General features: G+C 44.4%; 3 protein-coding genes and 1 long non-coding RNA gene across 4 annotated transcripts; 2 read left to right on the forward strand and 2 right to left on the reverse strand.

The window, feature by feature from the left end:
• The first annotated feature begins 11,662 nt into the window (after positions 1-11,662).
• On the forward strand, positions 11,663-16,611 carry LOC127341897 (uncharacterized). The gene is made up of 2 exons (XM_051367836.2): positions 11,663-11,970; positions 16,136-16,611. The coding sequence occupies exons 1-2, from the start codon at positions 11,788-11,790 to the stop codon at positions 16,397-16,399; spliced, it is 447 nt and encodes a 148-aa protein (XP_051223796.1). The 5' UTR covers positions 11,663-11,787; the 3' UTR covers positions 16,400-16,611.
• An 88-nt stretch (positions 16,612-16,699) lies between these two features.
• Positions 16,700-18,476, reverse strand: LOC127341896 (uncharacterized). The gene is made up of 2 exons (XM_051367835.2): positions 17,829-18,476; positions 16,700-16,852 (listed from the first exon to the last, which is right to left on the reverse strand). The coding sequence occupies exon 1, from the start codon at positions 18,329-18,331 to the stop codon at positions 17,882-17,884; it is 450 nt and encodes a 149-aa protein (XP_051223795.1). The 5' UTR covers positions 18,332-18,476; the 3' UTR covers positions 16,700-16,852; positions 17,829-17,881.
• A 13,454-nt stretch (positions 18,477-31,930) lies between these two features.
• Positions 31,931-32,939, reverse strand: LOC127338286 (uncharacterized). Its single transcript, XM_051364468.2, has 3 exons — positions 32,791-32,939; positions 32,523-32,670; positions 31,931-32,375 (listed from the first exon to the last, which is right to left on the reverse strand). The coding sequence occupies exons 1-3, from the start codon at positions 32,865-32,867 to the stop codon at positions 32,313-32,315; spliced, it is 288 nt and encodes a 95-aa protein (XP_051220428.1). The 5' UTR covers positions 32,868-32,939; the 3' UTR covers positions 31,931-32,312.
• A 24,685-nt stretch (positions 32,940-57,624) lies between these two features.
• LOC127338285 (uncharacterized) lies at positions 57,625-58,489 on the forward strand. Its single transcript, XR_007874268.2, has 2 exons — positions 57,625-58,010; positions 58,127-58,489. It is a non-coding gene; the product is annotated as an uncharacterized lncRNA (long non-coding RNA).
• The last annotated feature ends 4,649 nt before the right edge of the window (positions 58,490-63,138 follow it).

A 63,138-nucleotide genomic window follows, 5' to 3' on the forward strand; every position in this document is an offset into this window, starting at 1 on the left:
ATATGCAGGGATGAACCACCGGGGCATCCCCAAGCTTAGACTTTTCACTCTTCTTGATCATAGTATATCATCCTCCTCTCTTGACCCTTGAAAACTTCCTCCACACCAAACTTAGAACAACTCATTAGAGGGTTAGTGCATAATCAAAAACTCACATGTTCAGAGGTGACACAATCATTCTTAACACTTCTGGACATTGCTCAAAGCTACTGGACATTAATGGATCAAAGAAATTCATCCAACATAGCAAAAGAGGCAATGCGAAATAAAAGGCAGAATCTGTCAAAACAGAACAGTCCGTAAAGACGAATTTTAAAAGGGCACCAGACTTGCTCAAATGAAAATTCTCAAATTGAATGAAAGTTGCGTACATATCTGAGGATCACTCACGTAAATTAGCATAATTTTCTGAGTTACCTACAGAGAATTTTGCCCAGATTCGTGACAGCAAAGAAATCTGTTTCTGCGCAGTAATCCAAATCTAGTATGAACCTTACTATCAACGACTTTACTTGGCACAACAAAACACTAAACTAAGATAAGGAGAGGTTGCTACAGTAGTAAAAAACTTCCAAGACACAAATATAAAACAAAGTACTGTAGCAAAATAACACATGGGTTATCTCCCAAGAAGTTCTTTCTTTATGGCCATCAAGATGGCTCAGCAGTTTTAATGATGCACTCGCAAGAAATAGTATTTGAAGCAAAAGAGAGCATCAAGAGGCAAATTCAAAACACATTTAAGTCTAACATGCTTCCTATGCATAGGAATCTTGTAAATAAACAAGTTCATGAAGAGCAAAGTAACAAGCATAGGAAAACTAGACAAGCTCAACTTCAAAATTTTAAGCATATAGAGAGGTGTTTTAGTAACATGAAAATTTCTACAACCATATTTTCCTCTCTCATAATAACTTTCAGTAGCATCATGAGCAAACTCAACAATATAACTATCACATAAAGCATTCTTATCATGAGTCTCGTGCATAAAATTATTACTCTCCACATAAGCATAATCAATTTTATTAGATGTAGTGGGAGCAAATTCAACAAAGTAGCTATCATTATTATTCTCATCAAGTGTTGGAGGCATAGTATAATCACAACAAAATTTACTCTCCATAGTAGGTGGCACCAAAAGACCACTATCATTATAATCATCATATATGGGAGGCAAAGTATCATCAAAGAAAATTTTCTCCTCAATGCTTGGGGGACTAAAAAGATCATGAAAACCAGCTTCCCCAAGCTTAGAACTTTCTATATCATTATCAACAATGGTGTTCAAAGCGTTCATACTAATATTACTACCAGCATGCAAATAAGATTCCATAGGTTTTTTAATTTTCGCATCAAAAAATCCATGTTTTAAATCAGGAAATAGAATAAGAAGCTCATTCTTGTCCATTATGCCAAACTAGTGTAAACAAGAAACAAAAAGATGCAATTGCAGGATCTAAAGGAAATAGATTCGAGTACTTACAACGGCGAAAATAGCTTAGTAGCCGAGATCCGGAGTGTGAGTACCTTTTACCTTTCCTCCCCGGCAACGGCGCCAGAAAATAGCTTGATGTCTACGCCCCCTCCTTTTCCTGTAGACAGTGTTGGGCCTCCAAGAGCAGAGGTTTGTAGAACAGCAGCAAGTTTTCCCTTAAGTGGATCACCCAAGGTTTATCGAACTCAGGGAGGAAGAGGTCAAAGATATCCCTCTCATGCAACCCTGCAACCACAAAGCAAGAAGTCTCTTGTGTCCCCAACACACCTAATAGGTGCACTAGTTCGGCGAAGAGATAGTGAAATACGGGTGGTATAAATAAGCAGTAGCAACGGCACCAGAAAAGTGCTTTGCCCAGGACAGTAAACAAGCAGTAGTAACGCAACAGTAGTAACGCAGTAAAACAGTAATCAAGCAGCGATAGCAGTATTTAGGAACAAGGCCTAGGGATTAGACTTTCACTAGTGGACACTCTCAACATTGATCACATAACAGAATAGATAAATGCATACTCTACACTCTTGTTGGATGATGAACACATTGCGTAGGATTACACGAACCCTCAATGCCGGAGTTAACAAGCTCCACAATTCAATGTTCATATTTAAATAACCTTAGAGTGCATGAAAGATCAATACGACTAAACCAAGTACTAACATAGCATGCACACTGTCACCTTCATGCTAAGAAAGGAGGCATAGATCATATCAATACTATCATAGCAATAGTTAACTTCATAATCTACAAGAGATCATAATCATAGCCTACGCCAAGTACTAACACGGATGCACACACTGTCACCATTACACCGTGCAGGAGGAATAAAACTACTTTAATAACATCACTAGAGTAGCACATAGATAAATTGTGATACAAACACATTGCAATCATAAAGAGATATAAATAAGCACTTCACTATGCCATTCATAACAGTGAATAAGTGATACGTGAAATATAGCCTAAGAGACCCACACGGTGCACACACTGTCACCTTTACACACGTGGGACAAGGAGTCTCCGGAGATCACATAAGTAAAATTCACTTGACTAGCATAACGACATCTAGATTACAAGCATCATCATATGAATCTCAATCATGTAAGGCAGCTCATGAGATTATTGTATTGAAGTACATAGGAGAGAGATGAACCACATAGCTACCGGTACAGCCCCGAGCCTCGATGGAGAACTACTCCCTCCTCATGGGAGACAGCAGCGTTGATGGAGATGGCGGTGGTGTTGATGGAGAAGCCTTCCGGGGGCACCTCCCCGTCCCGGCGGCGTGCCGGAACAGAGACTCCTGTCCCCCAGATCTTGGCTTCGCGATGGCGGCGGCTCTGGAAGGTTTTCTCTGGTTTCGTCGAATGTATCAGGGTTTTCGCGACGGAGGCTTTAAATAGGCGAAGAGGCGGCGTCAGAAGGTCGAAGGGGCGACGACACTATAGGGTGGCGCGGCCAGGGCCTGGGCCGCGCCGGCCTATGGTCTGGGGGCCCAGTGCCCCCTCTCTGGTGGTTCTCGTGTGTTCTGGATGCTTCCGGGCAAAATAGGAACCTGGGCGTTGATTTCGTCCAATTCCGAGAATATTTCTTTACTAGGATTTCTGAAACCAAAAACAGCAGAAAACAGCAACTGGCACTTCGACATCTTGTTAATAGGTTAGTTCCAGAAAATGCACGAATATGACATAAAGTGTGCATAAAACATGTAGATATCATCAATAATGTGGCATGGAACATAAGAAATTATCGATACGTCGGAGACGTATCAATGATGGAGATCATGTCCGTGCTTTGGAGATGAAGATCGAAGGCACAAAGACTAAAGGGCCATATCATATCACATATGAATTGCATGTGATGTTAATCCTTTATGCATCTTATTTTCCTTAGAACGCGACGGTAGCATTATAAGATGATCCCTCACATTAATATCAAGATAATAAAGTGTTCTCCCCTCGTATGCACCGTTGATATAGTTCGCCGTTTCGAAGCATCTCGTGATGATCGGATGTGGTAGACTCAACGTTCACATACAACGGGTGTAAGCCATGTTGCACACGCGGAATACTTGGGTTTGCTTGACGAGCCTAGCATGTACAGACATGGCCTCGGGACAACGGTAACCGAAAGGTTGAACACGAGTCATATGGATGATATGATCAACATGTTGATGTTCACCATTGAAGCTACATCATCTCACGTGATGATCGGTTTTGGTGTAGTGGATCTGGATCGTGTACCACTTAACAACTATGAGGGATGTTGTATTAAGTGGGAGTTCATTAGTAATTAGATTAAAACATGAACTAATTATCATAAACATAGTCTGAGTAGTATTTTGAATTAATTTTGTAGTATTGGCATCCATTTTTTCTATCATGCGCTAGTCTTGTAATTGAGATAGAAATACTGTTAAGTCTGACAAGAAACTTTACGGACTGGTACTGTATTGTTAAAGAATCAAGAAATGATTAAGTCCTATTGCAAACTTTTAGTAAACCTCACATTGTTGATTCAAAGAGCTATGGTTTCAATTAGTACCTAAAGTTATCTTGTCTCCGTGAAACTTGAAGTTCAAATCTGTTTGAAAAGTAAGGAGCTGAAAATTTTGTTTTCAGAAATAATCAAGGTATGAGATATATGTGATATCTAAGACCTTATTGCAAGATGATAGAATATAATTTGGTGAGACTACATAAACTCATAAGTTTTATGGGAATGTAGGAAGGTTGAAGACGCAAGACGTCCCAATACTCCAACTATTGGGGCACTAACGATATTCGCATATCCATGAAGTGATCGTCCTTAGTATGCACCGTTGCTAAGACTCGTCGTTTCGTAGCATCACGTGATGATCGGGTGTTATAGATTCTACGTGTGCATACAACGGGTGCAAGCCAGTTTTGCACATGCGAATACTGAGGTTAAACTTTACGAGCCTAGCATGTACAGACATGGTCTCGGAAAGTCGTCATGATATGATGGATAAAATTATGAGTGAAATTGTTCATCATATTAAAAGGTTACTAATAGTAAAATCTGAAACACTTGTCATATGATGATCAACTTCAAAATAAGAACCTCAAGGTTATTGGTATTTTGACCAACAAACCTAGAAGTTATTGAAGGTGAAGTGTTTTCTGAGAATGAGGAAAGCTAAAAGAGAAACTACAAAAGATATTTTGGCAGAAAGAAAGAAAAGACTAGAAAGTCTAGCTCAGGTGTATATAAATGATATACATGTTATGGATGTATTCCTCGTTTGGTCACACAATGAAATTCTTGGGTATTTGTACCATATTGGTTGGTATGAAGTGTCATACAAAACAACACAATACAAGAATACAATGGCCTAAGTGACTGACAAGGAATATGATAGGAATGCACGTCTGGAACAAAAATGAAGTGTTATTATGTTCGTCGTTGGTATTCTATCTAGCCCTTAGAATTTATAATAAAGAACTTAATAATTGTTATTTTGCTCTGGTCAAATGAAAACAATGAGTTGTTCAAATTATGACATTACTCCATGTATGATGGATAAGTTATTATAAATCTTAATGGTGAAACACACATACATAATACTGACGCTAAAATGCCATAAGGCAAATGATTTGAATTCCACTTATTTGTGGAACCGCCATTTAGGTCATATTAGAGAGGAACGCATGAAAGAACTCCATGCAAATGGATTTTTGGAGTCATTCGATTTTTGAATCGTTTGGCGCTTGCAAATCTTTTCTAAAGAGAATGACTGAAATACCGTTCATAGGCCAAGAGTTGAACGGGCAACTAACTTAGTGAAAAAATACATGATGATGTATGTGGTTCACTGGGCATAGGTGTGTGCGGGAGATTCTTCTACTTCATGAAAACTTCCAACAATGAATTGAGTATATATATGTGGATATATTCGATAAGGAAGAAGTTTGACACATTTGAATGGATTCAAATAAATTTCAGCATGAGGTGGAAATCATCGTAATAGAAAAGTCAAATATCTATGATTGGATCATAGTGGAAATATTTGAATTACGAGTTTTAGCGAACATCTAAGAGAGTTATGAAATTGTTCTACAACTCACGTTTCTTGGAGTATCATAGTGATGATGGAGTATCCGAGAGATGTATCCAAACCTTGTTGGGTCGATGATGAGATAAAATATTGATGCTATTATATTTTTGTGGATTATGCTTTAGTGACTACCGCTTTTACACTAAATAGAGCATCATCATGATCCGTTGAAATGACACCATACGAGTTATGGCATGGGTATGAACCCTAATAGTCCTTTCTTAAATTTTGTAATGCATAGCATAAAGTAAATAAGTTTACAACCAAAATCGGATGAATGTCTTTGTTGGTTATCCCACAGAATTGATTGGGAATTCTTTCCACTATGGAGACAAAGACAAAAGTGTTTGTCGATGTTTCTTACTTATTTCCAAGAAATTGTTTTTAGCAAAGTATTTGAGTGGGAGGACAATAAAACTTGATAAGGTTTATGAACCTGAGCATAATGATCAGAGTAGCGCAGCATCGGAATTGGTTCCGGAAGCGGCCATGACGATCATGGCTCCCATGTCTACAAAATGTTATAGTCATGGAGATCGAAGTACTTATTGAACCTTATAGATATGGTTTACTTTGTGATCAAATAAATGATTTGTGAACAAAGGATTGTTTTTGAACAATGGTAAACCAACTACATACAAAGAAGTTACGATGGGCCCTGACTCCGTTAAAATGGGTATACGCCATGAAATCCAAGATAGATGAATACTTTTTGAAAGTAAACGGATCTATTAAATTGATGGACTTGGATGAAATATCCTTGAATAAGCTCGACTTGTCAAAAAGTTGTTTACAACAAAGTTCAAAGAGTTGACTACGATAAGATTAGATCTTCCGTAGCAATGCTTATAGTCTATGTGGATTATTCTAGTAATCACTACATATTTCTTTCATGAGATATGATAGTAGGATGGCAAAATACATTACTTAACAGAAGTGTGTATTAAAGGTGTATACAAGATACAACCAATTGTTTTGCTAGTCCGTGGAATACTAGATAGATAAACGAACTTCAATTGGATGAAGTGAGTATCGCGGAGTTGGAATCTTCACCGGATGAAATAGTCAAAGAGTTTTTGATTTCATCAGAACGATGAAGAGGCTTGCATTTGCAAGAAATTAAGTGGGAGCGCTGAGACATATTTATAATACTTTATGTAGATACATATAGTTGGTTATAAATGATGTAATTATATACTTGATTATAAAAGGTTTCATTGAGAATTAACTTCAATGAAAGGATATGGACTGAAACATATTTAGTGTCAAGATCTATGAAGATAGATTAAGACACATAATAAGTTTAAGTCAAAGTACATAAAATGGATATTGAAGTAGTTCAATATAGAAATATTAAGAAAATGTTCTTGTCATGTGAAGGTTTAACAAGCCTTGAGTGTATCTGACACTCAATAAGTAAAAACACATGAGTGATTATAGATCACGAATAATATGTACACAATCAGATGTCCTGTGTTCTAAAAGGTTAGGAGCATATACCAGAATGATACATGTGATGATCAATGGACAAACAGTAAGAATATCCCTGTGTGCTTTAGAAGAACCAAGGATATATATATATATATAGTTTTGTATGGGGTAATGATAAACAAATCACTGTAAGGTGTTGCACCGATATTTGTTTGGTCACATATAAAATTAATTTCAAATCTCAATTAGGCTAAGTGTTGATTAAAAGGTAGCACAATGCTAGATTTAGAAGAGTTCTAGAATATTGTGACGGATTCTACAAAAGAAGGCAGAGTATGTCATTGTTTTGACAATGACAGAGGATGATAAGTCAAGAGGTTCTTTGAGAACTTGGTGTAGTTCCGATAGTGTCAGAACTTTGAAGCTATATTGTGTATGACAATATTAGTGACATATTTCAGACCGCGGAATTAAGGTTCCACCAGAAGACCAAACATATTTAATGCCGACTCATTTGGAAAATGAGTGATGCGTGAAGACGCTAATGAATTGCAAAATACATACGTTTCTGAGTGTGTCAGAATCGTTGACTAAAACCTCTCCCGTGAGCAAAACATGATAAAGCACCAGAAGGCCAAGGTGTTATATCTTTACAAATGAAAACTAGATTATTGACTCTAGTGCAAGTGGGAGACTGTTGGAGATATGCCCAAGAGGCAATAATAAAATGGTTATTATAATATATCTTTGTGTTTATGATAATGTTTACATACCATGCTATAATTGTATTAACCGAAACATTGATACATGTGTGTTATGTGAACAACAAAGAGTCCCTAGTAAGCCTCTTGTATAACTAGCTTGTTGATTAATAGATGATCATGGTTTCGTGATCATGAACATTGGATGTTATTAATAACAAGATTATGTCATTATATGAATGATGTAATGGACACACCCAATTAAGCGTAGCATAAGATCACGTCATTAAGTTATTTGCTATAAGCTTTCGATACATAGTTACCTAGTCCTTTCGACCATGAGATCATGTAAATCACTTATACCGGAAAGGTACTTTGATTACATCAAACGCCACTGCGTAAATGGGTGGTTATAAAGGTGGGATTAAGTATCCGGAAAGTATGAGTTGAGGCATATGGATCAACAGTGGGATTTGTCCATCCCGATGACGGATAGATATACTCTGGGCCCTCTCGGTGGAATATCGTCCAAATAGCTTGCAAGCATATGAATGGTTCATAAGAGACCACATACCACAGTACGAGTAAAGAGTACTTGTTAGGAGACGAGGTTGAACAAGGTATAGAGATACCGATGATCAAACCTCGGACAAGTAAAATATCGCGTGACAAAGGGAATTGGTATCGTATGTGAATGGTTCATTCGATCACTAAGTCATCGTTGAATATGTGGGAGCCATTATGGATCTCCAGATCCCGCTATTGGTTATTGGCCGGAGAGAAGTCTCAACCATGTCTACATAGTTCGCGAGCCGTAGGGTGACACACTTAAGGTTTGATGTCGTTTAAGTAGAAATGGAAATATGGAATGGAGTTCGAAGTTTTGTTCGGAGTCTCGGATGGGATCCAGGACATCACGAGGAGGTCCGGAATGGTCCGGAGAATAAGATTCATATATAGGAAGTCATTTTCTAGGTTTGAAAATGATCCGGTATTTTCTCTGGAAGGTTCTAGAAGGTTCTAGAAGAGTCCAGAAGAAATCAGCATGGAAGGTGGAGTCCCAGAGGGACTCCACCCACCTTGACCGGCCAGCCTAAGGGAGGAGGAGTCCCAAGTGGACTCCTCCCCATGGTGGCCGGCCACCCCACCAAGGAAAGGGGGGAGTCCCACTCCCCCTAGGTTTGGTCACATGGAAGGTTTATGTTGGGGTCTTATTCGGAGACTTTGACCTAAACCTTGGAGCTTCCACCTATATATAGAGGAGAGGAGAAGGGCTGGCCGGCCACATCAATACTCAAGGCTGCCCTAGCCGGCGCCCCCTCTCCCAAACCCTAGCGGTTCCCTCCTACCTCTCTCTCCCACATAGCTTAGGCGAAGCTCTGTCGGAGATCTCCACCACCACCGCTACCACGCCGTCGTGCTGCCGGGATTCGAAGGAGGATCTACTACTTCCGCTGCCCGCTGGAACGGGGAGAAGGACGTCGTCTTCATCAACACCGAACGTGTGACCGAGTACGGAGGTGCTGCCCGATTGTGGCACCGTGATCAAGATCTTCTACGCGCTTTTGCAAGCGGCAAGTGATCGTCTACCGCAACAACAAGAGCCTACTCTTGTAGGCTTTGGAAATCTTCAAGGGTGAGTCTTGATCATCCCCTCGTTGCTCCCGTCTTCTAGATTGCATCTTGGCTTGGATTGCGTTCTCGCGGTAGGAATTTTTTTTGTTTTCTCTGCAACGAATCCCTACACTTTTGCCCCTTGGCATGCGTCAGGAAATCCGAGACACAACGATTCATCACCAACTTGAAGACGATCTGGTAGATTATTTGGGGATGCTCAAAGGAGAAGACTAGTTTATGTGTTTCGAAACTTCTTAAACTATTATGCTTTGGTTTTGCCTGTTAAACTATGATTTTTTATGTTATATATGTGAGTCCGTTTGTGTGGGTGGGAACCTATTTATTCTAATGGTGGGATGAACAGACGTTTTGGGACGCCGTTCGGGGCCGCCGCTAGAAAAACGCCCCCTGATACAAAATTCCCCAATGCCCCCCATTCGACCGGCAAAACGGCTTTGTCGGATGCCGATATATGGGGACGGCTGGAGATGCACTAATCGTTATTTAGGCCAAGGTGCTTGGCTTCCGAGCTCCAAGGTACTCACTTCTTGAAGAATTCGAATATGGCATTTATTGGTCTCACAAAATTCAGGAAAAATAATAATTCTAGTGTGCAAAAATCTAGTCTAGGCTGAGGAAAAAGGGAAAATACAAATGTGTGGATCTCGATGCGGCTGAAGAGTGCACATTTTGAAAACTTGTTAGTTTTTATTATTTTGTGTAACCTAGAATACAAAGAATCTTTACTTGAGATTTTGCAACATTATCTGCACCTAGAATTTTTCTTCTGCTTTTTTTAAAAAACTTATACAAATGCCCATTTATTGATGCCACCATGGAAATTGGGCTCCATTTGCTGTTTCCGCAAGCGAGCATGTATTCTTTTTCGCCAACGAGCATATGCCTTTTATTTGCAAATGAGCATGTGACTTTTCTGGATTGCAAAAGAAAACAAAGAGATACGAAACCAGAACGTTCCCAAGGCGAGAAGAGAGAGGAGACTATCCAAAAACCAATCTAGGGTTTTGTCCCTCTCACCAATAACACCACATGTTCGTCTCGCCTCAGATGGCCTTCAGGCCTTGGAGGTATGACATACTATGACCTCTCACCGTCAGGAGGGTTCCCATTTGAAAGGACTCGATGTAGTCTAAGAGGAAGGGGTGAATAAGCGATTTAAAATAATTAAAGTACATACTTGAACAAACGAGAAATAAACTAGCGTTTATAACCTATGAAGCACAAAACTTAAATATAATACGCTCAACTATGTACATTAACAACTTATGCTATGCAAGATAAGTAACTATGTATGCTGTATGGTGTAAAATTGGATTACCCCAAACAGGCGCCCTATAAAAACGCCATAATTCACCGGACACCAGAAATACAAAGTCATATCCGGATAAATTGCGAGCATAAAATAAAAGGAAAAACATTAATTAAAAAGTGAAGGAGAAGAAGTCCACAAAAAGAAAGAGAAGCCCATCTAGTCCATTAGTGTTTCTCTACATGGGCCTAGTGCATGCGATGTAGAAGAACAAAGTACCCTTGCTCGAGGGTTGTCTATTTTATTGTTCCAACTGATATTACTAAAATATTTTCCATTTATTACATTTTCTTTCCAAAACGATAGAATACAACGTTGAGGCATTTGAATTCAACTTAGGGGCCGTCTATTTTATTTAATTTTTTTTTACTAAAGTGTTTTGCCCTCATCATGGAAAACGTTTGAATATACAAATAATTTTCTTATCTCCAATAAAATGTTCACCACAAAAAATTAAATTGATCACACTTTTCTGTTCAACCTCGGTTGTCTATTTTTGTTCAATGTATGCAAATAAAATGTTTTTCCACTTATCATCTATTTTTTCAAATAACATAAATAAACTGTTATCATCCTCATAAAAATCATTCATCAACATAAAATAGAATTTTCACGTTCATCTAGGGGCCGACTATCTTCTTTTTGTTGGTTCAACTAATAATACTGAAGAAATCCTCTCATAATGAAATACCCTTCACATAACATATAATGATACCACGGCAGAATGAATTATACTATTTTTTAGCTGATTCAACTTCAATGGAAAAAACAAGTTGCAGATGGATAAATGAAGACAAAATTGCAGAGTCCATGTTGCACAACAAGCGCTTAAATTCAGAAAGGAAACCAAAACAAAGCCGAAAAAAGGAAAAAAAACAAAACAAAATAAAAAGAAGCCGAAAACCAGTGCAGCTACTACCGCTCGATCCGAAATCCAAAAATGGGCCAAGCCCATCGTCCACGACCTGACTTGCCAGCGGACGTAGTCTAGCCCAAATAACCGCCTGCCCTCCCAAAGTCCGGGTCTCCGAGATCGTGCAACAAACACAGCGGCGGCGGCGCGGCGGCGGCGGCGGTGGTGGTGGGAGAAGAGAGCCAAAGCCAGCGAGCGCTAGGAAAGGGAGGAGTACCCGCGAAGATGCCGCTGTACGACATCATGCTGATGCTGAAGCCGATGGTGACGCGGGAGTCCGCGGCGGAGCTCGTGGCGCGGGTGGCCAGGCGCGCCTACCAGCGCAACGGCGTCGTCACCGACCTCAAGTCCTTCGGCAAGGTGCACCTCGGCTACGGCATCAGGAAGCTCGACGGCCGCCACTTCCAGGTCCGCCCGGTTCGCCGTTTGTTGTTTATACTACTTTTCTAGTGAACCCCCGTATCCCCCCCCCCCCCCCCCCCCTGTGCTGCGTGATTCGTGCCCGCGCGGAATGGTGTCGATCTGATTCGCTTCCCTTGATTGGTGCCTAATGGTTACGTGTGCCCTAGCGTATGGGGCTTTGGCACTCGGCGGTGGGTGGTGCCTTACTGCCTTTCACATGCTCGATGAAATGCCCAAATAGGTTTGGCCCTTCGCTGTTAGAATGTTCGTGGACATTGACCTTGGCCTGCTCGATGGAATGCTCTGCCAGGTATTTTTGGTGGGTTGTGGTCATTCTTTTAGTTGCGGGTAGTGTCGGCATGACACGATCTGTTTGCATTGCGTATTGAGTAGATGGATATAGCGCTTGGGATCTTTGACGTTGCTGGGGGATTACAAGTACTGTAGGCGATACCCCGCGGGTTGCTGCGGGAAAGGTTAGATTATAACATCATGCAAGGTATAACATCATGCAAGGTATGATTGTAGTATTTCCATTAAAGCCAAAAGGGCCCAAATAGCTTGGATTCAGTCAATGCAGGATTAGCTGTACAGCCTCCTATAACTTTCGTAGCCAGATAAACATTGATAGAGGCATGCAACTTGGTAGCCTCAGTAAGATGGGGCAGCCACTGGAACAGCTGGATTTGACTGGCGGTATGGCACTGAAATTGGGCTAGAGAGGATGCAGTCATACGCTCCTGATGAAGATGTCAACTGTACCACTCTATTCGAGAATACTGCACCAGAAAGATTGAATATGCTTCCAATACGAGCTTTGTTGCTGATAGGAGAGGATTCTGTCTTTTGATTTCTATTTGGAGCATTGAAAGATTGACTGTAAGTTTGAAACTTTGGTACACAATTAGATAGATACCAGTGCTATAGAAACATTGCTCAGCCTGGTTCTTTGTTTTCAGTCCAGATTCAATTGGCATGGTAGTCCGGTATGTGGTATCGCCAAATCATGTCGTATAGGACTCAGTGTAGTATAAATCTCTGAATAGAAAGGTACAATACTTTCACAGTCTCATCTAGCAAATCCGGTGGTAAATCTTTTAGCAATTTGTCTGTCTTGAGCAGCTCAAAAGCCCTAAAGGTATCACTATGATTTCAAATTATTCTATTGGAAGCTAATATTAGTTGGCTATCTTAATTTTTGATAAAAAGAAATATTTCATTGACATAATTACTTGAACCGTCATATATGGCCCCAATAACATAAGATTAATTAATTTGTAAGATGACTAAGTGTATATGATAGCAACATAGACTTGATAGAAGCAGCATTGATTGTTATTTCACAATAAAGAAAGGGAGGTAAATCATGCTTGTTTATTAGCATGTCTCCTCGTCCTGGAAAAAAACTGAACAGAGAACAAACTGAAAAGAAACAGGAAGCAAATCAATTATATAGATCTATAGTCATAGCAAGATGAGCTCTCAATATTTGCAATCGACCGAGAAACAAACTCTTATTACAAAGCTTGTGAAAGAATCACCTGTAATAGTAGATCTGGGTGAGGGCACACTAATAGAAACATGGGCATGTAGTGAGATGCTCACTTGTCTATCAAAAGCAATAACATCTTGTGTGGCCGCAATGATTAGGATTTTGCAGAGCAGATACAGCCGAACAAACAGCTTTAACGCATGAAAGAACATCGGCATCTCACTTCTGACTTTGATCCACCGGAGGGCACCACAAACGGAGGATACACACAGCTGATGAAGACCGCCACGCTAAGATAAAGCCCAAATAGGGGCTCAAGCAGCATCAAAGAAATGGATTGACGGAGTAGAGTGTTGCTGGCGCCACTGAGGTTAGGAGATGGAATGGAACTTGGAAGAGGAAGGGGAAGGGGGATTGGAATGGAATTGGAAGAGGACCGGATCAGTAAACCACCATAATAAAGAAAAAGAGAGGTCCTGAAAACATGCAAACTTCAGTTACGAAATTATGAAGATAGCATGAACTGGGACGGAAATTCAATTCGGCTCCTGGGTGCATATGCTCTCTCCACCCAAAAAATCCACCAAACTGGGAGGGATATAATGGCGAGGAAAGATAGAGCGTCAGGGAGAGAAGGGGAGAGGGGGAGACCTACATCACTTCTCACCTCATCATGAACTGATTGCTTGATGTTCTTCGAAGTTCAGGGTGGCAAGCAGCCGGCTGTTGGAGTAGCACTTGAGGAACTTTCTGTTTGAACTGAACGGAACTGATTCGGACCAACTGGTGATGTGGCTTAAAAAGATGACATGGAAAGAGGTGGCATAACTGCATGTTGAGAGAAATATCCTTAGCGGGTTGCTCCTATTTAGTTATCATAGATTCTTGGGTAGCCAGTAGGCAGTATGCAAGTGATTCATGTGGTCATTTGAGTCACGAAATGGTAGCATTACCCTTTTGCCACCTTTATATTTGATCTCTCTGGCTGCCACAGCACAACTCTGGTTAGCTCACTAATCGTACTTGCTTGACCTTCCACTGCCACCATGAGCCCCAGCTAAGCTTACGCCTCTGCTTCTTCCACCTGAATCAACTTCTCCTCCACCGCCGCACTTGGTTCTTTGTCCGAAGCAGCGTTGTTCATTTGCTAGAGTGATTCAAGTCGCCTATGTTGGCACTAGGCAGTCATGTGTCTGTTGTCCTGGACCTCAAGAATTCTGACCACTAGAAGTCGCATGGCTTCTTTTGATGCTTCCGAACCTGACCACGACAAAACCCTCTGTACTCAAGACTATTTCAGCATCCTTTTTGTTTGGTTCTGCTCCATCTACTTGGAGATCCTTGATTCCGTTGCGGAGCTGCATGGCACTGCCTGCTTTGTGTGGAAGTAGCTTTATTTTGGGACAATGACTTTTGCTATCAACATTGAGAGCAAGTTTCAGTCTTCCCATTGGTCAAGTGTATCTTTTAAGTTTTGATGCAATCCCTCTTTAAAAATTGAAGCTTGCATTCAGTCATTGCTTCTAACGATTTTGTTGCAGTTCCTTTTGAGAGATTAGGCACTGGTTGGTTGACTGCTTAGTAAAGTAAACATTACTTTGACCAACTCCGAATAGATACCTGCAGCATACCCATACTATGGCTGTCAAGCTTCATGCTACGTAACCGAAGATCCGAACTGATGGAAAGGGCTAGACAATCCACTTAAGACACGCACCAACAACAGCATCGTATATTAAAGTTTGTAGTTCAGGCTTTGTGGTGAAATAACTTGTGAAGTCTGACTAATACAGTATATCCAAGTTTTGCTGAGGAGTGAAGATTGGAGTGCTGCGTCATTTATCTGGTTGTAAATTTCCACCATTACCAAATTTTCTGTGTATGATTTCATTCTCTTGCTAACCCTGGCACTTGAGCCATTTTCTGTTAAACACATACATGGTAATTAATGAAGTTACATGCTAGTGTGATTTTGGCTTGATTTTTCTTATAGCGCAGTACCGTCAACTGGTCCTAATTAATTAATTCTCACTGACTTACTAATTGATTGGCTACAAAAATAATAACTATTGCAAAGTTTGATGCTGAACCAAAAGAACCATATATAAGTAAGAATAAACTTTAGTGATGCATGGAAACTATTACTTAGAAAGAGTTGCAGTATAGCTGCATTGTCTCATTTTTTTTTGTTAGGATTTGCTGAAACATTAGCTGAATGATTGATCTTCCACTTTGCTCTAAATGGATAACTATTCTGTTTGTTACTGGAAAGAATTTCGGTGCAGCTGTACTGTCTCATTAGTTTTTGTTAGGACTTGCTGAAACATTACGTGAAGGCTTAATCATCCACATTACTCTAAAGGGATATATATTCTGTTCTTTTTTTATAACAATGCCTTTTCCTCCCACCGACTCTACGATAAAACCTTTAATCAAACAGTGCGAGAAGTATACCACAGCACCTTTGGAAAACAGCGAAAGCAGCTGAAAGGCACATGGAATGTATTTCACTGCATTTGAGAATTGTTCTTATGCACACCTAAGTAACTAACAAGTAGAATTATGTCCCCATTGTCGTTCAATGCCAGCTTTCTTTGCCAATAGCATTGCAGCTTAAAGTCTAAACAAATACTGTTACTGTCAGCTGTCTCCATGCTAAAGTTTCTTTTGCGTTTTCAGGGCCAACTTATGCAAATGACCATGATGGTTCCACCTTCCTTTACGAAAGAACTCCACTATCTGAACAAGGAGGACCGGCTGCTTCGCTGGCTGGTGGTGAAGCATAGAGAGGCAGTGTACGGTCTGGAGTTCATCAATGAGGATGACGGGAAGTACGAGTTCAACAGTTTCCGCCGTCACAGTATTAGTAGTATTAAAGATGAGGATGTTGATGAGTATGATGACGACGACGATGATGACGAGTACGAGGTAGATCAAGAGTAGATTTGTGTGCCAAGATCTCTGCACTTTCAGTATTGGAAGATTTGTTCTCTTTGCAAACTGTATCTGTTGTCTTCCCAATGTTCAATGACTATGAAGTAGGGCAAGAATTAGAACCACTGAACTTAGAACACCTGATTTCTGATGGTGCGTGTTATTTTGACATATAAGCTGCCTGCCAGTAAGGAATAGGTCTTCTGGTTGATTCATGGTCACTTGGTTTGTCATTTGGCTCTGGTAGTTGATTTCCTTGTCAATATCGAAAGTGAAAGAGTTCTACAAAAAAAAAAAAAAAACAGAGGAAACACAGAACAACGCACTGTATTTCCATTTGTTCATCAACATAACATGTACAGACTGATTCACACACAAAAAAATGTACAGACTAATAAATTCCCAAACGCATACACACCCGCAGAACTACATATATAGACAGTTCAAAGAGAAACTAAGGGTGTGTTCGGTTCACGTCATGAAGTAGAATGTAACGTAACGGTTCTGAACCTGGCACCAATCCTCGTGTTCGGTTTGAAATTACAATGGAATGGGTTGGTTCCTGGAAACCGAATATTCGCTCAAGATGCGGAATTAGGCCGTTCCACCGATTCGGTGGAATCTGCTCGTTCCCTCTCGCTAACCCTCGAAACAAAGAAAAAAAATGGCACAGCTCACCAGACCGGCCCGAGCCCTATGCCCTCCCGTGCCTGTCTTTCCTCTCCCTGATTCCTCTCGTTCTTGGCGGCTTGAACAAATCGCGTGGCGCCGGTCGAGCTTGCAGGTGGCGGCGGCGTGGAGCAAGCAGGAGGGGGCGGCGGCAGACCAAGCAGGCGGGGGCGGAGGAACAAGCAGTCGGGAGCAGCGGCGGAGCAAGCAGGTGGCGGCGGCGGCGAGCGGGCAAGCAGCGGCGGCAGGCAAGCGGTGGCAAGGCGCGGGCGGGTAAGCGACGGCGGCGGGCGGGCAAGCGGCAGCGGCAGCGACGGCGGCGGGAGGCGCAGCGGCGATGGCGGCGGGCAGGTATGCAGCAGCGGCTGTTGGCGACAGGGAACCACGTTTCTCTGCCATGGAGACCCCAAAAAAATTGCAGGAAATCATGGAGACCCCAACTGTAACGAAATGCTGCCAGATGATTATATATTTGCACTGCTAATTGTTGGAAATACAAACGAATTGGTACCAAAATTTTGATTATGTTATTGCAAATAAGAACAACTCACAAACGAGGTAATCTCACCTAGCATAGCAAAGAGGTGAGCTGAACCAATTTCTAGCCATTCCATTCCAGTATTTTGGCCTCAACCGAACACAAAACAGCACCGTTCTATTACACATTTTCGTCCCAACCGAACACAAGAATGGAACCAACCCATTCTAGTGGAATAGAACCATGACATTCCGTTCCACTTCGTTCCCGAACCGAACACACCCTAAGGAGACAATACACAACGATATATCACATGAAAATCGACGGCCACGATCGATCAGAATTCAGAAGCGACGCGCCAGCCTCCAGAACCACGCAACGATCCCATGCTCGTTGTCCTCGTCGTCTGAATCCGAGTCGCTGTCCGAGTCAGAGTCGTCGTCACGCCGCTCCTGCTCCCGCACCTCGCCCTTGCCCGCCGGTTGAGCCATGGTACCCAGGGACAGTGGCTCCTCGGAGACCGCCGCATCTTCGCCGCCGCAACTGATGACCTGGGGGGCCTGGCCAGCCAGGTTCACCTCCAGCCCCTGCACGGAGGAGAGGACGGTGCTGGGGTCGGCCGCCTCGACGATCGCCAACGGCTTGGGCAGAAGCGACTCGGCGGCGGCCTCACGGTCATCGGCTTCGAGAACCACCTGCGCCGGAAGCTCTGCGGGGCGGCGCGCCGGGGCAGAGCCCACGAGGAGGCAGCAGACCAGCGCGAAGAGGACAGCGGCGGCGCCGGCACCGGCCATGTGTGCTTCTTGGAGCAGTGTTCGTTGTGGTGGTGGAAGGGATCAGCTGGTTTAGGAGCTAGTGAAATATTGAAGGTAGATTTAGACAGGAATTACGTGCCATTCCAGTGCTTAAAAGGTCGTTTTGATTAGTCGCTAAGGAAGCGTCCGTTGTCGCCTTCGTGTGACGAGAGGGAGAGAGACGACTTAATTGAGCGAAAGCGACCGAGCAGGATAGAGGAGATAACTAAGAGCAATCTCTGTGTGCAACCAAACCAGCGGCCAAGCTTGGAATTTTGAAGAGGCGCACACGGCATATTTTTTCCAACGTCACACCTGTTATTAATTAATACATAAATACATAATATTATCAGAAGAGCAATGCAATATGTTCAAATTACTCTCTCTAGTTCTTTTTAATTGACCAAATTTAGTACTGCACAAAGTTATACTACCTCTGTCCATTTTTAGATGTCAAAAGCTTGTCTAAATTTAAATGTATCTAGACATTTTTTAAACATAGGTACATCCAAATTTATATGAACCACTGGACATCTATTAATGAACGGAGGGAGTACTAAATCTGAATCAATTAAAAGAGACCAGAGAGTAATAAAATTCACAATACAAATAGTTGGCAAAGATGAATTAGTCTTACGGAGTAAACCTGGACATTCTCGTACTGGGCCTGGGCTTCAGGCCAGGACGGAAGAAGCCTGAAGCTGAATACACAGGCCTGAGCCTGGCGTAACCGTCAGGCCTAAATCTGTATCTCAAGTGGTCAAGCCCAGCATTACCGTCTGGCCAAAATCTACAGGCCAATCTTGGCCTGAGTATACAAAAGCCCATAAGTCATCAGGCCTGGTCTCCTCGTTAAATCACCAATATGTGAAGCCAATGCCTAGCCCAGTCACCAGGCCTAAATCTGAGGATCAAGCATGACCCGCATACATAATTAGGATCGGAACTAGCAAAATATGCCCGTGCGTTGCTACAGGTTGATCGTAATTTTTCTCTTAAAAAATTCTCGTGACACCACCCTTCCATTTACATTGGCATTCTCTTAGTGCTTACCGTTCTGCTTGATGTGCAAATGTTTAGACTAAAAACATCGGCACACCTCAAATATCAACCAAGCGTTAAGTTTGACACTTTATGTAACTACTTAGGACGCTTTTTTATTAGTTTCGTGTAACTATTAAGTAATGATTCACACATACAACATAATGATAATTCACCAAATAGAAAGTGCACAAAATATAATCATTAATGTTTTTTAAAAATTGGTATACTATATATTTGTCGCAATCTTTAGTTTTTATTATCATTTTATATAATTTTCTATGCATAATTTCAATTTCATATTTATTAAATTTGCTATTATAGAATATGTTAAAAATAATTTATTTTCTATCGAATATATAATCTACCCATATATTATTTTTATGCGAATATCTACCCATATATCTCCATCTCCTAGGCGTATCCTAGGCCAGGCAGGCCGCAGACTGAACAAAAAATAATCTATCTGCTACTTTCCGTCCTAGTTTACCGAGTGCATTCGTAAGTCTTAACCGAACCAGCAGGGAAGAGAGGTGTTGACCGATTGCACCTGCAGGATTTCTTCTGTCCATCCTCTTCCCACGAACTCCCCCTTTCCTCAGGTCGCAGTAGATCCTGAGATCTGCCCCGCTCGCTCCTCCCCCAACCGCGCATCTTCAGAGTGCCCCATCATTCAACCACCGCGCCAGCTTAATTTCCCTTCTATCTGAGAGTGCTCTCCTTCCTTTCTCGCCTTTCCCTTCCGTTTGAGACATCCCGACTCTTCGAGCGCAGCTCGCCATGGCCAACTGATCATAGTTCAGTTTAATTCTTGCCCATCAGCAGAGCACACTTGTGCAATTTTATCCCCTCCTTGAGGATTAGAATTTTTTCCCACTAATCAACGCTGATGTTGCTTGATTTCTGAGGCAGCTTGCTGATAACCCAAAATTATGAACGTATATAAATTGGTGAGACTCGGTGTAAGGTAACGAGGTGGGACTATTCAACAGAAAATACGGTGCGCTTATTAGTTGGTTTAGGTGAGGCCGCTGTTTGAAGTCGAGCACCTTGACGCCACGAGCCCACGATGAAAAAGGCCGGAACATCTCTTCAGTTATTCAGCAGCACACGCACATCAGTTCATCCGGTTACCTTCTCTGTCTCTCTCCGCCTGGTGTAGCTGCTCCTCGCTCTCCAACTGCTGGTCGACACCGGGTGGCCTACAGCTCGACGGCGCGGTCCATGGCTGGACCTCGACGATACGGAAGCCGAATAAAGGTTAAAATCAGCCAACTGTCTCGCCCGCCACTCGACGTGGAGGGGAGGAGGGGCCTCGACCCTGTGGCCGGCCGGCGCGGAGCTGCAGGAGGCACCAGGGCCTCACCCCTTTGACCGGCTGGCGGAGAACTGCAGCCGCGCATGCGGCACCAGCCACCGGGGCCTTCGATTCTGTACTGGATCGAGAAAAGCGGCTACGGCTGGGTTAAATCGGCAGCGGGAGCACAAGGTTGAGGTGCAAGGAAGACCTTGACGACGACGGTCGGCCTCAGGCGTCGACGATGAACTGGCTTCTGGTTGGAGGACTCACGCAGCTATGCGCTCTGGCCTTGTTTTGGAATTTCAGCAGCGGCGGGGACGAGGATTCCGGAAGTGGTGGGGATGTGGGTAGCAAGCGGATGTTGGCGAGGCGCGCCCCTCGGCGGCACAAGATAGGATCGATGGGGAAAAGCCAGGTGCAGCACGGCTCCAACAGTCTGCTTGCCGCCGGCGGTCAGGAAGACCGGCCAGGAAGGCCCCTGCGCTTCAGTCCTTGCGGTTGCTCGAGGCCCTCGGGTGACCAAAGCGGGGCACAAAAGCGGTTCAGGGAATAAGACTGGAACGAACAGTACAATGGCAATCTGCAGTATTATGTGATATGGTGGGAGGGCAAAACCGTCCAAATAAAAGTTGGACGAAAATTTTGGCAGAAACCTTAGCTCCTTTATTATTAGGTATAGATGGGACGGGCCAGGCCAGGCTGCCCATACCAAGGTACATTACAAAGGAAAAAATAACATGAGTAGAATATTACAACACTTGCAGAGGCAGGACTTTCCCATTTCGAAAGAAATATTACAACACTAGACTTCGACTTCACGCTCTTGCATTGCCTTGAAAGCATCGACAACAATATTATATTAAGTGAGTTATAAGAATAGAGCTCGCGAAATAAATATCACTAAAAAGTATTTCAAGGGGCCACCATCCATATTTGTGAGCTTACTCTGTACAAGGATCATTGCATAAAGAATTCTTTCATCACTCATCATAGCGACCATAAAAGGACATCGATACTAATTTTAGAGGTAAGTACACAAAATCATAAAGCACATTTAGAGAGCTCACCAAGATTATTTAGGCGTTTATACCTATCACTATTTCTCATATCATTAACTAACAGAATTGGCAAGTTGGAATTTAAGTCTCACAAATATGTGCTTAATTAATATGACCTTTGGATAGATTTGGCAAGTCTTTTACCCTATGTGCATCATAGGGACCAAATGATGAATTGAAGGGATCAAAGCCGACATGGGGCCTAGGAGGTGCCGGAGAGGTGGGACATGGTGGCAACATGGGGTACTGCAACAGAGAGAGAGGGAGGGGAGAGAAAACACATAAATACATATTGAAAATGATTGAATAGTCATTAATTTTTGTCTTGTTTTATTTTGTGTATGCGGATTGTTGTATTGTGTAACTTTGGCAATTACATGGTAGAAATAAAATTTTGGTTGATGTAATTATGAAATCGGTATTTTAGGAGTCCATTGGAACTAGCACGCGTAGAGGAATCTTTTTGTGAGGCTCTACAAATGGCGATACAAAGATTCAAATATTGAGAAGTTGCTGAAAATATGGGCTGATGGATTTATGGGAGTGGGATATTAGGATTCCGTTGGAGCTAGAACGTAGAGAAATAGATATGAAACTTTTAGTGAGGCTCTACAAATAGGGATACAAAGATTCAAATACAGGGAGACTGATGGGCTAGACTTTGGTGGACTTCATTTGCGAGTTCCTTCCTTTTTTGATGGAGATTATAATGTGATGTAGTCTGATGGGAGATGAGAGAGTTGGTACTATTTTTTTTTTTCAAAATACTAGGTGAGCTAGGGCCTGCCCGGCCCACTCGTAGGCCCTGCACATGATTTTCTCGAGGTCTTATGGTGTTGTTTATTACGTTTTAAGCATATAGTGCATTGCATGTATATATTTTATTCACGCAAGTGTACTCAAAATATGAATTGCTGGCTTGAAATTTGTAGCAAAAGTAATTACATATTTTTCTGTTTAAAATCATCTTACAGCTATCCGTAAATTATTATTCCCAAACAGATTGTAATAATGCAGCTGGAATAGTTGATAACTATACTGATCAAATGGGGTTCGTAGAACCAACGGATATGGAGTAGTTGCATAAGTATAAAGTCTGAATTCCTCGAAATAGGCTTTTGCCCCGCTATATTAATATAGCAACCAAGATACAACAAGCTTGCTGGGGCCGCAACACAACCAAGCCCAAACAAAAAACACAAAGAAAGATAAGAGAAACAAATGTCGACTACGGCTGAGCGACGAACACAAAAACAACTCGCAACCGCTGCGCCCTCCGAAAAAGTACCACCACGCTCCTCGTAATCCGAACTCGCAACACCTTCAACAAGGAAAACGACGACGACGCCGCTGCTGCCCGGACAAGTCCTAGGGTTTCCCCCGGTACGCGGAGGTGATGGGGCAGAGGTACACGCAACACCCTTCAGGAAGGAATGGCGGCACCCACAGGTGTCGCCGCGTCGGTGACGGACAAGCCGACAAGGATTTCTCCCAACCCATACCGCCACCACCCCGAACAATCCGAACTGCTCCACCCCACCCGTCGTCCACCAGCGTACGCCACCACGGTCTTGAAGTCATCCTCGCCGTCGCTCAAAGGTCACCAACGCGAGGCCTAGAAGCAGACAAGGCGAGCGCAAGGTCGGGGATAGCAGCAGCACAACCACGCGGGAGGGAACAACCTCCACCGCCAGATCTGGCGGTAATCGACCGGACGTAGCAGCAAGAACAAGCCAGACCCGAACTGTCCCGGCAAAGTGCTCGCCGCCACGCTGCAGCTGGCCGGTTGTGCGCCGCCGTCGCCAACCACTGCCACCACACCTTCGCTGCTACCAGGGAAACCGACATCGAGCTAGGGGCCAGAGGCCCGCTCCAACCCAGATCGGGTCCAGATCTGGGCAAAGCGAGCGCCACCAGCCGCCTGGCCAACCGCGCCGCCGCGCCGTCTCCCAGCCGACATGCGGAAACCACGCCGCCAGGTCGACCGCCGCCGGCCGAAACGCACCGCCGCCATCGAGGAGCCGCCCGCGTCCCCCTCCACGCGACGGGTAAAGGCGGCCCCGCCGTCGCCGGCACCGCACGGTCAACGCCTGGCGGCGGCGGCGGCGGAGAGAGCAAGGGGAGGAAGGTGAGAGAGGGAGGAGCTAGGGTTTCACCCATCGCTCGGGGGGGGAGGGGGGAGGGAGCGAACCGTTTTCGTTCGAGGCGTTTCACTCAAGTTTGAGTTCAACTGGTGGCCATTAAACTTTCACGAAATAATGCATCTTGCTCCGCTGCTTATCACTAGAAAACGACACCAGTTCAATAGAGATGATACCAATATTTCTCTAGTCACTGGAGCTCATTCGTCTTCTAGCTATCGAGTGTCTCATCTTTGTTTTGGTATGGTCTCTGACATCTTGCGTCCTCTTGGCAAGTATAGATAGACCTGGCTAGGTGTGAACTTGTGATCCTTGGGTTCATTTTTCTTATTTGAGACCTCCTGGATCATAATGATTTTGTCCTCACTATTGCTTTCAAAATCTGGATAAGTCGCTGACAAAATTATTCTTAGACTAAAGAGATTTGGACATGCACGGGGGGTGCAGGTTCTGCCTACACTGTCAATGAGCTCTTTTATATATCCCCTCAACAGTCCCACACGTATCGAGTTTTTATTGGTCTGACTGATTTGTCCTTCTCACTGTTTCTGTACAGAAGACTGATAGCTTCGCCTCTTGGTGAAAGTTTCGTTTTACCTGCTTAATTATTATGCACAGTAACTACATACTTGCATCAAGCAATTGCAAAAGAAAAATGAACACGAATAAAAAAGTAGAATAGGACGAAATTATGAGAAAAAGGTCAGAAGATACAATCAACTTTGTAAAGCTCTCAACAAAATCGACGTTAGGAAATTTTTAGTGGTACTTTTCACAAAATCAAAATAAGAAATTTCGTAGCTGAAACCGCAAATGTAGCTCAGGCTCCATGTAGCTCGTTTTTTTTTTGAAAAATTCAAAAATGATATTTGGAAGTTTAAAAAAAAAATCTAGATGTAGACAATCTTGTGTTATACCAACGTGCAGAATTGCAATTCTAAATACATATATTTGAGGCTGTGCAATAATTAAAAATTCTGAAATTTATAATAGTGAACATTACAAACTCTCACAATCTCAAAATCTGTCAGATTTTGTCATTTTTGTGCAGCCTCGAATATATGATATCTTGAGTTGAAATTTTACACAGTGGTAGAACTCAACATTGTCTACATTAAGATTTTTTTCATAGTTTTTCGAAACTTCAGAATGCTATTTTTGAAATTTTGAAAAAAAAAACGAGCTATGTGTAGCTCGTCCTACAAAAGTCGAAGTCAATAGTCTCACCGCTCCCTAGTGGCCATGCATGTACAGTGCGGGCAAGCATGTTCCGTTAAATAATTTAAGAAAAGGTAATACATAAATTTTTATTTTTAATATATAGGCACTTTACAACATTTGAATTGGTTCGTAGGGCGCTAAGCTGGAAAGTAAATTCCATATAAAAAAATCTCTACACATGGACTTGAAACAACTTAATGAAATTGCACATTTTGTTGAGAAGGCTGCCTAGATCGCTGGCAAACCGACAATCACATCATCAAGGTCAATATCATGGCACCATATTGGCACGGCCATGCTTTTAATATCGTGTTTTTACATGCTCGGAAATCTCTCTTAAGCATGCAAGAATGGAGAACTTTTGCATATCATCTTTGAGAGGAGCAACAAAAGCCGCCACATCATCCACGTATAGAGAGGTACGAAGGACGGTACCCCTCCCTCTAATCTTGTGAAGGAGATCGTGTTGGGTGGCTAGATCGAGGATTTTTTTTCAAGAGGATCAATGGCAAGCACAAAAGGACGGTTGAGAGAGGGTCCCCTTGTGCAACTCCCTCCCATGCTTGATAGTGCCTCTGGCAACCCCATTGAGATACACCCTTGATGACGAATGCAAAGCGGTAATCCAATCGCGAAATTTTGGTGCAAAGCGGTAATCCAATCGAGAATGAAACCCCATCACACGGAGCCGAAGGCCTTGCGGATATCAAGCTGGAGTACAAGAGTTAGGATTTTGCTTTTGTAAAGCCTTCTACCAAGGTTCCACACATAGATAAAATTATCATGGATGATTTTGTTTTTTATGAAAGCACTTTGGACGTTGGAGAAAAGATCGTTCATGAGAGACACAAGCCTAAGAGAAATCATCTTGGCTATGATTTCAGTGCATCAACTTAAAAGGGTGGACTACCAACCACTTGAGGATAAAATGGGAAATAAGTTATTCACTTGGGATGGTAAAAATATTAATGTGGACCTTTGTGAACCCCTGTTAAATCTGTCCTCACCTCGCAAGTGGTCTTTTACATCACACCACTCAGTATTCCGCTGGGTTGCCTCAGAAACGTGAACAAGACTGCTCGTACCTTTCGTTGGTCTGGCACAAGAGATAATTTGTAGGCCTACACACCTTGGTGGACTAGGGATCCTGCTACACCTTGAAATTTTTCAAGAGCTCTTTGACTTTGTTGGCGTTGGTACGAATGCAAATTCCCCAATATTCTTTGGGTGGGAATTTATGGGAAACCCTTGTGGCTCCATGGACATGGCCTTTTTATGCTTCTACCACTATCACTATTGGCAACGGGAAACTCGGATCACAAATCCCCTTGTTCCTTTCATGGTATCCGTATCAAAGCTAGCGCGCCTTTCTGAGATTCTCTTTGGAACTATGGGAGAGTGCCTAAAGACATCACCCAACTAATCTATCAAGATTCCACTAGAAAGAAGTGGAGTGTTATGCAAGCCACCCAAGATAATGCTTGGATCTCAAAGATTAAAATGGACATCAACCTCAACATCCCTCATCTCCACGAGTTTGTTCATTTTTGGGAAGAGCTTCAGAGCGTAAATATTCATTATGATGTGGAGGATGCAATCTTATGGAACCTTACGGAGAATGGAGAATACACAACAACTTCGGCTTACAAGGCCCAACTCTTTGGCTCCAAACTCACAACTATGAACAAGATGGTTTCAAAAATTTGGGCCCCTCCCAGAATAAAATTCTTTGCTTGGTTGGCCATCCAAAATTGTCTTTGAACAACAGATCGTCTTGACAAAAGGGGGACTCAAATTTTGGCCGTTGCCCACTTTGCAAGGAAAATTAAGAGTCGGGGGCGCACCTCTTCTTCCAATGTCCCGAACGAAGATGCTATGGGTAATGATAAAAGAGTGGCTTGGACTAGCATATATCAACATCTCTAAGTGGATGCCGGATCTTTCTATTCACTCTTGGTGGACCGACATGCCGAGTAAAGCTATCCCAAATCGTAAGGCAATGCCGTCTCTCACCTTGCTCGTCTCATGGACAAATTGGAATGAAAGGAATGAGAGTTTTCAACAACAAATCTGCTCCTACGACTATCCTCCTAAGCACCATCAAGAGGGAGACAAAGCTTTGGGTCACCACGGGTGCCAAATGTTTGGGTGTTGTAATCTCGGGAGAGTAATCACTTTCTGTACTTTTTTATGTTTTGCTTTCTTGTCAAAACTCTATCCTTAATTAATCGAAGGAGGAAAGTCTTTGCCTCCTTTTTTTATATAAAAATAACCCATACATTTTTTTTACAGAAAAAGGCTTTACATATTTTTATATAAATTATATAAATATTCTATATTTACGGAGACTTCATATTTTAAAATTCTAGGTCTCACATTTAAATCCAACACTAGTAATGAAACTCAGTTCACATGTCAAATTCATGGTTTTTAGGAGAACTCCATTATGCAGTAATCCAAGACAACAAGCTTGATGTGGGTTAATAAAGTATGAAAATTTACAATGCATGGATTATGCAATAAATATGATGCTAGGTCTTGGCGTTTATGAATAAGTGATTGATGTAGGAATTTCTCAAAGTTTAAATAGAATATGTACCTTGAATTTTTACAAAATGGATTTCCATATGTTCTTCTTTCATTTGCATAGGAACATGCCATTTCCCATCCAATCTAAACAAGACGGTTGCGATAGAACGATGCCCAAAAGATACCCCCGTTCCGCTAGGATACTAGGCACCATGGAAAAATAACTACTACAATGTTTTTGTTGCAATAGAGAAGTGTAATGAAAATTTTGCGTTTTCTTCAAAATGGGGAAGCAAAGCCCCAACCTCGGCTTATACAACATTTATTCAAGAAGTATCAAAGTCACCTTATTACGTTCATGGATCACATAAGCCCATAGATGTATCAACCATGTGAAATGTGGCAAACAACAAAACATCCGACAAAGGATCAACATGATGTGAGCACGTGATCAAGATGCTAGCTGCACCGGCTGAATAAGTCCCGAGAAACTATCTCCAAACGGTTGCACCGAAAATCCATGTCTTGGTGTTTCTCCTGTGTCTGGAAACATAACCACGTAGGCATCCAATGAATATCAAGAGGGATAACCTGCAAAAAGGAAGTATTTTTTTTGTTAAATATATAGTCATTTTTGGAAATGCCACATTTCTCATAAGAGACACGTATACCAACTCTAATTTGGTTTTTGACTCTCTTTTGTATACCATGAATCCAATTGCTGAAAAGTGTATTGTTTCATGTTTGTCAAATAACATGACTTATTAACTTTCCATTTTCTCTTAATGAGGTTATCTTTTGTAATAATTTTTTTACGATGCAAGAACCACATAAAAATTCTTTTTTCAGTGGTGTTCTAAGTTCCCAAATATATTTCTTAGATAAATTGTATGCCCATTCAATAGGTCGAGATACATATACTTAACTGCATTCCCTCCTGATACAGTAAAGCCCCAAACAAAATCATCATCTTAATTGGATAGGTTTACATGTAATAATCGACCCAACAAATGCAACCATCTTGTCCACTTAGATTCAGTAAGATTTTTCTAAAGGCTATATTTGATGGAAACTATGCCAAAACATTTGCAACTAAAACATTTTTATGTATTACAATATAGTATAGAGATGGATACTCATGTGCTAGAGGCTTACCTCATAGCCAGCATCCTCCCAAAACCAAGTACATATGCCATTCCCTACCATAATTAAAGAAACCCCTACCAAAGAACTCTTCATTTACTTTCATCTAACCTTTTTAAAAAGACGAGCTGAAAAGTTTAGGTTGGACTTGAGATAGGGTACTAGAATGTAAATATTTATTGTGCTGAAGATATTGCCACACTCCCTTTTCGTTTAAGAGTTTAAATAATTGTTTGCTAAGTAAACTCTTGTTTTTATATCTAAGACCTCTACCCTAAGTCCCCCCTGATCCTTAGGTCGGGATATGATTTTACACTTACTTAGTGTACTTTTTGTGTGTCCATTACTTCGCCACAAAAATCTCGATCTAAAGAAATCCAATCTCTTGCACACCACAATTCTCGTATCTCAAGAAAGGATAGAATAAACATGAGAAAATTAGTAAGAAATAAATTAATAAGTAGTAAGAAATATCCGTACGATAGTAGCTTACCAATCAAATTACTCAACTTTTTCTCAAAGCGGTCTTCTACTAGTTTCCATTCGCCATTCGATATTTAGATTTCTAAAATGAATGGGAATCCCAAAATACCTGAAAGGTAGAGAGACAATCTCGCACTCAAAAAGGTCTTCATATTGATCTTCTATTTCTTTAGCCCGGCCAAAACAGAAAAGCTCACTCTTGTGAAAATTAATCTTCAATCCCGAAAGCTGTTTGAAGATACAAAGAATCAACTTCATATTTAAAGCCTTTTTTCTAAATTATGCTCCATAAAAATGATGATATCATCAACATAATGTAATATAGATACTCCTCCATCCAGGTGAGGTATTGACCCATCAATTGTGCCATCCTCCTTGGCACATGCAATAAGAATGACAAGCACATCCCCTAATATATAAAAAAAATACCAGAGAAAAAGGATCTCCTTGCCGAAGACCCTTTTGAGTTTAAAGGTAATGCCCTATGGCATAATTAACCCTAATCCCAACACTTCCATTTGTAACAAAATCATTAATCGGCGTACACCATTTAGGATCAAATCCTTTCATACGAAGCGCTTATTGTAGGAAAGACTAATTGACCTTATCGTATGCCATTTCAAAGTCTATTTTGAGAAGAACACAGTCAAGGTTTTTGCGAAGCAGCTCGTGAATAATTTCATGAAGAATAACTATCATAGTTGTCAGAATCATGATTCTACTATGTGATTCTACGACTTTACGATCCAAATTGAGTGAAACGATTCACCGATTCTGCTAAGTAGAATCTAAGATTTTACAATTCTAAGAGTTAAGATCCTACGGTTTGCGATCCTACCAGACAAGTTACGATCCGATTCGGAATCACAATTCCGACAACTTACTCCTTCCAAAATGTGTTGCTAGGCATAAAGGATGTCTGGGTGGGTCAAATTACTTTATGGGCTATGCTTGTTGCAAGATTTGTTCCTACCTTTGTGAATGTTTTGAAACTCACATTAAGTAGACATATAGGCCTATATTATTGAATTTGAATCGCGTTTTGCTTTTCTGGGAGCAGAGTTACAGTGCCATAGTTGAGCTAAAAAATAGGTAATTCACATCGATGAAACATGAAAAACATATTCATGAGGTCCTTTTCATAATTTTCCAACAAAATTGATAGAACTCAGCTGGGAACCCCTATATGGTCCCGGTGCCTTGTTATTGTCCATTTGTATAATGGACTCATATATAAACTTCTTCCTCAGTAAACTCAACCGTAAGCATAGGATTTTCTTTAGCTGAAATTTTGGGTATGTCATGAATATGCAATTTTATAAGCGAAAAATTATTGAAGAGTTAAAACCTACCAGCATACCCCCGATCTGCCAATAGGAGGCAAACAATACTGAACATAATCCAGCCCACCCGACAATTGATTTAAAAACGACATGGAGAAACTTGGTCTCTCAATTCTATAAAAGCAAACAAATCAAGTTTATATTCTCTTATCGTCTCATGTATAAAATAATGTTTCGTCATTTCCCTAAAACCATATGTATTCTGGAAGCTTCCTTTCATCTCGTAATTACCTTTTCTTGTTTATCCTAGCACTTTTTACGAACATCAAATTGTTCTTGCGGAATTTTTTCTTTATTGCCCGAGGAATCTTTATCTTAGATATGGTTGAGTCCTTACTCGGAACCTGGCTGTTCCTCTATCTCAAGATCATCACTTAAAGCCTGGTTGAGAAGTAAACCACTTTCTTCATCAACTTGTTTACTAATACTCTCTTATTTTTTTCTTGTTAAGCATAATTAAAGTTCTATGAAGATCAACTTTTTTAATGGATGAAGAGACCAGTCCATGCAATTTAACCATTTCAATGGACAATATAAATTTCCTGGTGGTGTATTTGTAGTGCATCCTTGTTTCCTGTTGTGTAATGTACGTAAATAGTTGGACTATTGCAGTATATAAATTCCCAACAAATTTGAAAATGTTGCAATAACTTATAAGCATGCAATCGACCATTACAATTGCACTTGCATTTAGCCACAAACTAATTGGTTGCAGCAGCTACCTATTGCAACGATAGTGGTCTTATTGCAACACTTGTGCCTGTTACGTAAAAACTTTCCCTTGTAGAAATTCCCTACCGCTATCACTTTACCTGTTTCTATTTTTTTATGCACATTCCAATGTTCCAAGCGGGTTCTACGACCGTCTGCGACACTTGTCAAGGAGTGGCACATGATAAGAGATTTTATGCAGCGTGCATGCACCAAGCGTATCTACACTTCTCTAGATATGAAAACTTAGATCAAAAAGCACATTCACACACGCACACAAAAATTAGTGCATTTGTTTGCCCTATCATTTCTGATTTCGACGACGACATGTTTATTCATCTCGGAAACTCGCAAGTGCTAATTAGGAATCATATCGTGATCAGCAGTTCGAGAGGTCGAGTCCACTCATCAAAGCCTCATCGTCCTCCTCTCTCGAAGACTTGTCTTGTTGTTTTAACAAGTCAATCCAAGACCTTAAACCACTCGCGTTAGGCATCCAAAGCATGCATCTACCCATGCATACATAATGCATATAGAAACAACACCCAAAAGTCATACACACACTGCCATGCTGTTGGACACAGAAAGACAAGTACACATAGTTATAAAAATATATACACACAGCTAGCTTTTGGACTAATCCTTTAATTCGATCATAACCACCATTACATTGCAGGTTCAATCTTCAAAGTCATCCTCTGAATATCGGTAGACCCTAGCTAGTAAGATGAAGAACTTCATATAATATCCGGCCAATGATAGGTACTAGCACGTACGTAGTTTATAGCAGCTAATTAAGCTTGAGCTTGACATTAGAGTCCACACAAAAGCCATGAGAGATCACACACACAGACACACACGGACCGATACACTTACGCCGCAAAAGTAGTTGACTATAGTAGCAACTGATCAACTCCTTTGGCTTAGTAAACTAAGCTTCTCTAGCTACATAGCTATAGGTGATGCCAAAGCATCGGTACAAGCATCTCCCTCTCTCTATCATCTGGTTGATCAGGCAAGCTCCTGGTTCTTCTCCACCACCCTCACCTCCTTTGCGGACCTCAGCACGGTTGCCTGCATCAACAATTAATATCGATCGAGTATGTCATCTATCAGGGGTGTAGGAGAAGATTCACACACATATATATGCACCGGTCAGTGGTGACCATTTAGAATATGGCTGCACATCCATACGTGAGGCGAGGCCCGGCGGTGACCTACCTGAGCGTCAGTGATCTCGACGGCGAACCCATCGACGATGGCGAGCGAGGACTTCTTGCAGTAGGTGTCCGGCGGGAGGAGCTTGGCGAGCAGCTTATCGTGCTTCTGGCTCAGGTACGCGTCCAGCGTTGCCGATCCCTGCTTCGACCTGCACCCAACAAAGAACAAACCATCAATCAAAACCACATTATTATTGATTACAAAAGTGCTAGCTACTGCCTACACAGATCGATGATCAGTGATATCAATGTCTTGTACATATACAGACCGATCGGCTCTTAGGCGCTCGTAGACGGGGTCCAAGTTCATGAACACGAAGTACACCTCCTGCAGCGGCTTCGCCATTGCTCTTGCACAGGAAAGCTTCCTAGTACTAGTACTAAGGTTGTCAGTGTGCGACTAGTGAGAGGAAGTGAGCAAGTGCTTGGTTGGTTCCATATCATTGCGATTGGCCGCTATTTATAGCCGGGGTGAGAAGAGAGATGGCTCGGAGCTAGCGTGCACCTGCAAGCTTTCCTACTGTGCCCAGATTAGCCTAGATCTAGAGTGATTAGTCAAATTAGCGAAAGCGCGACGCAACTAACAAACATGCAGCCAACTATGTATAGGCTTGAACTTGGTCAAGGGAATCTCACACCTATAATATGCACAGTCACATGCCTGCGTACGTCAGAGTCAGACCACTAATTATTCAACTCTTATTACTTGTCCATGTGACCATGTAGCTAGCCTACTGCTACTGTATGGTACGCCATATGGAGCATGCAAAAACATGGTGAAAAATGATGAATTTGACCTCTTAACAGAAATGAATCTGTTTTGAAAAAATATCACAATCTGACCTTTTGCATGCTAAAAAACCGGTTCATTATTTTGCATTGAAGTTTTAGAAAATGGTCAAATTGGTCCATTTTCACAAAAGCATATGGTTTGCAGTTGCTAATGCTGCAGAAGACATATGTGTACATCTATGCATGGTTCATTATTCAACTCTTGCTTGTCCGTGTAGCTAGCTTGCTGGTAGTACTATGTATGGTACGCCATATATATGGAGCTAGTTAAAACAAGCGAAAAATGATCAATTGACTCTTTTCTTAACTTAACACAAATGAATATGTTTTTTTTTAACAATCTGACCTTTTTCATGACGTCAGTTCCCATGGCACCGTGATTACATTGCACAACGTCATAAAATAGGGCGCTATGGTGTACCTACGGCATCATGCAAAACCATGGCATCCTACTCTAGATCGAACGCCATGCAATGTAGCGATGGGTAGGGCGTCATGCTAAAGGGGTTAGTTGGTGTTCATTATTTTGCGTTGAAGTTTTAGAAAATGGTCAAATTGGTCCATTTTCACAGAAGCATGTGGGTTTGCAGTTGCTGCAGAAGATATATGTATATCTATGCATGGCTCATGAGCAATATCCAATAGAATGTTTTTGATGGTTCGGCCGGAGGGGGCACGGCCTGGATATGCAGACATGCGTGCAGATGCAGTGGATATGTGCGTATGGAATCTTGAACAGGGCTGGTAGAGGTCAAGGACTCGAGATCGCTGCACTGCACCTGAACCCTGAGGCTCGGACTCAGAGATGGCGCTGTTGGCTGGGGACTGGCCAGATTGTACGCATGCATGTTGGTGCTGGCCAGAAATTCAGAACCAGATTCAGATGGGATGTGAGCAGTTTGCAGACTCGCAGTACGCACGGTCGCATATGCATGCAGTGATGCAGAGCTCGCTACTGGCCGCTGCACCTGAATGCATGGCTAGAACGAGAGGCCCCGGACGGATCGGATCCGGCGCAAGGACGGCACTGGCCGGCGAGGATCTCGGCAGCTAGCTGGCTGCTAGCATGCCATGCCATTTATGCACATTTTTGGTATGTACCTTGTACTTCTTCTACCTCGCCTCGTCGCATGCATAGATCATAGATGTTTCATCTCTAGTGAGGATCTTCTTACCTACATGCATGCCCTTGTTGTCATTGGGTTGTTGTCAGAGAAATGTATTTCTACCATGCATGCTATCTACAGGTGTGCACACTGTTTCTTTCAGTTTCATTGCGTTTTAATTTGTCTAGTTTTCCAGCCGTCTATACAAACTTCATGAATCATCACGGTACGAATCTTGGAGTAATAAATCAACGGCGGAAACATGCATGCACCCTAGCTAGAAAAACCACTTGTTGTTTTCATGCACTAGAACATATTTTTAGTTTAGGGCAGTCAATCCCGCCGTCTGATTAGATGAAATAGAATGTTACTTATGGAGTTTTATGCATAGCAGAAAGTGGCCGGCCGGCCGGAGTCGGATACAAAGGGAGAAAACCTAGGTAGTTACCGCCGCTGTGGACACGAGGATTTCCAGTCCTCTGCTCTACCAACTGAGCTATACTGACCTTTTCTTGTGCATCATCCTAGTAGAGTATTTGTATCTATGCCAATTAAAGGGACTAAAAAATAAATTAAATAAAGGATTTCAAATTCGAAATTGTAAAATGGGGGGGGGGGGGGGGGGGGGTAGTCCTATGCATTGATCCTGCGTGTGGGCATAAGGTCGCTGCGCAATCTCCTCCCAAAACATGTGAGCAACCACATCTTCCTTAGCACTAGAGCATATGGCTAGCAAGGCATGCATGTATCATGTATATGCATCATGACATAGCCCTGCTTGTTGTGTAGAGATGATCAATCTCTTCTTTTGATCGATATATGTGCATTATCAAGCTAGCTAGCTAGATTGTCTGGTAGCTGCCTCCTGTACATATTATATATATATATTCTTTCTCGCGCTGCATCAGTCGAGAGTGAAGCACAATCAGTTTAGTATTGGTGACATGACCCTTGAAAGAGCGAGGAGAAATGATATCTGATACTGACGTCCAAATTGGAAACCATCGATCGGGCGAACGGCAGAACTGTTACCCAAAGGCCTCATCATTCACTCCCTCGAGGTTTTGGCTTTCAAGTACAAGAGGTACTCGGGCTATAGCTAGTTTACGACAAGTAATGGCGCTGCCGGCCCCGGGGATTGATGAAGGGGCTCGCCGGATCAAATGTTGGACACCTACCATCGATCCCGCGAAAGGTCGTCGGAGCTGTGGGGGACTGGTTTCCCACCGGGGCATCACATGCTCGCTACGCTACCTACTTCCCATATGGCTGGCCACTTACCACGACCTCTACTTCGATATGTGATCCAACTTTAGGGTCATTTCCGGGGTCCCATGCGGCGCCAAGAGGAAGACTTTGGAGCGCCTCTTTCTTTGTCGTTCCGTGGGCAACAAATTCTGTCGTCATGCATGCACGTATAGGCATGCAGGTGTACGGCCCTCAAGCCCAAAGCTTCGTATGGAGGCACGTGCATGTTTGTGCCAACCTAGTGTTAGATTGCAACCTCCGTTTGAAATTGTGCACGCTTTTTAAAGTTACTTACTCCCTCTGATTCATATTAATTAGTTGCATCTAATATAGCGGATTTGCTGGAAATCAGGCGCCTAATACTTAATAAGTTTAAGTCGAGCGCTTGGAGATTCGTATTTTATGCTTGTAGATTCATGCTCTGACTTTTGGGGTTGTTTATGTTGTTGTTGGCCTGACGCGTAAGCAAGCTGACTTGTTTTTTGCGGGCCTTGCGGAGTGGGCTTTGTGGAGTGGGTTCGCGGAGTGCGCTCGTGGTGACGCTTCCTATCTACAAGGTGTCTTTCTCTCTCCCATGGAACCGCTTACCGCGCATTCCAGTTGTGCGTGTGTTGCAAACGACATATTTCTAGTTGCATATGTGTTGCAACTGAGATTTTTTCGGTTACATGTGGGTTGCAACTGATTTTTGTTCTTCCAATTGCATGAGCGTTGCAACTGAGATTTTTCCAGTTGCGCATATGTTGCGACTAAGAATTTCCACATACACGTGGGTTGCAATTGGGATTTTTTCCAGTTACGTCTGCGTCGCAACTAAGAATTTCCACTTACATGTGGGTTGCAACTGATATTTTTTTCCAATTGCATAAGGCGTTGCAACTATGATTTTTCCATTTGCGCATATGTTGTAACTAAGAATTTCCACATACATGTGGGTTGCAACTGAGATTTATTTTTCCAGTTACGCATGCGTCGCACCTAAGAATTTCCACTTACATGTGGGTTGCAACTGAGTCTTTTCCAGTTACACGTAAATTGCTTCTAAGATTTTTCTTATGTCTTAAATGATTGCACAGATTATTTTTTCTAGTGAAAAATGCGAAGGCATAGAACTGAATGCCAGAAGTAAAGTAGTACACGGCTTAATAAGCTACTGATGTCAGCGACTGAAACTTATTAAGTCTCAGGCGACTGATCTCTAGGCGCTCTCCTAATATAGATGTATCTAGATATTTTTTAGTTCTAGGTATATTCATACTAGTGTCAAGTAATATGCATCGGAGGGAGTATTTACATTTGACTTCTTTGCCCCTCGTCCATCTCGGATCATTGACCACTTCTTTTTGCAAGAGCTCGAGGTTCAAAGAAGCCTCGCTCCATCAAGTTCGAGAATTAGTGGGCCAAGCTCCTGGGCTTCAAAGAGGTGGTCTTTTCATCGTGGGAAGATCCCACCTCACACTTAAAGCCTTGTCATGCTCTCTTCCACAAGCTTATCGTCCTAGCAAGGCTGACAAGGGTTGGTCGGCTTGGGCCAGGCCGACCAAGCCCAGTAGGATTGGTCCAGGACGAGGCCGTAATATTTCTGGAATTTTTCAAAGACACATATTATTTCCTAAATTAAATAAAAAATATTATTTAATTTTTTATAAGATTTCTAAAAGTACTTCTTAAAGAGACGATTGATTAGGAATTTAAGCAGATAAAGGAGCGAAAAGAAATATAGCAACACCAAATATGGACGTGGAAGAACAAACAAAGCAGATCCATAGCTTCACGTAATCGAGGAAACAAAGAGAGGATCGAACATATCCATATATTTCCTGGAGTTCAAGTTGTTGTCATCAGCTCAATGTCTTCGTTTACAGAGGCTATGCACGTATGCACCCTAGTAAACCAGCATTACCTGCTGACCCTCAAGCATCACACGCTTGTGGACAAAATTAACCTTATTCTCCGCTAATAGCATATCTTCGAGGTGATCTCAAAAACTTCACAAGCATGCCGCTGCAAGTACACACGCTAGATGCTCGACGGTGACACCTAGCCGTTTTAAGAGATTCCAAATCTCCATGAGTAATAAGAGGATCTTGTTGTCAGCACAACACACTCTTTTTCGATGCTCAATCAAAATCAAACTCCAACTCAAAGTCTTAAGAATTGTTCGCAAGAAAAGTGTGAGAGAACGAGAAGAGTTTGTAATAACAGATCTTGTAGATCTAGGAATTTAGTCCAAGGCGCTAACCTTACACACTAGGGCCCATGTACTATTTATAGTCGTTATTTTGAATTATATTCCAGTACGAATAAGTCCAAGAATCCAATCTTCAACGGAGGTTTGAGATGAGGAGCCTCGCGACCGCAAAAGTTGCACTAGCAGCACCATCACCATGGCTATTGTTGATATGGACTATGGTGTTGTTGGATACACCGGATCTGTCGAGGAAGCAGAAGAACCGGCAAGGAAGAACATGAGAAGTCGTGCCGAGACACTCCCCAAAAACCTTATCGCCCGCCTCCCGATGCACACGATCTCGACGTGGTTTCAAATGCCTGCTCTTCCGTACGGCCATGCACGCTATCGTCGGGATGGAGAATACTAGAGGATGATGCAGCAAAAGGAACTGGATAAAACAGAGATATCAACTATTCATGAGATCTTGATGCATTTTGTCCCTCGTGTCCTGGTATATCCTGAAAAGGGAGCGACGCCCTAACCGCCTTGCGTAGGAAGCCATGGACACACGGCGAGCTTGCACAACACATGTCTACACGTACCCAACTTAGTTGGCGCACCAAGGAAAAATTTAGGCTTCCACAAAACCAATTTTGAACTCGGACTCAAGTCACGAAGCATGACGCGCGCGCATGCATGTGAGGCGGGTGGCGGAGGAGCAGGAGTCTGCAAGGACTCCTTCTCTTCTTACTTCCTTCCAAAGACTAGAATAGCAACCCTTATAAAACCTTCCAACTCTATCCAACTAGCAATGTGAGACTAAACTTTAGTCCCCAAATCTATCCCAAACTGCCACCGTCAGAGGCCTTGAGATTTCAGATTTTGTAGGCTATATGGGATGCTTTTATGGGTTGTAGCACATCTACATCCAACAATCCCCCACCAAATCAAAGAAGCCCATCATGTGGCACATTCGGTCCATTCCCTGGTCAATATGCATGCACTTCACCGGAGACTGTTAAATTGAACTTCCACCTAGACAAGGAGCTATGCTTGGGTACAACTGAACAATAGACTAGGCCTTAAATTGTCAGTCTTGTGCAACAACTTTCACTCAATGCTAGCACAGTACTAGACTGCCATAGGCTTCCCCTCAGGTGGAGTTTATAGGTCATACTCCTCGGCCCTTCATGATCTTGGTAGAGATTTACACAAATCTCACACACTATAACCAGCAGTGTCACTTGTTGGAGCTGCCACATGCAACTCCTCTTGTTTTCTCAAAAGCGCTCACGCACACACACTCACCAAGGAGAAACGAGCTTTGCCTTTTTCTCCCGGTGATGACACATGAGCTATAATTTTCTCCACTTTTTCATTACTTCACTCGTCTGATTATATGGCTTTATATAGCATACAACACACACACGGTCAGGCTCACGGTTGCCTGATCCGAAGATTACTCCACTAGCTGGTATCTAGGCCATGAGTAATAGCTCTTTCACGTAGCCACGCGAATCAGCTAACGCCCCACTCAGATGCTGAATACTCGGTCCTCAACTATGCCTAACTAGCAGCTGGCAATATAGTCTCATACGTGCATGCTACTCAAACTCCTGGATGCCCGCACATGCACCCACACTCCACCATGCATGATCAACACAACTATCTAAGCATAACACAAATGACAAGATTAGTTCCAACAATATAGGTGTGTTCTATCAAGATCACCTTATCGGACATCTTTGCTCATCATGAGCCAAATAGAACACATTAAGACATTGGCAACCTTTCTTAGAATTAGTTTTGAGAGAATTTTGCTTATGCGGTTGGAGTGAGAGTATAAATTTTCTCTCAACTTAATTAGCAGCTCCGTTTTGTTTACCCAGATCCTAATTCACATGATCTATAATCACATAGGTTGGCTTACCCCCTCGGCAACTCACGTGGGTCTCAAACCCAGCTCCATTGATGCAAGCAGGTCTATCATGTTTCTTGATACTTGTTTTGTGAAAGGATCTATCAGATTCTTAGCCGTTTTGACATAATCTAATGCTTTCACTCTGGAGTTTTTTATTTTTCTGACAGAATTCAATCTCCTCTTGACATCTTTTGAACTCTTCAAATTTTGACTTTGATAATCACAGTTCGATTATCGCAATTCATGAAAAGAGCCGGTATTGGTTTTCCAGCCATTGGAAAGCCTGTAAAGAGCTCGTGAAGCCATTCCGCTTCGACAACAGTTGTATCTAATGTTGTGAGTTATGTTCATTTTTTTACTTCGTTAAGATGTTCTGCTTGTAAGACTTCTAGGAAACAATGCCACCTCCAAGACAGAAAACATATCCATTTGTGGCCTTCACTAGTAGGAAAAGCCTCATCAGTGGCGCACGAAAATGGGATTCTATGGCGCATGGGAGGTGCGCCACAGAAACGTCGCCACAAAAATAAGGTTTCTGTGGCGCACCTGGCCGTGCGCCACAGAATTAAGGTTTCTGTGGCGCACTAGGTCCGGTGCGCCACAGAAATAAGTAGTTCTGTGGCGCATGTGATATAGCTGCGCCACAGAAATAGGTGCGCCACAGAATTATTTTTTGGTGCGCCACAGAACAATCTACAGGTATACTCGATTTTGTGCTCCCTGGTGTATTATACAGGTTTTATACTAGTTTTATACACCGTATACAGGTTATATACTGATATAATATAGACAGATATAATATGTACATATATAATCATCACATCATCATCACATTACTTAGAGCCCGATCGAGTTATACATATAGCTCCATACAACTCATAATCCATGCAAATTAATTAAGTTCTCATCATCTCTAGATACAACCGAGGTGACACCGGCCGCCGCCTACAATAGGATGAAATAGAGTACCGCCGCGACGATGGTGAGCAAGAGCGAGAGCACAAGGAAGGTCTTCATCTTGCTCTTGTTCGCTTGGTGCGCCCTCCACTTGGCAACCGCCTCGTGTCTAGTCGGGTACCCTTTGTAGCAGTTGCCGCTGAACTTGTGCACCTGTTTCTTGCACTCCTCCCACTCCTCGTATACTCCTGGAACCCGCCCCTCGAACACGACGTAGTACGTCATCTCTATGGACACAAGGCATATTAGTATATAACGCAATGGAAAGAGTTAGAGGGTTCACATGCATACATATTCACAAGAATTAAAGCAAGGAAATAATAATAAACCTAAAAGACATATAGCATCGGTATCACATAAGTAATATGGTTCAACGATAACGACTACAATAGTAATTGAAGTACAACAACAACGACCACCGTTTCGAGCAAATTAAGCAATTTTAGTTTACAACACGGTACAAATTGTCCATCGATTCAAAGTAATGCTAGACACACCGGCCTCGGTCAACGAGACGTCTTCTTGAGCGGCTCCGGGAACGGCTTGTACAAGTCCTTCGTCGTCCACGTCCTTCCATCACCCTGCCTATGTAGGCGGTCTTCGATATCCCTCTTAGGCAACGCTCTGGCTGCGTGTAAGAGCCCCAATGCGTTGGATACATCTTGTAAGATAATTTCCGAGAGCTTTACTTGGATGCGATGGAAGTCTTCTCTAAGATCATCATCATTGATTTCCCCCGACATTTTAATGGGGTCTCGCTTACTAGGTGGCAGAGACATCATCTCTGCATCCTCGACAAACCCTTTAAGGTGATGGAGGACATAGAAGGCCTCCTTAATGCTGCCAGCTGGCTGCTTGATACAAGGGAAGTTGATCACGTGCTTGAACCCGATCTTTTTAGTGTCCGGCCTGATATATTGCCCATTCTTGTCGAAGGTGCCTCCATTTTTGGAGTAGCCAAGGATAGCTTCATCGAGAACACCCCTTATTCTGTTGTAGTCTTTCTTCGTCGTCGTACTCGACGAGTCGAAATACTGGGCTAGTGACCACTTTGGATCTAGGATGATGAGTGTGTAGTATTTGTCCCTGCTCAACACATGCAATTGAAATGGAATGTTGGAAATGATCGGCAATGGAAGAAATATATAAGAAAGCATAAGTTACGACGGTCGTGAGCGGATGTGTACTTACTCGGGAAAGACAGGCAGAAGAATGGTGTTGTTCTCTTTGTGCATGAGCATGAAGTTCTGGAGGTACCGCACCGCCTTGGTCTGTATCCATGTGCCGTCCCGGAGCTGGCTATCGCGCATGTAGTAGGGATCCGCTACCGCGATGTGGCGGGGTCTTTCTCTGTTGATCTTCATCTGAAGATTGATCGCGTATAGGCGGACCAAGTTATAGTCGAGCCGTTTCGAGTGAAATAGATTAAAGACGTCCTCGAACGCTATGAAGAAGATATCCGCGGGGTCTTCATTGACGAAGTTCTGGTCGGACGGCACCTTGACCGAGAACACCGGGTAATTTGGATCCTTTTCTTTAAGAAGGACGCTCTCTTGATAATTAATAGAGTGCTGCAAAGGGAGCATTTGTCCACTTGCGAGGTGTTCCATGTCCGGAGGCAGTATAGGTTTACCAGCTTCATGACACCGGGGCAAGCCATCCGGTGTAGGTGGTACCATGTCGTCGGCCCGGATCCTCTTAGGAGCAGGCTGGCTCGAAGATGCGCCCTTCTTGGCTCCTCTCTTCCTTCCCTTCTTCACCTGACCTACTGGGGGTGCTTGTGGTGCTGATGGTGGTGCTTCGGGTGCTGGTGGTGCTTCTGAGGTTGCTGGGGTTGATTTGGGTGGCTCCACGATGATCGTCTTACGCAGCGTGTTAGGGCTGAAAACGGTAGCAGGCTTGACTTGAGCTGGATTGCCAGCCTCCGGAGGAGTGTCTTGAGAAAAACCCGTGAAGACCAGGCGCTGCTTCGTGACTGTAGGGGGACGACCAAGTTGATCGCCGTGTGTGCGGAAGGCGTGTTCATCCATAGGAGGCATGTACATATCTTGGCTGCAGGCGCCAGTGTTGATGTAGGCATCGATGTCATCATCATCATCTACATCGTTGCCATCAAGTGGCGCCATGTCCTGGACCTTAGGTGGTAGCGGTTGCGATGCCGCCGCTTGGCGTACCGTGCATCTAGTTGACGGTCGTTGCGGTAGCGCTCCCAACAACTGTTTGTGGCGTCTGGTGGTGACGGCGATCGTCGGTTCCTTCCGGGTGGCGGCGGCGACCGCCGGTTCCTTCAGGGTAGTGGGGGCGGCGACCGCCGTTTCCTTAAGGGTGTCGTCGGCATTGGCGATCTTGGGCCAGATGATAGGGGAGGTGGCGCCGGTGCTTTTCTTAGCACTCGGAAGACCCCCCCCCCCAGACGAATCTGGTTCTTCGGCCATTTCATAAGCCATGAGGTGCAATCCCCAAGGGGCAAAACGTCGCCTTCGTCTGTGCCCGGAGGTTGAAAGGGGGGGATGGCTTAGCGGTACTCCGGCACTACCATTACCAACTTGACCTTCGCCACGTCTTCCGCCAATCTAGCGCCGTGCATAACGTGGGAAGCCATGACAAGGCCGCTAGCAACTTCCACCAACTTGCCGCCGGGCTCCACCGTTTGCAGAAGTATGCATTGTTCATCCTGAGTCAGGGGCGCCATGTTGGGCATCGTGAGATGGCAGTCACGAAAGGCATATATAGTTAAAGAAGATGACGCGAAGGAGTAACTAATGAGTTTACCTCCTTGATGGCGTCGATCTCGGCTACTGTCGATACAAGGGCGGCGGTTGGGGGCGTCGATGCGACCAGTTGGAGCTGCGGCGGCGGTTGGAGCTGCGTCGTCGGGTGGAGCGGCGGCGTCTGGTGGAGCCCCGACGCCGGCGTCGGGTGGAGCGGCACCGTCGGCGACACGTGGAAGCTTGAGTTGCTGCCGCTTATGCTGGGCACATGTATCGGCCCCACTTGACCTCCCGCATTCCAAGCAGCTAACCCCTCCATCAACCCAGGGGGGATGATCTGCCGGATCTTCTCGTCCAATAACTTGTTCATCATCTCCGTGTTCTCCATAGGCTTTTCGGCCACCAGCTTCTCTAGTGACTCCACCTTCTTCTTCAGCTCCTGAACCTCGGATTTATTGAACCATGTACATCAACAGAGTAGTAGCAGCTTCATTTTAGTTTTCATTTAAACAAACTTCATTCTTTTTCAGAGAGAACTTCAAGAACTTTATTAGCTCTACTGCAAGCAATGAATTAAAAAAAACAGCAAGCAATGAATTAAAAAAATAGCAAGCTTGACATCATTTATTTTGCATTATTCTTGACAACATTTATTTTGCTACAACATTATTCTTGATAGCATTTATTTAGATATATGGTTTATTACTCCAAGTCAGGAAGCAATTCAACAATAGCAAGTAAAAATCATAAACAAGCATACAAGCATAAACAAGCATACAAGCATACAAGCTTATAGAGCAAGCCAACCAGTAGCTACTGCCAACATGTGACCATGAGCATCATTTATTTCCTAGCATCTGCATAGAAGCATTACATAAACCCTTTTATTCATCATTGCATGGAAGCATTACATCAACCCTTACATTACATAATTATTCAGACAAACTAGGACACATGCACTAAAACTAGATGCACTAAAACTAGATGGCTGAAACTATAATTATTCGGTAGAAGGCATTTTTCTCTGTGCTTCAACCAGTTGAGTTTGCTTGAACCAACGCGTGAAGCTGGAGTTGTGCTTTTTGGTTACGTCTCCCATCTTCCTCGGCCGGCCCATATCCATGTAATTCTGCTCTACCATGCTTTTGTGCTCTTGCACGAAAGGTTCGATCAGTTTTAAGTGTTGTAGCGCGACCCGGTGAGCCCTGTCAAAGTCATCGCGTCGATTGTCAATGCCGACATGGACTGAGTGGTAGCCCTCGCGGTGACCGACTCCAGCGAGCCTCCCGAGGTGTGTCCTGGGGGGTAGACCAACATGATCCTCGTCGTCCTCGGTGCTTAGATAATTCTGGCAGAAGGAGATGCACTCGTAGGTTAGAAACCCCTTGGCCATGCTTGCGTCTGGACGGGCCCTATTGCGAACGTATCCTTTCATGACACCGTTCTGCCTTTCAAAAGGCATCATGTTGTGGAGGAACGTTGGGCCGAGCTGCTTGATGTCTTCAACGACATGGAGAAGGAGATGGACGCATATATCACAGAATGCAGGCGGGAAGTAAATCTTGAGCTCACATAGTATCACCATGATCTCATCCTGTAGCATCTTGAGCTGCCTCACGCCGATCGACTTCCTGGTGATAACGTCAAAAAAGTTGCAAAGGCCAAACAGCGTATCACGGACGTGCTCGTCCATTATGCCTCGGATCGCAACGGGAAGTATCTGCGTCATTAGCATGTGGCAATCGTGAGACTTCATCCCGGTGAACCTCTTCTTCGCTACGTCCAGATATCTGCTTATATTCCCCGAGTAACCGTGAGGAACTTTCACTCCTAGGAGGTACCTGAAAAACTGCTCGAGCTCCTCCGGACTCATTGTGAAGCAGGCAGCTGGAAGCAGCACCGCGTTCTTCTTAGCCCTTTTGCGGAGACGTTGAGTCCCTTCCGTCTGATCATCATCATCATCATCGTCGTCGTCAGTATCGGGGGCTTGAAGATCTTTCCCGATGCCAAAATGTTTAAGATCGTATCTTGCTTTCGGTCCATCCTTGGACTTTTCTGAGTTGCAAAGAGTGCCAAGCAGACTCTCGGTAACGTTCTTCGTAATGTGCATGACATCGAGGCTGTGGGGCGTGTGAAGGACCTTCCAGTACTCCAAGTCGTGGAAAACAGACCTCGCTTTCCATACACCGAGCAGCGGCTCTGGCCTCGGTCGCTTCTTTCCCGGCGCTGGGCATTCCTTCAAATTTTTCAGAAGATCATCGATTTCTGCGCCGCTCCTCGGGCGTGGGGGTCCATCGGGCTCATCTTTACCATTGAACAGATCACCGCGTTTTCTCCATGGGTGATCCAAGCGAAGCCACCTTCGAGCACCTGGGTACACGGTTTTCGAGGACCCGGGATCCCTTGGTAGTTGTAGATGCGGGGTCTCGTCCATGCACTTCACACAGCCGTTGAATCCGTGGCCAACCTGGGCAGATACATATGCGTAACCAGGATAGTCCGTGACCGTCGTGATCAACGCGGCTCTCATATCGAAATAAGTTCTAGTGTAGGCGTCCCACGTACGGGGTGGCGTCTTCCACAACGTGTCTAACTCCTCTTTCAGCAGCCCGAGATACAAATGCATGTCGACACCTGGTTGTTTCGGCCCCTGAATGAGAATGCTCAGGTGTATGTACCTTTGCTTGGTGCACAGCCACGGGGGTAGGTTGTAAGGCCATACAAACACAGGCCAGGTGCTATGCGTGCTACTCTGGTTGCCGAACGGATTGAGTCCATCGGTGCTCATACCCAGCCTGATGTTCCTTGCGTCGCCCCCGAACCTAGGGAAGGCGATGTCCAATGCTTGCCACTGTCCAGCGTCTGAAGGGTGTGTTAGCATATAGCCCATCTCCGGATCTTCTTCGGGCTTCTGCCTTTCCGCGTGCCATTGCATGAGCTTTGCTTCCTTAGGGTCCACGAAATACCGCTGCAGACGGGGAGTGATAGGAAAGTACCATACCACTTTTCAAGGTACCTTCTTGTTCCCAACCTTGTACCGTCTGTGGCCACACACCGGACATGTGGTTCTGTCCTTGTACTCGCACCTATAAATCACACAATCATTAATGCAGGCGTGGTATTTTTCGTGCGGTAGGTCAAGGGGACACACGACTTTCTTGGCCTCCTCGATACTACTTGGCAATGTGTTCCCCTCCGGGAGACGATCGTGCCAGAATTTTAAGTTCTTGCTGAAGCTGGAATCGGTCCACTTGTTCTGCGTCTTCATCTGTAGGTAATCAAGCGTTACATGCAAGCGCGTATCCTGCGGACGACACCCAGGAAAGATCGGAGTCATCCCGTCTTTCTCCATTTGCGACAGCTTGGCTCTCTCTCTAGCTGCAACTCTATCGTTGCTCGTCTCCTGGAGGAGAAGATCTTGAACATGAGAGTCCCGCAAGGCCGAAATTAGCGGGGTCGCGCCGGAATCTTCTTCTTCATCATGATGATCTTCTCCACCGTCATCTTCTTCTTCATGATGATCTTCTCCACCGACTTCTTCTTCATGATAATAGTCCCCGTCGGCATGATGATAGTCTTCTTCATGATGATAGTCATTGATGTCTACGCCCCCTCCTTTTCCTGTAGACAGTGTTGGGCCTCCAAGAGCAGAGGTTTGTAGAACAGCAGCAAGTTTTCCCTTACACTACTAGGAAAAGCCTTATAGCAGCACACCTTACCGCCGACGAGTATGGATAGAAGATGCCGGCGGTAATGCCTTACAGGGGTGCCTAACTCTACCGCCGGCGAGTTTGAATGGAGGTCGCCGGGGGTGCGTGGGTTACCGCCGGCGAGTAGGGCACGAAGGTGCCGGCGATATGATGGGCTGCGGGGTCCCCGTTGGGCCTGGACTTACCGCCGGCGGTTTGGGCCCAAAGCGCCGGGGGTAGAAGGCTCTACCGCCGGCGAACCCGAATAGACGATGCCGGGGGTAATGAGTCGCAGGGTGGGCCACCCAGCGGCCACCCATCTTGCCCTTACCGCCGGCGGTTTAGCTCCAAAAGCGCCGGGGGTAATGCTCCCTACCGCTGGCAACTTCGTTCGTAGGCGCCGGCGGTAACCTGGGCCATGCCTTAAGACGACTAGCCACCTACCACCACCCTCACACACTCATATGTGATGGCAAATCAACCCAAGCACTTGTTAGCTCATTCCCCCACCCATTTTAGCTATTTCAACCAATAAAATATGATGTATTTGAGCAAATCATGCACTACCTAGCCCCTCTAGCATGATTTGCATAATCTAGATCTAGATCTATCTCCTCCCACCACCTTTTCCACTAGATCTAGCTAGATCTCTCCATTTCTTAGATCTCATCTCTCAAGCATTAAAGTCGACGTGTGGCGTCTCTCGGGTGCTTTTGGACGTCGCGTCAACTAATAGGTACATAAACTAAATGAGTGGAATGTTCATGTGTTGGCGAAAATTCGCGGTTATATCACTAGTACTAGTGGTGGCAAAAGGCGCGGTTCCATATATGTAAATGCATTGTTTTGCATTTGTTTACGCGTGCAGGAACATTGAGTTGCCAATGTTTTGCCGGAATGTTGATTAACTTCCGTTCCGGCGAATTTTGGAACTCCAGCATGACAATATTTAGCAAAGGTCATGCCGAATTTTTTCCGTGAAAACCGAGACGGCGGTGTAATCAATTATCTTGTCTTGTAGGCGGCGATGGTCATCGCGATGAGGGAAAGCGTCGTGGATAGATACGTGGAACGCGCGACGGCCGACATGTATGGAAAAAAGCGAAAGGATATAATGTGTCCTTGTCGAAGATGCAAGCTAGGATCGTTGTTTGACCCCTTCTCAGGCATAGTGAATCAACACCTGCTCAGGTATAGTTTCATGGAGGGGCATACTCAGTGGATGAGTGATGATGGAGATGATGATATCGATGGTGATGGAGATGATGATGGTGGAGATGATGATAACGAAGGTGATGGAGAGGATGCCCCACACGACAATGGAGACGAGGTTGAAGAGGATGGCGCACACGTTGATGGTGATCAAGAAGGCCAGGAAGAACATGCGGCCGACGAGGACATGAGTAGAAATACCCCGCTAACCGCGGCCGTGCAGGACCGTCATGTTCAAGAACTTCTTCTCAGCAACACATCTACCGACCCCAAAATCGCTGGTAGACGGAAGGCTAAGCTAGATCAACTCGAGGTAGACTCAAGAACTCCGTTGTACGATGCAGCTCGTGGGACGGAGGAGAGCCGTCTGAGATACGCTCTCGATATTATGGAGATGAAGGCAAAGCACAAATGGACGGACACAAGCGTGGACGAACTCTTCGGATACTTGAAGATCCACTTTCCTAAAGATAACACGTGTGCCGGTAGCCTACAGGAGGCCAAGAAAATCGTGTGCCCTCTCGATTTACCGCACCAGAAATACCACGCATGCATCAGTGACTGCGTAATATATCGGAACGAGCATGCCAATCTCGATACATGCCCACAGTGTGGCGAATCTCGATACAAGAGAGGGACAAGAAAATCTCCTCGAAAAGTTGTGTGGTACTTCCCGCTCACGCCCCGTCTGCAGCGGTACTTCGTGGACCCCAAGGAAGCAAAGCTCATGCGCTGGCACGCGGAAAGAAAGGAGGCGGTGATGCGTGATGTAGAACGGGTTGAAAACCCAGTGCTAACACACCCTTCGGATGCAAGCCAGTGGAAAACATTAGATGATGAGTATTACGAAGAATTCGGGAAAGAACCAAGGAACATCAGGTTGGGTGCGAGCACCGACGGACTCAATCCGTTTGGGAACCAAAGCAGCAAGCACAGCACCTGGCCCGTGTTTGTATGGATGTACAACCTCCCTCCATGGCTATGCTGAAGAAGAAGTACATACACATGAGTATGCTAATCCAAGGGCCGACGCAGCCAGGGAGCGATATCAACCTGTATCTGGAGCTATTGAAGGAGGAGCTAGTCACTCTGTGGGAGGAAGGGACAGAAACTTGGGACGCCTACGGACAAGAAACTTTCCGTATGAAAGCCGCACTGTTGACGACGGTGCAGGACTATCTTGGATACGGATATATCACGTGCCAGGTGTGCCACGGACACAAGGCATGTGTGAGGTGCATGGAAAAGACGCCATTTTTACAGCTGGGTAAGGATCCCGGGTCTTCAAAAACCGTCTACATGAGGCATCGAATGTGGCTTCCCAAGAATGACCCGTGGAGGAAGCGTGGAGACCTGTTCAATGGGAAGGATGAGGTCGAGGGACCTCCACCTAGGCGAAGCGGCGAAGAGATAGATACTCTGTTGAAAAACTGGAAAGACTGCCCTCCGGCGGGTAAGATAAAGATCCAGAAGCGGAAGAAAGGAGACAAGAGAAAGAAAAAGGAACCCGGGCCGCTCTTGGGGGTATGGAAAAGGAGGTCCGTGTTTTGGGACTTGCCGTACTGGAAGATCCTCGGTACGCCTCATAGCCTTGATGTCATGCATATCACGAAGAACGTGTGCGAGAGCTTGCTTGGCACTGTGCTCAACATGCCGGAGAGGACCAAAGACGGGTCGAAAGCAAGACACGACCTGATGGCCCTTGATATCAGAAAAGAGCTTCATTTCGCCCAGGTTGACCAGGAAACCGAGGAGGAGGAGACGGATGGTCGCAAACGCAAAAGGGTGGCCAAGCAGCGCGAAACTCCTCGCCCCTCCTGCTTCACTCTAAATCCCGATGAGCTCGAACAATTCTTCAAGTGCCTACTAGAAGTCAAATTTCCCCTAGGCTACGCGGGGCTGATACGCAGATGGCTGGACCCGACGAAAAAAATCTTCAGCGGGATGAAGTCTCATGACTGTCATGTCATGATGACGCAGATACTTCCGGTTGCTATCCGAGGGATAATGGAACCGCACGTTCGTGCGACGCTGACTGACCTGTGTAACGTCTTCGACGTCATCACTTGAAAGTCGATAACCGTCAAGAAACTCGGGAGGCTGCAGGAAGAGATCATCACCATCCTATGCGAGATGGAGATGTACTTCCCGCCCGCATTCTTTGACATCATGGTCCATCTGCTGGTGCATATAGTGGACGATATCGCGGATCTCGGGCCCGCGTTCCTTCACAACATGATGGCGTTAGAAAGAATGAACGGCTTCATCAAAGGATACGTTCGTAACAGGGCACATCCGGATGGAAGCATCGTCCAGGACTTTCTCACCGAGGAGTGCATCTCTTTCTGCAAGAATTATTTAAACGAGGACGACCCACGTCCGGTTGGATTGCCCGCCAACAAGCACCTCGGCAGATTCGAGGGAGTAGGCCACAACGCTGGCAGGAGGGAACTCGACGCCGATCAAGATGATAGGAGAACAGACTTTAACAGGGCCCACTTAGTAGCACTACAACACATGAATGAGGTAGAGCCTTGGGTGGATCAGCACATAAACATGATCAAGAGCAGGGCTGACAAGCCGATGACGGAACAAGAGGTATTTAGAGCGCACAACTCCTCTTTCGCGAGCTGGTTCAAAGACCAGATTGATGCCAATCCCCCACCAATGGCAAGCGACGTAGACAAAATGATATTGGCCTTGTCTTATGGGCCCGCCGCCAACCTCATGACTTATCAGAAATACGACATCAACGGTTACACATTCTCCACAGAGGAGAGAGACAAAAAAAGCGACTATCAGAACTCGGGCGTGATGATGGAATCGTACACGGGTGAAGAGAAGAAAAGGTACTACGGAAGGATCGAGGAAATCTGGGAGCTCGACTACGTCGGGGAGAAGCTACCGATGTTTCGTGTCAGATGGGCTACGGACGTCACAAAAGAAGATGCGTATGTCACCACCATGCGACTGCCCCCCAAATCCAAGACCAAGAACCCCACCGCGCAAAATGAGCCTTGGGTATTGGCTAAGCACGTCGAGCAATGCTTCTTCATAACTGACCCGTCAAGGCCCAGCCGTGTTGTCGTAAGGAGAGGAAAAAGGGCCCTCGTCGGAATGGATGGAGTTGCCGACGAGCAAGACTTCGACGGCCTCGTCGGAGACCCAATGATGGAAGAACCCGATGAAGATGATAGAACCTACACACTAAGAAGAAGAAGGACGACGCTACCTAGGTCAAGTGTTCCTCCGTACACAAGGAGTCGCGACGATACCGGTGGGGTCACAAGGACCAAGCGGAAGGGACTTTGAAGTCATTTGTGTATTTATAATAATTATCTCTCGAACAACCATTTGTTCTTCTCAAGTGTATCCTAAATTTATGTCTTGGTTTTTTATCGGATATCCTCGAAAGGACTTTGAAGTCATTCAAGAATTAAAATCATCAATTTATGTCTCGCAATTTATCCTAAATTTATGTCTTGGTTTTTTATGTCTTGGTTTTTTATCGGATGTTGCCAAAGGACTTTACAATTTATCTAAATAACTAGAAACAATAAAAAAAGGTCTTAAGAAAAGAAAAAAAAGTTGCCAAAGGACTTTACAATTTATCTAAATAACTAGAAACAATAAAAAAAGGTCTTAAGAAAAGTGCAAAAATGGTGCCTTTTTTGCACCCAAAGGGATTCGAACCCGGGGGGCTTCGGCTGTGCAGAAGCGACTGGCCGAACCACTGCGCTATCGAATCGATTCTGTATAACTACGAGGGTTTACGGAATTAATACATAGACACCTGTTATCCCCGGCGAATTGCTCGATTTTTCCGGTGGTAAACGCACTTGGGCCCACCTGTTAGTGGCTCAAACGTTACCGCCGGCGTTTACCGCAAAACGCCGGGGGTAAAGTCTCCACGACTTAGTCGTTTTGGTCGATCCTCGCGTCTGTCATCGTTCCCCCCAAATACCAATGCCCACACGCCGCCGCCGAGCTCCCACACGCCGCCGCCGAGCTCCCACGCGCGCTCCAGCCCGCCCACCTCCCACGTAGCTCACCCCCACGCGCCGGCCGTCCGTTGAGCTCGCCCCCGGCCCCTCCCCTCCTCTTCTCGACGTCGGAGCTGCTGTCCCGCATCAGATCGAGCGCCCTCTCTCTCCCCTGCCGCAGCTCGACCCGCCACCGCCGGCCTCCCCCACTGCCGCTCCTCGCCTGCTGCAACGAGTGGCGAATTAGCACCGGCTCCACCTCCCGCCCCCTGGTGCTACCTCTCCCCCACCTCCGATCGGTCGGCCGGGCGGCTCCGCTCTCCGCTCCGTCCTCTACGAGCACCACCAGGTCCACCCCACCGTCTCAGTCAAGGTAATCCTTTTGCGGTTACCCCCACCCGATTGATCCGTTATACAAATGCAATCTCAGAGTTTCGGAAATGGGATTAATGTTCTACGCTTTAAACAAATCGTTCATCGCATTGGAGCCGAATTAGCAGCATTTTCGTGTACATGTCATGGAGAATACTAGTGTGGTATCTGACACCGAACAACTGGTAGAAATCTCGTTTGTAAACACAAAATTAATAATATGAAAATTATTCTGCTAGCCAAAATGTACAAGGACATCTGTAAACATTCAGAATGATCCATAGTCGACCAAAGGAGTGGTTTACTTTCAGTCAGAGTTCATTATCATCCCTCAACGCTGAAATCAAACAGTAAATAATAAGGGCATTGAATTATATGTGCTGTCACGGAATAATAAGGATTCAGTTTGTCCTAGGGCATTGTCCATTTTTCTGTTATCTAAAGGTGCTGCAGAGACCTTCAATTATATGTGCTGCCTCAGAATGATCTTTGCTTTATTTTACTTTTAACCGTGTAATTTTGATGATTGGGAATCAAATCTTCCAAAAGATAAGCAAAAAATTGTGTTTTATTCAGTGTGCCCTATCATGCCTTCTAGTAAGATGGTTTTGCTGCTTGAGTGCCTTATTGTAGGATACAATAATACCATAAAAATAGAGATACCCTACTGTATTTAGTTCAATCGAGTCATGATTAGTAAGTACTAATAATCGAGTCATGATACCCTACTGCATTTTTAACAGCATATCCATCTCCCCTTGTTATTATATAATGATGATATTGTGCTCTATGAGGTGTTGAGAAGAAGCTAAGGCGCTCAGTGGCTGTTCAACAGTTTGTAGTTGTTGCTTGTTCGTCAGATTTTAGTTTTGCTGTGGCTCAGTTTTTGCGAGTGGTGATTGTAAAAGCAGTAATCTTGTTTTGTAACCAGTGTTGTGCCCCAGGGGCATCCCTATAATTGGTCTGTTAGCTTCGGCTCTGGTCAAAACTTGATCTGTCTTTTGCAACTATGGTTTTCTGCACTCGAGACTTGGTTTCATTTTGAATGAAAATGGAACTGGGGAGCTGTTCATCCTGTGAATCTAAAAAAAATGTTATTGTGCTCTGGGGAACTGGGGAACTGCAGGTACACATTGAGTGTCTATGTTTCGCCGGAATGTCGATTAACTTCCGTTCCGGCGAATTTCGGGCACTCCGGCATGACCATTTTTAGCAAAGGTCATGCCGAATTTTCGCATGGCATTGTCTTGCTTCTAGATTGGCAGTGTACTAACTAGTCTAGCTAGGTTCTTTGGTTTTGTCAAATTAAAAATAGGTCAATTACATCTGGTGCTCATGTGCTCTAGGTCTCTTGGTTTGGTGTTCATATTTAGACTAAACTGCAACATTAGGCATGGAATGCAAGTACACGTATATTACATGTTCTAGTGTGGCAATTGCTCATGTGACTCAGTTTACTCTTTTGATATGTCAAATTTGGTAGAAATTTATGTTGTGATGGTACTTGCATAAGCTCATTCATTCAGTTTCATTCAGTTTCATTGCATATGAACAAATAGTACTTACTATGGCTCAAACACTTACAGTAGTACTTACTATACTTTTGATGCTATTATTCTCTAGCTAGCGATGTCGTCTTCTGCAGACCCCAACGAAGACGTTGACGGGTCTTCTCAGCGGAAGTTGGATGAGCACTACAGGCTCATGGTCTCGGATCAGCTGGAGGAACTTCCAGGCAGCGATGACGAGTCCTCGGAGGAGGAGGATGCTGAGATGGACAACGATGGTGAGGATGAGAGGGCCGCTGCCGATGAGACCACCGACAGTGGCGTTGCCGGGGGTAGCTCGGATACTACTACCGAGGCCAAGAGGAAACGTAAGCAGCGGCGCCCAAACAGGGTCGGCACCACTCGCGACATAATCACCGCGGTGGACGCCAAGACCGGTATTCCTACTGAGCCCAACCACGTGGCGAAGGGGTACGGCCTCCAACTGGGAGCAATCCTTCGGGACGTCATCGACGTCAACGAGACGAAACTCCGAACCAAGAAGAAGCAGCATCTGCAGGCCCAACTCCTTGCGCGGCTGCACGCACGGTATGAGTTCCCTGTGGAATACAGGAACGAGGATCCCAAGGATAACATCGTGAACAGACGAGCCCTCTCTAAGTTCTCCAAGAACCTCAGCGGTTATAAAACCATGCTGAGGGGGATGCTTGGTGACAATGAGACTTGGGAAGAGATCCAGCGCCACTTCCCGCGGATGACGCTGGAGCAGTATAATAAATTCTTGGAAAACGAGGAGCTCGAGTACACCAAACGACAATCGACCTGGGGAAAGGAGCTGGCGGATAAGAACATCGGTCACCACAATCTCGGTTGCCGTGGCTTCGAAGGCAAGCAGCCGATATGGGACAAGGAGGACCAGGCCTACATAAATGCTGGCCTCGAGCCCCCTTTTGCCAAGTACAAAGACCCACTCTTCAGGGCATATCTCAGGTCCCGATACCATAGAGAATTGGCTGGGAAACGTGTCACGAAACCTGATGTGGTGGTGGGAGTTGAGTTGGTCGCCGACGCCAAGGTGATGGCACTAGAGAAAGCAGTGGTAAGCAATTTACCAGCTTATTAATTTGATACTGCTCACCAAGTCCATTACATTCTAAAATTGTTCATGTTACTTCTGGCAGTTCACGGAACAAGCAGCCGCCGAATCAGTTGGCTCCTCGTCCCAGACGTCGACTGGCAAAGTCCCGTGGGACACGCCTTTTATCAGGGGTCTGAACAACGTGAAGGCGCGGCCGCTTTTGGACAAGCCCCACCGTGTCCCCGGCGCCGGAGGAGGTCGCAAGCTTGCCGACTATGGCTTGGACGTGCCTGCAAGCACTAGGGAGTCGCGGCAGGCCCAGAAGGACCGGGAGCACGAGGCTCTTCTGAAAAAGGTGGCCGACTTGGAAACAACCATGGAGCAACGCGTCAGTGCCAAGGTTCAGCAACGCGTCACTGCCGAGGTTGCTAGCAAGGTCGATGACGCGCTGGCCAACAGGGTCAATGAAATCATCCCTGATCTTGTGCTGTCGATGAAGAATTACTTCGACGCCGGCGGTAAGGGACCGATGCCGGTTATCAGCCTAGGCGCCAGCAACTCGGACAACCGGCCTCCAACTAGACACGCTCAATGCACACCCAACTTGGTGACTCCACCCGCCGGCAATGTCGGCGCTAGAGAGGATTCGCCGGACCTGGGGGGCCCCAGTACTAGCCCCTCAGTCACCTGCATGCCTAGCCTCGGTCCTTCAACGCGGGCCGAGCTCGACGCCCTCACGGTAATTAATTTAGTCTCTCAAGCTCTACAAATTAGTTACTTTGTCGTCGCCCCTCTCTGACCTACACATGTTTTCACAGGCGAACGCGACTCCTTGCACCTTGCTACTGAATGTGGACAACAAGTTGAAGGCTGTAGCGAGCGGCAGTGTCATCCTGCCAACACAGCGGATTTTCCACTTCGCCAGGATGGATGATAGCGTGAGCCGGGTTCGCGTGAACCGGTCGTTACCGGGATGCCAAGACCTCCATCCTCCTTATCAACCCCCGGAAATGGAAACCCCGCTCACTCTCGGGGACCTCAAGAATCACATCCTTCTATGGCCGAAAGCCCTAATTCGGCTGAACACCGCCTCAGGTTCGGAGGCAAGCTATGGCATGGTCACTCCTCAGGATGCAACGGATGCCCCGAGCCAAGCCAAGGTCCCAGCTCCAACGACTGCTTTGACGGCAGGCAAAGGCAGGGCCAGTGCTCCACCGGCTTATGATCAATTTGAGCCCGATAGTCAGCCCGATAGTCCGCACGAGAGTCAGCACGACAAGGCGTTGGACATCGATCAAGCTCCCATTGATACGTTCATCGCCGAGCTCGACGCCGACGCGGTTTCTCCTTACAAGCCACCCGCCGGTCATATCCTAAAGAAGAAGTTGTTCCTTTCACAAGAAACGCCCGAGCAGGAGGACACTACCGCCTTCACCGCTCTGCCCCGAGTTGGGCTTACCCCGAGGACACTCCTTGGTGCGACCACGGAAGGTATGAAACAAAACGCCGCTCCCAGTTGCAGTAAGAAGAAGGGCAGGAAGCGGAAGAAGTCGGGAGATGTTGCGGCAAGCAAGATAGTGGTTAATGACAAGTTGCTGACCCCGTGGAGGAAGTTGCATCACTTAGGCGAGCCGATGCTGCCGGCACACTATGTCAACAAGTTGACGCCGGATATGAGGAGCGTGCATGATGCTATTCTAACAAAGGAGAAGCTACTTCTTCAAGATAGAAATCCATCGTACCCGATTTTGATCGCCAAGGTGCCCATTGGCTTTGGCTTTGTCAACACATACCCTGCGGACTTGATATTCATTCGGTACGAAGACATCTTCAGGCTCTTGCACATGCAACAGCTAGACCGAAGCTTGGTCCGCCTCATATCGCTCAGCATGGCGCACGATATCGCCATGGAGAACACAACGCACATCGCTATCATGGACCCCTACTACATGACTCCAACTGTCGCCCAGACCGAACAAGCGTTTCTCGCCAACTATATCAAGAATTTCTTGGTGTTAAACAAGGATAAGAATTGCTTTGTCATACCATATTTCCGCGAGTAAGTATTTGGTTACTAAAGTACCCTATATTACATTCTTTCATGAATTTCCTTAATAGCTGAGTATGATGGTTTATTTCCATTTTGCGCAGTTTCAAGTATTGCACCCTCCTCCTCTTTCACCCGTATCATTCCCATGTCACTTATCTCGACTCCGGGCTTGATAAGGAGAAAGACTTCACCGACCTTAAGTCTACACTTGATAAAGCCCTCAGCGGCTTCATAGCTGAGGTTGGCGTCAACAAACTCAGGCATGAGAAGAAAGTCAAGGGTTGCCATGTGTGCAACCACATAACCAAGTTCCCCTGCCTAAAGCAATCGGTGGATGACAATGGGATGGAGGCATGGTTTGCCATCCTACAGATGAGGGCGGTTGTAAGGTCTCAGAACGATCTCTTGTTGCCATCTGCTCTGCAGGGGAAGTTCGTGAACATGGCGGACACCACCGATGAAAACGTGAGAGGCGACTTCCGTGCCATCCAGCGGACCATTTGCACAATACTCTGGAGGGATGTCATCATGAATGGTGGCTTGTTCAACTATGCCTCCGCACTTTCTAATTCCGAGATAGAAGGCCGATTAGAAGATGGATGTGACGAGAGAACATTCAACACGCTCGAGGGCATCCGTCCCTTCCCGCCGAAGTAGACTTGAGTCAAAAACTTTTGTGTCCTGCAAATGTTAGTCATAAATTACATAAGTATTTTTTATGTTTGTTCTTTTGCACACCTATATGTTATATCTCTCTCTATGGATGTACTAACAACTTACATTTCTTTGTTGTGTGTTTGCATAGATGACGTACTATGTCGTCTACCACGGCAGGGTTCCTGGAGTCTACGAGGACTGGGAAGACTGTAGGAGGCAGGTCCACCGTTTCAGCGGCAACAGCTACAAGGGGTACACCACTTTGGAGGAGGCGGAAACTCGATACGCCAACTTTCGAGCGGGACAGAGGAGGGAGATGTGGAGGACCCCTTTCATCGTGATGATGCTTGCCGCCACCGTCTCTCTAGTTTATTATGTCATTGTTGTTTAGCTAGGTCATCGACACTGGACTTATATGTATTTCTGTAACATGTGCTACTTCGAGTCGTGATGTTATGGTCAACTATCTACTATCTAAACTTGTCTTATTAATGCATGCATGTTGTGAACATTTGGGACTTTCTATATAACTGTGTATCTGGCTGTATTTCTAGTAATATCTGTGTTATACTTTGATGTGTGTATTCTTGTGTATGTACTGTGTATTCTGGTCTGTATTCTGGTGTGTATTCTAGTGTATATACATTACTTTTCGAGTTTTATTTTTTTAATCCTGTGATCAATACCACCGGCGCTCCTAAACTATACCTCTGGCGAAATTGGAATCGCCAGCGGTGCAGCCAATTACCCCCGGCGAATTGGTAAGACGCCGGTGCTAAGCCAGTACCGCCGGCGATTTGAGAAAAGCGCCGGGGATAATGACACTTACCACCGGCGATTTGGAAAACGCTGGCGGTAAGGGGTTACCACCGGCGAGGAGGTCGCCGGCGAACATGAAAACGCCGGCGGTAAGGGTTTATGGGGCGCCGGCGGTAGTACATTTCCTAGTAGTGTTAAGTGGATCACCCAAGGTTTATCGAACTCAGGGAGGAAGAGGTCAAAGATATCCCTCTCATGCAACCCTGCAACCACAAAGCATGAAGTCTCTTGTGTCCCCAACACACCTAATAGGTGCATTAGTTCGGCGAAGAGATAGTGAAATACAGGTGGTGTAAATAAGCAGTAGCAACGGCACCAGAAAAGTGCTTTGCCCAGGACAGTAAACAAGCAGTAGTAACGCAGCAGTAGTAACGCAGTAAAACAGTAAACAAGCAGCGATAGCAGTATTTAGGAACAAGGCCTAGGGATTAGACTTTCACTAGTGGACACTCTCAACATTGATCACATAACAGAATAGATAAATGCATACTCTACACTCTTGTTGGATGATGAACACCATTGCGTAGGATTACACGAACCCTCAATGCCGGAGTTAACAAGCTCCACAATTCAATGCTCATATTTAAATAACCTTAGAGTGCAAGATAGATCAACACAACCAAACCAAGTACTAACATAGCATGCACACCATAACCTTCACACTATGAAAGGAGGAATAGATCGCATCAATACCATCATAGTAATAGTTAACTTCATAATCTACAAGAGATCACAATCATAGCATAAACCAAGTACTTCATGATGCACACACTACCAACAATACATCATGGAGGAGGAATAGACTACTTTAATAACATCACTAGAGTAGCACATAGATGAATTGTGATACAAAACTCATATGAATCTCAATCATGTAAGCAGCTCATGAGATCATTGTATTGAAGTACATAGGAGAGAGATTAACCACATAGCTACCGGTACAGCCCCGAGCCTCGATGGAGAACTACTCCCTCCTCATGGGAGACAGCAGCGTTGATGCAGATGGCGGTGGTGTCGATGGAGGAGCCTTCCGGGGGCACTTCCCCGTCCCGGCGGCGTGCCGGAACAGAGACTCATGTCCCCCAGATCTTGGCTTCGCGATGGCGGCGGCTCTGGAAGGTTTCTCGTACCGTGGCTTTTTCGTATCGAGGTTTTAGGTCCAGGGGCTTTATATAGGCGAAGAGGCGGCGTCAGAAGGTCAACGGGGCGACGACACTATAGGGGGGCGCGGGCCCCCCCTTGGCCGCGCCGGCCTAGGGTTTGGTGGCCATGTGCCCCCTCTCTGGCGGTTCTCGTGTGTTCTGGATGCTTCCGGGCAAAATAGGAACCTGGGCGTTGATTTCGTCCAATTCCGAGAATATTTCCTTACTAGGATTTCTGAAACCAAAAACAACAGAAAACAACAACTGGCACTTCGGCATCTTGTTAATAGGTTAGTTCCAGAAAATGCACGAATATGACATAAAGTGTGCATAAAACATGTAGATATCATCAATAATGTGGCATGGAACATAAGAAATTATCGATACGTCGGAGACGTATCAGCATCCCCAAGCTTAGTTCCTGCTCGTCCCGAGCAGGTAAACGATAACAAAGATAATTTCTGGAGTGACGTGCCATCATAACCTTGATCATACTATTGTAAGCATATGTAATGAATGCAGCGATCAAAACAATGGTAATGACATGAGTAAACAAATGAATCATAAAGCAAAGACTTTTCATGAATAGTACTTTCAAGACAAGCATCAATAAGTCTTGCATAAGAGTTAACTCATAAAGCAATAATTCAAAGTAAAGGTATTGAAGCAACACAAAGGAAGATAAAGTTTCAGTGGTTGCTTTCAACTTGTAACATGTATATCTCATGGATAGTTGTCAATGCAAAGCAATATAACAAGTGCAATAAGCAAGTATGTAAGAATCAATGCATAGTTAACACAAGTGTTTGCTTCTAAGATAGAGAGAAATGGGTAAACTGACTCAACATAAAAGTAAAAGAAAAGGCCCTTCGCAGAGGGAAGCATTGATTGCTATATTTGTGCTAGAGCTTTGGTTTTGAAAACAAGAAACAATTTTGTCAACGGTAGTAATAAAGCATATGTGTTATGTAAATTATATCCTACAAGTTGCAAGCCTCATGCATAGTGTACTAATAGTGCCCGCACCTTGTCCTAATTAGCTCGGATTACCTGGATTATCATCGCAATGCACATGTTTTAACCAAGTGTCACAAAGGGGTACCTCTATGCCGCCTGTACAAAGGTCTAAGGAGAAAGCTCGCATTGGATTTCTCGCTTTTGATTATTCTCAACTTAGACATCCATACCGGGACAACATAGACAACAGATAATGGACTCCTCTTTTATGCACAAGCATGTAGCAACAATTAATTTTCTCATATGAGATTGAGGATATTTGTCCAAAACTGAAACTTCCAACATGGATCATGGCTTTAGTTAGCGGCCCAATGTTCTTCTCTAACATTATGCATGCTCTAACCATTTTAGTGGTAAATCGCCCTTACTTCAGACAAGATGGACATGCATAGCAACTCACATGATATTCAACAAAGAGTAGTTGATGGCGTCCCCAGAAACATGGTTATCGCACAACAAGCAACTTAATAAGAGATAAAGTGCATAAGTACATATTCAATACCACAATAGTTTTTAAGCTATTTGTCCCATGAGCTATATATTGTAAAGGTGAAGAATGGAAATTTTAAAGGTAGCACTCAAGCAATTTACTTTGGAATGGCGGAGAAATACCATGTAGTAGGTAGGTATGGTGGACACAAATGGCATAGTGGTTGGCTCAAGGATTTTGGATGCATGAGAAGTATTCCCTCTCGATACAAGGTTTAGGCTAGCAAAGTTATTTGAAACAAACACAAGGATGAACCGGTGCAGCAAAACTCACATAAAAGATATATTGTAAACATTATAAGACTCTACACCGTCTTCCTTGTTGTTCAACCCAATACTAGAAATTATCCAGACCTTAGAGAGACCAAATATGCAAACCAAATTTTAGCATGCTCTATGTATTTATTCATTAATGGGTGCAAAGCATATGATGCAAGAGCTTAAACATGAGCACAACAATTGCCAAGTATCACATTACCCAAGACATTTATAGCAATTACTACATGTATCATTTTCCAATTCCAACCATATAACAATTTAACGAAGTAGAAACTTCGCCATGAATACTATGAGTAGAAACTAAGGACATACTTGTCCATATGCAATAGCGGAGCGTGTCTCTCTCCCACACAAGCATTTATTCAAACAAAACAAAAACAGAAACAAACCGACGCTCCAAGTAAAGTACATAAGATGTGACCGAATAAAAATATAGTTTCAGGGGAGGAACCTGATAATGTTGTCGATGAAGAAGGGGATGCCTTGGGCATCCCCAAGCTTAGACGCTTGAGTCTTCTTGATATATGCAGGGGTGAACCACCGGGGCATCCCCAAGCTTAGATCTTTCACTCTCCTTGATCATAATATATCATCCTCCTCTCTTGACCCTTGAAAACTTCCTCCACACCAAACTCGAAACAAACTTATTAGAGGGTTAGTGCATAATCAAAAACTCACATGTTCAGAGGTGACACAATCATTCTTAACACTTCTGGACATTGCCCAAAGCTACTGGAAGTTAATGGAACAAAGAAATCCATCCCACATAGCAAAAGAGGCAATGCGAAATAAAAGGCAGAATCTGTCAAAACAGAACAGTCCGTAAAGACGAATTTTAAAAGGGCACCAGACTTGCTCAAATGAAAATGCTCAAATTGAATGAAAGTTGCGCACATATCTTAGGATTACTCACGTAAATTGGCATAATTTTCTGAGTTACCTACAGAGAATTAGGCCCAGATTCGTGAAAGAAAGAAATCTGTTTCTGCGCAGTAATCCAAATCTAGTATGAACCTTACTATCAAAGACTTTACTTGGCACAACAAAACACAAAACTAAGATAAGGAGAGGTTGGTACAGTAGTAAACAACTTCCAAGACACAAATATAAAACAAAGTACTGTAGCAAAATAACACATGGGTTATCTCCCAAGAAGTTCTTTCTTTATAGCCATTAAGATGGGCTCAGCAGTTTTAATGATGCACTCGCAAGAAATAGTATTTAAATCAAAAGAGAGCATCAAGAGGCAAATCCAAAACACATTTAAGCCTAACATGCTTCCTATGCATAGGAATCTTGTAAATAAACAAGTTCATGAAGAGCAAAGTAACAAGCATAGGGAGATAAAACAAGTGTAGCTTCAAAAATTTCAGCACATAGAGAGGTGTTTTAGTAACATGAAAATTTCTACAAC

Source organism: Lolium perenne, chromosome 3 (genome assembly GCF_019359855.2).
Source record: "Lolium perenne isolate Kyuss_39 chromosome 3, Kyuss_2.0, whole genome shotgun sequence".
Classification (NCBI taxonomy): domain Eukaryota; kingdom Viridiplantae; phylum Streptophyta; class Magnoliopsida; order Poales; family Poaceae; genus Lolium; species Lolium perenne.

What these genes read in the sequence shown, in the direction of transcription:
- LOC127341897 (XM_051367836.2), top strand. Translation starts at nt 11,788, where the DNA reads ATGCCGCTGTACGACATCATGCTGATGCTGAAGCCGATGGTGACGCGG. An exon ending in TCGACGGCCGCCACTTCCAG is followed by an intron (nt 11,971 to 16,135) that starts GTCCGCCCGGTT and finishes TTGCGTTTTCAG; the next exon opens with GGCCAACTTATGCAAATGAC.
- LOC127341896 (XM_051367835.2), bottom strand. Translation starts at nt 18,331, where the DNA reads ATGGCCGGTGCCGGCGCCGCCGCTGTCCTCTTCGCGCTGGTCTGCTGC.
- LOC127338286 (XM_051364468.2), bottom strand. Translation starts at nt 32,867, where the DNA reads ATGGCGAAGCCGCTGCAGGAGGTGTACTTCGTGTTCATGAACTTGGAC. An exon ending in GAGCGCCTAAGAGCCGATCG is followed by an intron (nt 32,671 to 32,790) that starts GTCTGTATATGT and finishes TGTTGGGTGCAG; the next exon opens with GTCGAAGCAGGGATCGGCAA. An exon ending in TCGAGATCACTGACGCTCAG is followed by an intron (nt 32,376 to 32,522) that starts GTAGGTCACCGC and finishes TTGTTGATGCAG; the next exon opens with GCAACCGTGCTGAGGTCCGC.